This window comes from Pristiophorus japonicus, chromosome 7 (assembly GCF_044704955.1).
Source record: "Pristiophorus japonicus isolate sPriJap1 chromosome 7, sPriJap1.hap1, whole genome shotgun sequence".
NCBI lineage: Eukaryota > Metazoa > Chordata > Chondrichthyes > Pristiophoridae > Pristiophorus > Pristiophorus japonicus.
Window position 1 is genome coordinate 208224334 of NC_091983.1, and position 72089 is coordinate 208296422.

Consider the following 72089-nt stretch of genomic DNA (forward strand, 5'->3'; position numbering starts at 1 on the left):
TTGTCTGATCTTGGAGTCCCCGATAAAACTTGGCACCATTTGCAACTTTAACAACCATGTAGTGGATTGTGAATCCAGGTCCTTTATATATATATTCGAAACAGAAGGAGTCCTCGCATGACCCTGTCTTAAAAAGCGTACTTAAGAGCCTTCTGTGCTTTCATCTTGTCATCCCATTCCTCCGACCATCCCCTTCCCCACCCCTCCTTCTGCTCCATGTCCAGTCTTTGTCCACCACGTTGTAAAGCTCATTGATATGTGTCTCTGTACCTGGGGAGTGCTATAGAAATAAAAGTTGTTGTTGTATTGTCGGTTGCTCTGAATGATCTACGATGCATTCTAAATTAGAAATTAAAAGATAAAAAAATAAATGGAAAATGCTAGAAATCCACCCCTGTTGTACCTATTGCCCTGTCATACCTGTTGGTCTATCGTATCGTCCTATCATACCTAGAATCAGAGAATGGTTACAGTACAGAAGGAGGCCATTCGGCCCGTCGAGCCTGTGCCGACTCTCAGCTAGTCTCACTCCCCTGCCCTTTCCCCGTAGCCCTACAATTTTTTTTTCCTTCAGATACTTATCCAATTCCCTTTTTAAAGATAAAATTGAGTATGCCTCTACCACCATTCCAGAGCTTAACCACTCGCTGCATAAAAAAGTTTTGTCTTATGTCACCTTTGGTTCTTTTGCCAAAGACCTTAAATCTGTGTCCTCTGGTTCTCAACCCTTCTGCCAATGGGAATAAATCTGATATCACCGTGTTGGCATTGTGGGGGAAATCATCGACATCATCAGTGTCGGTTTAAAAAGTAAAGGCTGTTCGAGAGTGGGGCATCTCCAGCGCATGTGTCTGCAACTGAGCAAGCGTGCTGCGACACACCACGTGGAGGATGATGACCAGTCTAGCGCGGATCCGGATGTGTAATCCGAGATACCAGAAGAGGAAGTGTATGGACTGTCTTTGTTCCTAACAAAGAGCCAACCGATAATGATTAATGTAAAACTTAATGGTGTGCCGGTATCGATGGAATTGGACACGGGTACGAGTCAATCAATAATGAGCCAGAGGACATTCGACAGGCTGTGGGGTACTAAGGCTGTGAAGCCTAAGCTGAGTCCAGTCAATGCCAAGTTGCGTACGTACACTAAGGAACTCATAATGGTGATTGGCAGTGCAGCAATCAAGGTGTCGTATGATGGTGCGGTTCATTGCCTGCCATTCTGAAAAGGACCCGTTTATCCTGACTCTCTGCTTCCTGTCTGCCAACCAGTTCTCTATCCACGTCAATACATTACCCCCAATGCCATGTGCTTTAATTTTGCACATCAATTTCTGTGGGACCTTGTCAAAAGCCTTTTGAAAGTTCAAATACACTACATCCACTGGTTCTCCTCTGTCCACTCTACGAGTTACAACCTCAAAAAATTCTAGAAGATTTGTCAAGCATGATTTTCCTTTCATAAATCCATGCTGACTTGCACCGATCCTGTCACTGCCTTCCAAATGCGTTGCTATTTCATCTTTAATAAATTGATTCCAACATTTTCCCCACCACTTATGTCAGGTTAACCAGTCTATAATTCCATGTTTTCTCTCTCCCTCCTTTCTTAAAAAGTGGTGTTACATTAGCTACCCTCCAGTCTATAGGAACTGATCCAGAGTCGATAGACTGCTGCAAAATGATCATCAATGCATCTACTATTTCTAGGGCCACTTCCTTAAGTACTCTGGGATGCAGATTATCAGGCCCTCAGGATTTATCGGCCTTCAATCCCATCAATTTCCCCAACACAATTTCCTGACTAATAAGGATTTCCTTCAGTTCCTCCTTCTCACTAGATCCTCGGTCCCCTAGTATTTCCGGAAGTTTATTTCTGTCTTCTTTCGTGAAGATAGAACCAAAGTATTTGTTCAATTGGTCTGCCATTTCTTTGATCCCCATTATAAATTCACCTGATTCTGACTGCAAGGGACCTACATTTGTCTTCACTAATCTTTTTCTCTTCACATAACTGACAAGCTTTTGCAGTCAGTGTTTATGTTCCAGCAAGATTCCTCTTATACTCTATTTTCCCTCTCCTAATTAAACCTCCTCTGCTGAATTCTAAATTTCTCCCAGTCCTCAGGTTTGCTGCTTTTTCTGGCCAATTTATATGCCTCTTCCTTGGATTTAACACTATCCTTAATTTCCCTTGTTAGCCACGGTTGAGCCACCTTCCCTGTTTTATTATTACTGCATACCGGGATGTACAATTGTTGAAGTTCATCCATGTGATCTTTAAATGTTTGCCATTGCCTATCCACCGTCAACCCTTTAAATATCATTTGCCAGACTATTCTAGCCAATTCACGTTTCACACCATCGAAGTTACCTTTCCCTAAGTTCAGGACCCTAGTCTCTGAATTAACTGTGTCACTCTCCATCTTAATAAAGAATTCTACCATATTATGGTCACTCTTTCCCAAGGGGCCTCGCACAACAAGATTGCTAATTAGTCTAAGATTCTCCAGAATTGCAAACTTCCCCAAGGTGCAGGGAGCAATAGACTGTACGCACATCGTGATGCGGGCACCTTTTCAGGATGCAGAGGTTTTCAAGAACCACAAGTGTTTCCACTCCCTGAATGTCCAACTCATTGTCGATCACCAGCAAATCATAATGGCAGTGAATGCTAAATTTCTGGGCAGCATCCATGATGCTCACATCCTGCGTGAGAGCACTGTATCTGACTTGTTTAACAATCAGCCACAAGGTCAATGCTGGATGCTTAGTGACAAAGGATATGACCTCGCCACCTGGCTGATGACTCCCCTGTGTGACACCCACACCAAAGCTGAGAAGCGATTCGAGAGCCACAGAGCCACTCGCAATATCATGGAGAAAACCATTGGAGTACTTAAGCAGCGCTTTAGATGCCTGGACTACTCAGGAGGCGACATCCAATACCACACTGAGCAGGAAGCTCAATTCGTGGTGGTGTGCTCCATGCTGCACAACTTGGCTATCAGGAGGGGATAAGAATTGCCTGAAGAGTCTGACAATCTACCTCACCATAGAGAGGACGAGGAGGACGAGGAGGCGGATGCTGACATCGGCCCAAACAATGAGGCTGATGCTGAAGCCATGCCCCGCCCCCTGTAAACTGCATGAAAGGGCCCGTGGTGGCCTGATAGCTGCAAGAGCCTTACGTCAGGAGCTCATCAATGAGCGCTTTGCCTGAAAGAACGTTGGTGTTATTTACAAGGCTGACACACTGCTGGGTGTGCAGGTCAGACATCAACGGTGGGCATCATCTTGGTGACAGTTAAAGTTTAAGTTGATTGAAGTTAACTGTAATTATTCCCTTTGATGTTAAGGAATCACCAGCGTGTAACGGTGCAGCTATCTGAGCCAATGCGCAACAAGGTTTTGTTAAATAAAAAACATTGAATCTGACCATTTGTCTGAAATCATCAGTATTACTGTAAAAACCAACTCTTCCCTCTTCCCCCCCCCCCCCACTTCTCCTCCCCACCTCTACCCCTTCCTTTTCCCCTTCTGACTCCAAGCCACCTGGCCGAGGAGCTCCTCAGGCGATGCTTCATTTAGCAGGGTGTGGGGGATGATGGCCGAACTGCTGCTTGGATGGCTACGTGAGAGGATGGTCCCAAGGTGGGAAAGTGCTCCAAGCCAGAAGCAAGATGTTGCTCCTGGCTCTTGTGTCGTTGACAATGGGTGTGCGGCACCTTGGGGTGCCGTGCCATGCTCCGGGATCACTGGGAGCCCTCTGCCACCAGTGTTTCTGGCTAACAGCTCCAGGGCCTCTACTATCCCTTCCATGTTATATCTTATTTGTTGGACAAAAACTCGGTGCCAAATATGTTCTTGGTGCTTAGTAGGCTTTTTGCTGCTGGTGAATCTCCCTCATGCCTCCCACAACAGCCAACCAAGCACACAGCCACACGCTTTCAGTCCCTCTCAGCTCCCTCTCTCTCTGTCTCCTCTTCTGCGCATGTCATGATGACCCTTGACCTCCTGAATCGCGAGAATTGAGCGTTGCCATGCCATTGCTAAGGACGGCGACACTTTATGGCAGAAGGTCAGCGAGATTTGACTCAACCGCCCATTTCATATCGTTCGTGGTAACGCTCAATTTCAAAAATGGAGACTAGGTGCTTTGAGAAAGGGTGAGAAGCCGGCGATCTGAAAACTCATTTTTACCGCCCACACTGGAAATAACGCCCATTTTTAGGCGATGTGCACAAAAGTGTAAAATCTAGCCCACTGTCTCAGAATAAGGGGCCGCCCATTTAAAACTGAGATAAGGAGGAATTTCTTCCCTGAGGGTTGTAACTATGGGGAATTCTCTGCTCCAGAGAGCTGTGGAAGCTGGGTCATTGAATATATTTAAGGCGGAGATAGACAGATTTTTGAGCGATAAGGGAATAAAGGGTTATGGGGAGCAGGCAGGGAAGTGGAACTGAGTCCATGATCAGATCAGCCATGATATTAAATGGCGGAGCAGGCTCGAGGGGTCAAATGACCTCCTACTCTTGCTCCTATTTCTTATGTTCTTATGCTCTAGGAAATTGATTTGCACTCGAAACCTGATTCTTCCATTGCAAGAAGATTTAGTTGATGCTGAAGATTAATTCTAACCTCATTAAATCCAACAGCATTTCACCTGGAAGCATTCCCATCCTTTAAAAGCAGGGTTGGCATCACATTCGCAGTATTGGAGACGTTCCCAGAAGGTGGCCCTTTGAGGCACGTGCTACAGACATGTCAAATGAAAACTTAGTGGAAAATATAGTTTTGATAATTGTGGTGCTACCGTACTAATTTATAATGAGATCATCTAACCACATCCTGCCTTGTTGGGTAACTGAGGAAAAGCTTCCTTTATTCAAGGAACAATGGCAGTTGTAATTTTATCTCTTATCTTTGGTTTAGTGAGATGTTTGAGCAATGAAGTTCACCTGATTTACTATCCGAAAGAAGAAAGATAGGCATAAGAACATAAGAACTTAAAAACATAAGGAGTAGGCCATACGGCCCCTCGAACCTTCTCCACCATTCAGTAAGATCATGGCTGATCTGATCATGGACTCAGTTCCACTTCCTGGCTCGCTCACCATAACCCCTTATCCCCTTATCATTTAAGAAACTGTCTATTTCTGTCTTAAATTTATTCCATGTCCCAGCTTCCACAGCTCTCTGGGGCAGCAAATTCCACAGATCTACAACCCTCTGAGAGAAGAAATTTCTCCTGATCTCAGTTTCAAATGGGTGGCCCTTTATTCTAAGACCATGCCCTCTAGGTCTAGTCTCCCCCATCAGTAGAAACATCCTCTCTGCATCCACCTTGTCAAGCCCCCTCATAATCTTATACGTTTCGATAAGATCACCTCTCATTCTTCTGAATTCCAATGAGTAGAGGCCCAACCTACTCAACCTTTCCTCATAAGTCAACTCTCTCATCCCTGGAATCAACCTAGTGAACCTTCTCTGAACTGCCTCCAAAGCAAGTATTTCCTTTTGTAAATGGAAACCAAAACTGCACACAGTATTCCAGGTGCGGCCTCACCAAACCTTATATAGCTGAAGTAAGACTTCCCTGCTTTTATACTCCATCCCCTTTGCAACAAAGGCCAAGATTCCATTGGCCTTCCTGATCACTTGCTGTACCTGCATACTATCCTTTTGTGTTTCATGCACAAGTACCCCCAGGTCCCGCTGTACTGCGGCACTTTGCAATCTTTCTCCATTTAAGTAATAACTTGCTCTTGGATTTTTTTCTGCCAAAGTGCATGACCTCACACTTTCCAACATTATACTCCATCAGCCAAATTTTTGCCCACTCACTTAGCCTGTCTATGTCCTTTTGCAGATTTTTTGTGTCCTCCTCACACATTGCTTTTCCTCCCATCTTTGTATCGTCAGCAAATTTGGCTACGTTAGGGTCCATTAATTAGGTCCCAGTCATGGCACTCTTGCCTCTGAGCCAGAAGGTCGTGGATTCAAGTCCCACTCCAGAAATTTGAACACAAAATCTAGGCTCACACTCCAATGCAGTACTGAGGGAGAGCTGCACTATCAGAGGTGCCGGCTTTCAGATGAAACCGAGATCTGATGTGCCCTCTCAAGTGGATGGAAAAGATCCCACAGCACTATTTTGAAAAAGAGTCAGGGCATTCTCCTGGCCAATATTGATCACTCAAACAACATCACTAAAACAGATGATTTACTCATTATCACCTTGCTATTTGTGGGACCTTTGTTGTGTGCAAATTGGCTCCTGCGTTTCCCTACATTGCAACAGTGACTACACTCCACCAGTCGTTCATTGGCTGTAAAGCACACAGGGACATCCTGAGGCCATGAACGGCGTTATATAAATGCAAGTCTTTGTTCTTTTTTAATCTGTGTGGGACCATTCAAAAGCTTAATCCTAACTTTACAATTATGTCATACTATGACACAATAAAACAAGAACTTGCTTTAATATATTTCATTGATCACCTCATTCCAAAATAGGTAATATTTGACAAAAATCAGGCATGTTCAGGTAAATAATAGATATATAATTCATGCTATATCCTAACATTTTTCAAAAAGGCCACGTGAAAGGATATAATGATTGCATTTTTTTTCATACATATGCTTAAATATATCTAATTTATAGATGGAGGCATACCATATCTGGTACATGTATGTATATGTTTACAGTATATGCATGTACAGTAACTGTGCAATATATGCAGCTGGATATACAGTATATAGACTATTTGTATGTTCAGCAACTCAGAGTGTGCAAAGGAAATTTAATTTGGGACTATTTACTGAAAAGTTTGGAACTCTAAAGTGCTTATGGAAGAAATTACGAACTTTAATAGAATTTTGGATTTTAAAAGACAAACTCAAGGCTCTGGGCAGACCTACGGAACTAGCAAGAGACAGTCTAATTAAGTGAAGCTACCTGGGCGTGAGGACTAAGTTAACCTGTCTGGAGGGATGAGTATTCGAAAATCCTTCCCCACAAGAGACATTAACATCACAAAATCACCCAGAGGTAGCTACCCATCAACATGGGTCTGGACAACCATTTCAGCATATACACCACAAAGAGGCCCAATCCAGCCTGTATGTGGAAGACTAAGCACAAAAGGACATTGCAATTACCAAACTAATATTTCCATCAGGAAAGAGTTTTCGAACATCAACTCACCCAAAACATATCAACTTTTAACGAGCCCACAAAAATATTATAAAGAGCCAAGCCCGCCAAAATTATACAAAGGATTTTGAACAGATTTGGTGGCAAGATTAGAAAACTGAAATCGTATAACTGGCCCCTGTTTTCAACAGAGGTTAGGTGGTTGCTAGGTAGCTACAAGGCTGCTACTACCTCAAATGCCATACTACACCAGGTGCTATACTGCGAGTATGTCAACACGGCAAGGAGAGAAACCAACGCGACAGTTGTAAACTAACTTCTCCAGCCTCGAAGTCCTGAAGTCCTGAAGGAAGGAAGAACAGCGCCATCGCAGCAGCAACCGACCACAGTCAACGTGGTATCAACGGAAAACAACAGCGATCTACCATTAACTGTCAAAAGGATCGGTAAGCATAGTCCCTGCCTGCCCTGGAGTCTAACCTAGCTAGAATTAGGTATTGGGAGGTGGGAGGTATAATCTTACTGCAACCCCCTTTGAATGTGTAGTGTATGGTACTTTATTAGCATGATTATAAGTTTGACCTTGTACCTTTCCTTGTATTGTCTTTTATTAGCGTGATTGTAAGTTTGGCCTTGTATTTTCTTACTAGAGTAATAAACTTGTGTTACCTTGATTGTAGTAACACCAGAGTTCTTTTGCATCAAACCAGTGTCCTTTGCACTTTTGTAAATTCAGAGTCTAGAACCTAAGGGAGCGGGAGCGATTCAAACCGCTGAAGTTGGTCAGAAGGGAACCTGATCCCCTCATAGAGACCACACCCCCTTACAAGAAACCTGCAGGTTTAGCATTCAGGTGTTAATTAGATGCAATTTTCGTGGAGCAGCATACGTGGGCTCCTCGCACCCACTTCTACTGAAGATGTGGACTGTGCTGGCTGACACCCAGCAGAATGTTTCGAGATGGCTCAGGGACAGCGTTCCCTGCTACAGGGAACCCATGCAGCCGGCTTGCTGGCATTTCAATGTAAAAACCATGCACACGCGGTATTTTGAATGGCCCGAGCAGCCCCTTAAAGGGGCCGCGCAGGACCGAAAGAAATTACAGGGAACATAGTTCAGGGACCGAGTGAGAGGGCATAAAGGTTCTCAGCAGCAGCACTGAAGGTCCTAGTGGAGGAGATCCAGAGGTGGAGGGATGTCCTGTACCCGCAGGGGGAAGGAGTCCACCTCGCCCTCTTTCCCGTAGCAGCTGGTGCTGCTCTGCCTGACCTCATGTGCTCCTCCTTTTCCTCCTGCTGACCAAGGGAGACCCATAGCAAGATGCCAATGACCAAGAGTTCCCTTTTTCCTGGTGACTCCTATAAGTTAGAGTAGCACAGCCCTTATTCTTTTTAGGTGAAGTCCTCAGAGAATTTGCAGAATAAATATTGATAGAGTAAAATCATACCAAAGTGTCCCAGATAGTATCCTGATGTGTTTCAAAAGTCCTCTTCAAACTTACAGCAGCAAGTGAACAGAAAAAGGTGATATATCTTTAAGTAGAGTTCATAATACTCTGCAATGGCTTGTTTACTCCCAATCAGCTGGTCGCTGTTAGAAGAGGGCATTAGTTCAAGTGCTAGCCACCAAAATGGCGTGCATCCTCCTTAATGAGTGCTAGAATGCAATTTAAGTGGCAATCCGCCCCTTAACGACCCTCCAAACAGCCGACCCTAGCGCAAGCTTTAACTCCTTTACCAAGATGACGTGTTGCGCTAAATATTGGCTTAAAACACCATCTTCGCCATCTTTAGTGCTTAAAGTAGCTGGGGAAAATTGCCCCCTAGTTCTTTATTCCTGAGTTGAGGGTAGAATTTGTTCACTGTGTCCTCATCATTGCAGCCATGACCATGGACAAGACGGAATGGATAAACTCCCACATAAAAGTCTAAATGAGTCTTACCTATGAGCGTAAGTAAGGGTTAAATATAACTCATTGACTAAGTCCTTGCGCTACTTCTCTGAAATTGATTAGTTTTGTTACGAATAGTCTTAGATTGATTGGAAATTTGAAATGAATAGAATTACATCGAATGTACAGCACAACAGGACATTCAGCTCAACTGATCCACATGAGCCTCCTCCCACCCTTCTAGCCCTATCAGCATAACCTTCTATTCCTTTCTCCCTCATATACTTATCCGCTTTCCCTTAAATGAATCTATACTAATCGCCTCAAACACTCCTTGTGCTCGAAAGCTCCACATTCTAACCACTCTCTGGCTAAATAAGTTGCCCCTAAATTCCTTATTGCATTTATTAGTGACTATCTATTATTTATGACCCCTTTTTCAAACAGTTTGCCAAAGGATGCCCATCTACTCCATTCACTTTTAATTTCTCCTGTTCCAATCTGCATTCGCTTGCACCCATTCATATTGAAACCTATGTGTCATTCCTTAGCCTATCTGTTTAAAGGAACATTGACACCATGAAAATAACTTTTGTCAAACCATTTTCATTGTTTATGCCTGGAATGGAGCCAGCACAATATTGCACCATTCCCAAGATGTGCAAGTTACACAATAACAATGTTTCTTACATTACAACAATGACTACACTTCAAAAGTACTTCATTGACTGTAAAGCACTTTGGGACATCTTGAGGTTGTGAAAGACATAAGAAATAGGATCAGGAATAGGTCATATGGCTCCTCGAGCCTTCTCTGCCATTCAATAAGATCATGGCTGATCTATAGTGTGGCTATAGGATCTAAAGGCACTATATAAATGCATGTTCTTTCTTTATGTTTCAGTGTGACGCAGTTCAGCTTATCACATGTTTTTAAACAAATTTAACAGCTTTGACAAACACTAAAGCATGAAAATTGTTATGTCTTGGATAAAGAGTCAGACTAGATACTGCAAGCTCAAAGTAAGAGTGACCATAGTCCTTTATTACAGATCTCAGAGTGCCTCTCCAGCATGTGAGGCCTCATTATATATAGGTGCTCCCAAGAGATTGTGGGATCCCTTGGGACTCCAGGGGGTAAGCCCTCTGTTGGTTAGACATGGTACTTACAAGTTTACATACATAACAACACTCCCCCGCGCCCCCAAAGTCAATAGTGTAACTATTTACAATGTGAGTCGATCTGGGGCCTTCCTTTCCCTGGTTGATCGTCTCGGTGCAAATGCTCTTGTTGGTGAGTTGTTTGTTGGGCCTTCGCTGGGCTGCTGCACTGCTGGCCTTGCTGGACTGCTGGGGGTGATGGGTTCTGCTTTGTGGTCAACCTGCTGGGTCGGTTGCCACTTGTTTGTGTGTTGGAGGGTCGAAAAAGGTTGAGTCTATTGTGGGTTGTTCTGGATAGTCCGTAAATCTGAGTTTGATTTGGTCCAAGTGTTTTCTGCAGGTGAGTCCAGTTGCGAGTTTGGCCACAAACACCCTACTCCCCTCTTTGGCCAAAACAGTGCCAGCAATTTGTAAAGTCCTGTCCCCGTAGTACAGATTCACATACTGAAGTCAAGGTCACTCAGGACCTGCACCTTTATTACACAGCTCTCGAATGCCACATTTGCCTGAGACCTGTCCTTATATACCTGTCTGGGACAGGTATCCAGTGCCTCCTGCAAGTGCACCCCTGGTGGTAAAGTATGCTTGTGGTTACAGGTCATATCTAGTTACAGTCATATATAGCATGGTAAGATACAGTTATATACAGTAGTGTGAGATACATGACATCACCCTCCCCCAAGGTCTTATTGTCTTTATAGATTCAGTCTCTCAGGTGGTCTACGCTCTCGCGTGGAGCGTCTTAGTTGTGGTTCAGTTGTTTGCCTTGGTGCCTGTTGTTCTTTCAGAGTGATTGCTGGTGTCTCGCCTGGGATGTCTGTTTCGTTCAGTATGATTGTTGGTGTCTCGCCTGGGCTGTCTGTTGGGATTGCCCTTTCCTCAGGTTGTTCCCTCTGTCTGTCCACCAGGTGTGGTGTGAGTTCCACATTGTAGTCTGCCTCTGGTTCAGCAGTGTTGTTGGTAAATCTACTTTTGACTTGGTCTACATGCCTCCGGCAGGTTTGGCCATTGTCCATTTGTACCCCCAGTAGCCTGTTTCCTTCCTTGCCTGTTACTGTCCCTGCAAGCCATTTGGGACCCCTGCCATAGTTTAGAACAAACACTTTGTCCCCTATCTCATTCCACCTCCTCCTCGAATTTCGGTCATGGTACTCGTTTGGCTTGCGGCGCTTTGCCTCAACGATTTCATGCATGTCTGGGAGGATTAATGAGAGCCTTGTCTTTAAGATCCATTTCATTAATAGTTGCGCGGGGGGAACTCCAGTCAATGAATGCGGAAGAGATCTGTATGCCAGCACCAGTTGCGACAGGCAGCCCTGCAGCGTGGGACCTTGGATTTTGAGCATGCCTTGTTTAATGATTTACACTGCTCGCTCCGCCTGGCCGTTGGAAGCTGGCTTGAACGGTGCCGTTTTAATGTGATTTATGCCGTGGTCACTTATGAAATCTTGGAATTCTGCGCTGGTGAAGCACGGACCATTATCACTGACCAATATGTCAGGAATGCCATGCATTGCGAACATGGTTCCAAGGCTCTCCACAATGGTGGAGGTTGTGCTCGAGTTTAAAATGGTTCATTCGATCCACTTAGAAAATGCATCTACAACTACGAGGAACATTTTGCCCATGAATGGGCCCGCATAATCTACGTGCACCCGCGACCATGGTTTGGTGGGCCAGGGCCAGGGGCTCAGGGGGGCCTCCCTGGGGGCATTACTGAGTTGGGCACAAATGGTGCACCGTTGGACGCAGAGCTCCAAGTCCGCGTCAATGCCAGGCCATCAGATGTGGGATCTGGCTATGGCCTTCATGAGAACGATCCCCGGGTGCTCGCGGTGGAGCTCCCGGACAAATACCTCTCTGCCTCACAGAGCCATAACTACTCGGCTGCCCCACATCAGGCAGTTTGCTTGTAGTGATAGCTCATGCATGCGCCTATGGAAAGGTTTGATCTCCTCGGGGCAGGCATGGCGAGCCTCTGCCCAGTCACCGGTTAGCACACATCTTTTTACTCGGGATAACGTGGGGTCGCTGGTCGTCCAGGCTCTGATTTGGTGAGCCGTCATGGGCGAACCTGTGGACTCATTACTATCTCACAGTCCTGTTCGTCAGACCCTTCCGTGCTCGCCAGGGGTAGCCTGCTAAGCGCGCCGGCACAATTGTCTGTGCCTGGTCTGTGCCTTATGGTGTAATTGTAAGACGCCAGCATGAGTGCCCACCGTTGAATGCGCGCCGAGGCGTTGGCGTTTATTGCCTTGCTTTCGGATAGTAGGGACATGGGGGGCTTGTGGTCGGTTTCTAACGCGAACTTGGCCCCGAAAAGGTATTGGTGCATCTTTTTGACACTGTACACGCACGCGAGCGCCTCCTTCTCCATATTCCATACCTGCGCTCCGCCCGCGAAAGTGATCTGGAAGCATAAGCTATGGGTTGTAATTTACCCGCACTGTTGACATGTTGCAAAACGCACCCGACCCCATACACTGACGCATCACATGTAAGAACTAGCTTTTTACCTGGATCAAAGAAAGCCAAAACACTGTTGGAACACAGAAGGTTGCGTGCCTTACTGAAGGCGTGTTCTTGGGCGTTCCCCCAAAACCAATCACACCCCTTCCTGAGTAGCACATGGAGAGGCTCCAGCAGCGTGCTTGAGTTCTGCATAAAGTTCCCAAAGTAATTGAGTAGCCCGAGAAAGGCGCGCAGTTCTGAGACATTCCGGGGCCTGGGTGCCAGGCAAATTGCTTCGGTTTTGGACTCTGTTGGGCGGATTCCATCAGCGGCAATCCTTCTGCCCAAAAATTCAACCTCGTGTGCGAGAAACAGCAACTTGGATTTCTTAACTCTTAGGCCTACCTGATCCAACCGCTTTAGTACTTCCTCCAAATTGCGGAGATGGCAGTCGGTGTCCCTGCCCGTGATAAGTATGTCGTCTTGAAATACAACCGTCCCCGGGATGGACTTGAGCAGACTCTCCATGTTGCGCTGGAATATGGCAGCTGCCGACCTGATGTCAAATGGGCATCGATTGTACATGAAAAGGCCTCGATGTGTGTTGATGGTGGTGAGCAGCTTGGACTCCTCGGTCAATTCTTGCGTCATCTACGCAGATGTGAGATCTAGTTTTGAGAAATGTTTTCCTCCAGCCGATGTGGCAAATAAGCCCTTCGCTCTGTACATGAAAAGGCCTCGATGTGTGTTGATGGTGGTGAGCAGCTTGGACTCCTCGGTCAATTCTTGCGTCATCTACGCAGATGTGAGATCTAGTTTTGAGAAATGTTTTCCTCCAGCCGATGTGGCAAATAAGCCCTTCGCTCTGGGCAGCAGGTACTGGTCCTGTAGGGAGACTCTGTTTATGGTAGATTTGTAGTCCCCACATCGTACGGATCCATCAGGCTTCATGACTGGGACGATGGGACCTGCCCAGTCGCTAAATTCCACGGGTGATATAATGCCTTCCCGCAGAAGCCGGTCCAGTTCATGTTCAATCTTTTCCCTCATCACATAGGGCACAGCTCTAGCCTTGTGATGGACCGGTCTAGCATCCTGTGTGATGTAGATTTTGACTTTAGCCCCTTTGAAGGTGTCCACACCTGGCTGAAAGAGATGTTCAAATTGACTTCGAACTGTTGAGCAGGAGATCCGTTCCTCTGACGAAATGGCGTGAACATCATCCCATTTCCAGTTTAGTTTTGCCAGCCAGCTTCTCCCCAGCAGTGCTGGGAGATCTCTGGGGATAATCCACAGGGGAAGTCGGTTCACTGTCCCTTTGTGTGTGACTGAGAGCATGGCGCTGCCAAGGACTGGGACGATTTCTTTAGTATAGGTCCTTAGTTTGGTGTCGACCCTTGTGAGCTTTGGTCTGTCTCTTTTGTGCGGCCACAGCTGTTCAAATTGTTGAGCGCTCATGAGAGACTGACTCGCTCCCGTATCCAGCTCCATGTTGACGGGTATCCCGTTGAGTAGGACCCTCATCATTATTGGAGGCGGCTTGTTGTAGGAGCAGTGGCCATTGATCGTGTTGACCCGCTGTACATCAGTGTCCCGGGTACTGTCCCCACCGTCTTCTGGTCCGCTTTCCGACCCTTCCGATTCATATACCAGCCGAGCTGCTGTTTTTCTGCACATGTGGGCCAGATGCCCTGTATAGTCGCAGTTTCTGCAAACAGCATGCTGAAATCGACACCCCCTTGATGAGTGCCTCCCCCCACATCTCCAGCACAGACCGCTTCCATTGTTTCCAAAGAATGAGCTGCGTCTGGCTGATCTCTCTTGAGCTTCTCTCAGTTTGTAGTTGATTGCTCGCATTGTGGGTTGATGAGGTGTGAACGGCCGTTCATGTGGCTTCTGGCGCCACTGCCTGCTGTTGAGGGCCTGCTCTCCTGCCTTTGTCTGTGTGTGGGGATAGCGGCTTGTTTCACTCTGTGAACCTCTTGTTCCGATGTTTCGTTAATTGTTGTACCCGCAGTGTAGATCAACCTCGTTTCTTCTTCTCCTGCCAAGAATGTCTGTGCAACCAGTGCTGCTGCCTCTAGGGTCAAGTTCTTGGTTTCTATGAGCTTTCGGAATATGCCTGCGTGGCCTATTCTTTCAATAAAAAAGTCTCTCAGTACTTCTCTCCTTAGTTCATCAGAGAACTCACATAAGCTAGCCAACCTCCGATGTTCCGCCACGAAGTCGGGTATGCTCTGGCCCACACAGCGTCTGTAGTTGTAGAACCTGTGTCTGGCCATGTGTAAGCTGCTCGCTGGCTTCAGGTGGTCTCTTACCAGTGTGCTCAACTCTTCAAACGACTTGCTTGCTGGTTTCTCGGGTGCCAGCAGGTCCTTCATTAAAGAGTATGTTTTCGAGCCACAGCTGGTCAAGAGATGGGCTCTTCTCTTGTCTGCCTTGTCGTCGCCTAACCAGTCTTTGGTTACGAAGCTTTGCTGGAGCCTTTCTATAAAATTCTCCCAATTATCTCCAGCATTGTATTTTTCATCTGAGCCGTTGTTCGCCATTCTGTGGATACTGTGATCCTGTAACTCGTCGCCACTGTAAAGTCCTGTCCCAATAGTACAGATTCACACGAGGCACATACTGAAGTCAAGGTAACTCAGGACCTGAACCTTCATTACACAGCTCTCGAATGCCACACTTGCCTGAGACCTGTCCTTATATACCTATCTGGGACAGGTATCCAGTGTCTCCTACAAGTGCACCCCTGGTGGTAAGGTAATCTAGTGGTTACAGGTCATCTCTGGTTACAGTCATGTATAGCATGGTAAGATACAGTTATGTACAGTAGTGTGAGACACATGACACAATCCACTTGGGACCTTGTCCATAGTTCAACACAAATACACCAGTTTTGCATGACACATTTGCACAAGCATGATATGTATTCTATTGAAGCCGCCTGCTCTCTACCTGTTCGTGTAGACCAGGGTGGACTAACCTTATCTTAAGTGCCCTTTTCATGAGCAGTTCAGCAAGAGGGACCCCGGTGAGCGAGTGGGATCTTGTGTGGTAACTAAGCCGGACTCGGGTTAAGCGAGTCTGCAGTGAGCCTTCAATTACCCTTTTCAAGCTCTGCTTGATTGTTTGAACTGCTCGTTCTGCCTGACCGTTGGACGCTGGCTTAAACAGGGCAGAAGTGACATGCTTGACCCCATTGTGGGTCATGAATTCCTTAAATTCGGCACTGGTAAAGCACAGCCCATTGTCACTTACAAGGACATCAGTCAGGCCGTGCGTGGCAAACATGGGCCGTAGGCTTTCAATGATGGCAGCGGACGTGCTTGCCGACATTATCACACATTCAATCCACTTGGAGTACGCATCTATAACCACTAAAAACATTTTTCCCAAGAATGGGCCTGCATAGTCGAGATGAACCCTCGACCACGGTTTGGAGGGCCAAGACCATAAACTTAGTGGCGCCTCCCTGGGTGCATTGCTTAACTGGGAACATGTATTACATTTGTGCACACAGGACTCTAAGTCTGCATCGATACCGGGCCACCACACGTGGGCTCTGGCTATCGCTTTTATCAATGCAATGCCTGGGTGGGTACTGTGGAGATCACGAATGAAAGTGTCCCTGCCCTTTTTTGGCACAACTACCCGATTAGCCCAGAGGAGGCAGTCTGCCTTTATAGACATTTCATCTTTGCGCCACTGGTACGGCTTTATTTCGCCCTGCATCTCTAACGGAACACTAGACCAACCCCTGTGGAGCACACAGTAAGGGATCCTGGCTCGATCAGGTTCTAATCTGTCGGGCAGTAATCGGTGATTTCTCACTCTCGAATGCTTTCATTACCATAACTAGATCTGCAGACTGTGCCATCTCCACCCCGGTGGTGGGCAATGGTAGCCTACTGAGAGCATCGGCACAGTTTTCTGTGCCTGGCCTGTGGCGGATGGCGTAGTTATTTGCGGACAATATGAGTTCCCATCTCTGGATGCGGGCCGATGCATTCGTATTTATCCACTTATTTTCAGAAAAGAGGAATATAAGCGGCTTATGGTCGGTTTCCAATTCAAATTTGAGCCCGAACAGATATTGATGCATTTTCTTTACTCCGTAAACACACGCTAATGCTTCTTTTTCGATCGTACTGTAGGCCCTCTCGGCCTTAGGTAGACTTCTGGATGCATAAGCAACCGGTTGCAATTTCCCAAATTCATTAGCTTGTTGCAATACACACCCGACCCAGTATGACGATGCATCACATGCCAGTACCAAACATTTACATGGATCGTACAACACAATCAATTTGTTTGAACATAACAGCTTCCTAGCTTTCTCAAAGGCATTGTCTTGGCTTTTACCCCATAACCAGTCATCTCCTTTACGCAGTAAAGAGTGCAGGGGTTCTAACAATGTGCTAAGACCCGGTAAGAAGTTACCAAAATAGTTTAGGAGTCCTAGAAACGACCGCAGCTCCATCACGTTCTGTGGTCTTGGTGCATTTTTGATTGCCTCCGTCTTCGAATCGGTGGGCCTGATGCCGTCCGCTGCGATTCTTCTCCCCAGGAACTCCACTTCAGGCACCAGGCAAACGCACTTTGAGCGTTTTAGCCTGAGCTCTACACGACTAAGCTGACTAAGAACCTTCTTCAGGTTCTGCAGGTGCCCAACAGTGTCCCGACCTGTAACCAAGATGTCGTCCTGGAAGACCACGGTGCGCTGGACCGACTTCAACAAGCTTTCCATGTTCCTCTGGAATATCGCCGTGGCCGATCGAATCACAAATGGGTGTCTGTTGTAAACGAAAAGACCTTTGTGCGTTTTGATGCAGGTGAGGCCTTTCGAAGATTCCTCCAGCTCCTGCATCATGTAGGCCGAGGTCAAGTTCAGCTTTGTGAACGTTTTCCCTCCCGCCAGCATCGCAAATAAGTCGTCTGTCTTTGGTAGCGGGTATTGATCCTGCAGCGAGAAACGATTGATAGTTACTTTGTAATCGCCATAGATTCTGACGGTGCCGTCTCCCTTGAAGACTGGAACAATCGGATTGGCCCAGTCATTGAATTCGATTGGCGAAATGATGCCCTCTCGTTGCAGCCTGTCCAGCTCGATCTCCACCCTCTCTCTCATCATGTAAGGTACCGCTCTCGCCTTGTGATGGATGGGTTGCACCCCTGGAATCAAATGGATCTGCACCATTGCTCCTTGGAACTTCCCAATGCCTGGTTTGAACAGCGAGGGGAACTTGCTTAGGACCTAGGCACATGAGGTGTTGTCGGCAAATGAAAGTGCTCGGATGTCATCCCAGTTCCAGCGTATCTTTCCCAGCCAGCTCCTGCTGAACTGCATGGCCCACCCAGAGTGGTAAATCATGCACTGCTCCATCGTAGGAGACCTTTACGGTAGCACTGCCAGTTATGGGAATCAGTTTCTTTGTGTACGTTCTGAGTTTGGTACGAATGGGAGTCAGGACTGGCCTTGAAGCCTTGTTGCACCACAACTTATCGAAAGTCTTTTTACTCATTATGGACTGGCTTGCGCTCTTGTCCAGCTCCATGGACACCAGGAGTCCATTTATTTCAATCTTCAGCATTATCGGGGGACACTTTGTGGTAAATGTGTGCACCCCATATACCTCTGCCTCCTCGGTCTGAGGCTGTGGTTCATCATGATCCACCGTGGATCTGTCCTCCTCTGCAACATGGTGGTTTGCAGGATTAGTAGAGTTTGCAGCTCGCCTGCACATATGTTGGAGGTGTCCCATTGTTCCTCAGCCCTTGCAAACATATCCTTTGAAGCGGCATGAATGGAATCGATGATCACTCCCGCAGCGCCAACAAGGTGTTAATTGCCTTGTATTCACCACCCTTGATGGAGGATTCTGAGTTATCTGTGAATGTGCAGCTACAGACGTCTAAGTCCTGCCATGTAACATTTCGATTCGAAAACAACGTTACTTTGTTCACAGTACTTGCAGTGGCACTAGTGTGCTGGGAAATTTGTTTGGTATTGTCACTGGTGGAGATAAACGCCTGGGCTATCGCTATGGCTTTACTCAAGGTTGGGGTCTCTACAGTCAAAAGTTTGTGAAGTATTACTTCATGGCTAATGCAAGTGCAAAGAAGTCCCTGAGCATATGCTCCAAGTGTCCTTCAAATTCGCAATGTCCTGCAAGGCGCCTTAGCTTGGCGACGTAGCTCGCCATTTCCTGGCCTTCAGACCTCTTGTACGTTCGAACCGATACCTTGCCATCAGACCGCTTTCCTTCAGGTTTAGATGCTCCTGAACCAGTGTGAACAACTCATTGTACAGCTTGTCTGTGGGTTTTTCTGGCGCGAGCAGGTTTTTCATGAGTCTATACGTTGGTGCCCCGCAAACGGTGAGGAGGATCGCCCTTTGTTTGGCAGCGTTCCCTTCTCCTTCCAGCTCGTTGGCCACGAAGTATTGGTCAAGTCACTCCATGAAGGTTTCCCAATCATCTCCCTCTGAAAATTTCTCCAGGATGCCCACAGTTGCATTGTTGCATTGGGGTTCGTCATCTGTATCTCGTCGCCAGTTGTTATGTCTTGGATAAAGAGTCAGACTAGATACTGCAAGCTCAAAGTAAGTGTGACCATAGTCCTTTATTACAGATCTCAGAGTGCCTCTCCAGCCTGTAAGGCCTCCTTATATACAGGTGCTCCCAAGAGATTGTGGGTGATTTTGAAAGAAACAAGCTTGTCGTCTCCTGATCAACACTTCCTGATTTACCCATCACAGGAGTAACTCGATATAAAAGAAAGAAATAACTTGCATATATGGAGAGTCTTTCATGGTCTCAGGACATCCCAAAGCGCTTTGCAACCAATTAAGTACTTTGGAAGTGTGGTCACTGTTTCAATGCGGGAAACATGGCTCCCACAAACAGCAAGAAGATAATGACCAGATCAGGAAAACTGCTAATTGATACAAGGAAATGGGGCTGTCCCTATTGGACTATAGCAGTCCCCATTATTTGCGAACCTTTGTTTTAAATTATAATTGTATCCTCTAGTGTGACCTAGTAGTCAACAAGATGACTATCTGAAGGACAAATTAATAGTGCAAAACAGATGTGATTTGCAGCCGTTTCTTATTTGGAGTAATTTTCTTTTTTAAAAGAAAAGTAATGTGAAATTGGTTGTTTTCAAATTTCTGGACAAGATTGTAAATAAAGATAATAGTCCTGATTTTTGCAATCTTCTCATTATTACAATCAACCAATTTCCTTGTCATCATCTCCCCCCACCTCCCAGCTACATTACTAACATGTCATTAAAGGTAATTTATTTATCAGAAATATTCGCTAAGGCAGCTCTCCCATTAAAAGTCCCATTGCTTGTTGATCAGCAACATGTCCAGTCTGTTTTCAATTGCATTCAAATTTCAAAATGATCAGATCCAAAATAGTGAATGGTCAGGGGTGAATCTTGCAATGATTGCAATTCCCAATTGATTTCAAGCCAAAGTCTGTGGTTATAAATTATTATGTCTAATATATACAAATTTTTACCCTCTCCAGTCTTTGCTTACTGGATCATGTCAACTTGCATTGTTTCAAGGGCGAGCTGATTGCACAGATGAAGAGGCAGTGAAGACGTCTTAAAAAAAGAACAAGTTGTATATTGGAAGAAAAGTTATGAGGAAATAAGCTTATAAGGCTACATGTTTAAGACAATGGCCAATAACAAAGGAACTTGTATTTGATTTTCAGTGGTAGATGGGTGAGATGGAGTTATCACAGACAAATTGAGACCGAAATTGGTGAAGGCCCCCGTCCGCCTAAAGGGCCGCTGAGGTAGCTGACGGTACTTTGGGCGGGGTTTTCGTCAAAAACATCCTTGAAAGGGCGGCTGGCGGCAAAAGAGGGACTTACGCTGCCAATCTGGGTGGCACTGGCGGAAGCTCCCAATCTCAGCGGCAAAGGCGCTTGCCGCACAAGTGCCGCCAAGGATGGAGTCGGGCCCATGGAGGGTCAAAGACCTGAAAAGGAAAATCATCAAAAAAAAACATCGGGGATCCCATCCAGGTAAGTCGCTGCAAAGAAAAAATATTTACTAACCTTTTTTTTCAGCTCTTCATACTCACCATTAGGGATAGAACAGCCTCCAGCCAGCAGTCCTTCCCCATTCTGGCGCCGACCCCCGCCCACATCAATATGGCATCTCGGCAGGTGGGAGATCAGTTGCGCCACTTGGCCATCCGCTGACGTCAGCGGGCGGTTCCCGGTGGTTCTCCCCTCCCGCCCGCTGCTCACCAAATGGAAATGGCACTGGGCGCAACTTCAAGAGGAATGTCAGCGGCAGTGGGAGGCAGTCGGCGGCAGTGGGCGGTAAGGCCATCAATTTTGGGCCCAAAGAGAACTTGCATTTAAACGGCACCTTTCACGCCCTCAGGATGTCCCAAAGAACCGTGCAATCAATAAGGCAGTCACATAATCAAGCGGTTCAAAAGTAGGGCGAAATTGATAGATTAAGTGAGTGGTCAAAATTGTTACAGATAGATTTCAACACAGGTAAGTGTGAGGTCATCCATTTTAGACCAAAAAAGGATAGATCCGAGTATTATTTAAATGTTGAAAAGCGAGGAGCAGTGGAGGTCCAAAGAGATTTAGGGGTCCATGTACACAGATCACTAAGATGGAGAAGTCAGGTACAAAAAATAATCAAAAAGGCTAATGGAAGGCATTTATAACTGGAGGGCTAGAATATAGACGGGAGGAAGTTTTGCTACAGCTATACAAAGTCCTGGTTACACCACATCTGGAGTACTGTGTACAGTTCTGGCTACCATATCTTAGAAAGGATATATTGCCTTAGAAGGAGTGTAGTGCAGATTCACCAGATAGTTACCAAGGCTCCAAGGGTCTGAAATATAGAAAGTTAAAAGGTGATTTTGATTGAGGATTTTAAGTTTTTGGAAGGAATTGATAGGATAGGTAGAGAGAAACTTCTTCCACTGGTGGGGAAGTCTAGGACAAGGAAACATAACCTTAAAATCAGAGCCAGGACTTCAAGAGAAAAAATTAGGAAACAATTCTTCATGCAAAAGGTGGTCAAGATATGAAAGACGAAAATCAGTAGATGCTAGCTCAATTAATAATTTTAAATCTGAGATCGATAGATTTTTATGAGATGAGGGAAATAAAGGATATGGAGCCAAGTTGGGTAGAGGGAATTAGAATACAGATCAGCCATGATCTCATTTAATGGTGGAGAAGACTCGAGGGGCTGAATGGCCTATGCCTGTTCCTATGTTCCGAATAAATCATATTACAACAAAGCACAAAATGTCCCCAAAGATTCCATGGGATAATATTCTGGCATTAGTGCCAGCTTGGAATCCCCGGTGCTGACCCTACCAAAGCACATGGGGTCGGGAGACATTCCCATATTAAAAAGTCACAGGATGCTGCCTGCACCACTGGGGGTACATCTGAGGGAAACCTTAAAAAGCGGCAGAGACCACCCAATCGCGGGGGGGGGGGGGGGGGGGGGGGAGGGCGGGTGCATGTTTCCCTTCCTCTGGAAAATATCCTATGCCCCATTGGCTCCATTTATGAGGGGGATGAAAAATGCTTAAAATATTGTTTAAATCTATATTATTGCAGGTCTGGACTTGCAGCTGGGCTCCAGGTATGCTGTCTGGCGGGTTGGTATGCTCCTTCCACTGTGGCTACTAGGCCTGTCAGTCAATTCCCAGGTTTCAGACAGAAAAAACCCCACTTTTTAAGGATGGCCATATAAATAACATCCATAGACATCCCCTATCCACTACTTTAGTCACCGCCTCAAAAAATTCACTCAGGTTTGTTAGGCATGACCTATCTTTCACAAATCCATGCTGGCTCTCTCTGATCAACTGAACATTTTTGAGGTGTTCAGTCACCCTATTCCTAATTATAGACACTAGTAATTTCAACAACAACAGATAGGCTAACTGCCTATAATTCCTTCTCTCGTCATTCTGAAATAGCAGAGTGACTGTGCAATTTTTCAATCTAAAGGAACGGTTCCTGAATCGAGAGAACTTTGGAAGATTATAGTTAGGACATCTGCAATGTGCTCCAAGTTCCTTTAAACCCTGGGATGGAAACCATCTTGTCCTAGGGATTTGTCACTCTTTAGTGTTATTTTACTTATGTTAATTTGATTGAGACTCTGTTCATGATTTAATACTAGTCTCCTTGGGAATTCCGGCATGCTATCCTATTCCTCGACTGTAAATACTAACTGTAGAAAAGGTTTAACAATCAAACTGAATCCTACCGGTTCATTCACTAGGCTCACAACTGCATGTCTCATCATGGAGAACCTAGTCTCAATTAACTAGGGTTTTATTGAGTCTTGTGAACATCACATGACTGGCTAAGTCACTCATAGTGCAACAGCTCCACAAACCTGGGAGCTTGCTCACAGGTGCATACATTACACTGCTTCTCCTTTCTTTTTTAGAAACAAGGTATTTCTTGTTGTGATTATTTATACAATATTTCAAAAGATTACTTATCTACTTCATGATTACTGCAAAGTCCTTACTCAATGGCACAAAACCCACACGAGGCACATTCTATGGACAAGGTCACTCTGTGACCTGAACCTTTATTCACAGGACCAAGAAGTGATGACCCTGCGTGGGACCTCCCTTTATATACCTGGATGACCAGGTAAGGAGTGTCTCCCACAAGTTCACCCCCTGTGGTCAAGGTGTGCATTGCTTAAGTATATACAGTATTGCAGTGGTGTTACATAGAGGTTACATGCATGACATCACCTCCCCCCAAAGTCTTATTGGTATCATAGGTTAAGCCTTTCAAGTGGTCTACGCTCCCTCGTGGAGCACCGCAGTTGGGGCTCTGGTTGTTGAGCTTTGGTGTGAGTGTCTGTCACCTGTGGTGATTCTGGCCTGTCCGGGCTGACCGCCGGGACTGTGCATGCTGCTGAATGTCCAGATGCTTACGGCATATCTGCCCATTGCTAAGTATAATCACGATGACCCTGTTCCCCTCTTTGTCTATTACAGTATCCTCAAGCCATTTGGGCCCCACGGCGTGATTGAGGACAAATACGGGGTCATTTATTTCTATACATCTCCCCCTTGAATTTCGGTCATGGTACTCGTTTTGGGACTGGCGCTTGCCCTCAACTATGTCGGTCAGGACTGGGTGAATGAGGGACAACCGAGTTTTGAGTGTTCGTTCCATAAGTAGCTCAGCGGGCGGGACCCCCGTGAGCGAGTGCGGTCGGGACCTATAGGCCAGCAGGAGGCGCGATAGGCGGCATTGAAGGGAGGGTCCTTGGATCCTGAGCATGCCTTGTTTAATGATTTGGATCACACGTTCCACCTGGCCATTGGAGGCCGGCTTGAATGGTGCTGTCCTGACATGGTTGATGCCATTGCCCGACATGAACTCCCGGAATTCGTAGTTCGTGAAATATGGGCCATTATCGGTAACAAGGATGTCCGGCAAGCCATGGGTTGCGAAGACCGCACGTAGACTCTCCACAGTGGTGGATGTCATGCACGAATTCAAAATGATGCACTCCATCCATTTTGAGTATGCATCTACCACAATGAGAAACATTTTTCCCATGAACTGGCCCGCGTAGTCTACATGAATACGTGACCATGGCCTGGTGGGCCAGGGCCACGGGCTGAGCGGGACCTCCCTGGGGGCATTACCCAGCTGGGCACACAGTGTTCCAGGTCTGAATCAATTCCCGGCCACCAAACATGTGGCCGGGCAATGGCCTTCATCAGATCGATGCCTGGATGCAAACTGTGGAGTTCCCTGATGAATGCCTCCCTACCCCTCTGGGGGCATGACTACCTAGCTGCCCCATAGTAGGCAGTCAGCTTGGATGGAGAGCTCATCCATCTGCCTGTGAAACGGCCTGACCTCCTCAGGGCATGCTCCGTGTGCAGGCGCCCAATCCCCAGTCAGGACACATTTCTTAATCAGAGATAGGAGGGGATCTCTGTTTGTCCAGATTTTGATCTGGCGGGCTGTGATGGGGAGGCCTGCGCTTTCAAAGGCATCGACAGCCATGACCATCTCAGCGCTTTGTTCCGCTGCCCCCTCAGTGGTGGCCAGTGGAAGCCTGCTGAGCGCGTCAGCGCGATTTTTGGTGCCAGGCCGATGCCGGATGGAGTAGTCATAAGCAGCCAACGTGAGAGCCCATCGCTGTATGCAGGCTGACGTGTTGGCATTGACAGCCTTGCTGTCTGACAACAGGGATGTTAACGGCTTGTGGTCCGTTTCTAGCTCGAACATCCTGCCAAAAAGGTACTGATGCATTTTTTTTACACCACAGACACACGCGAGTGCCTCCTTCTCAACCATCCCATATCCCCGTTCTGCTTAGAGAGCGACCTGGAAGCATAAGCCACAGGTTGTAGTTGGCCCTCAGCATTACTCTGCTGCAACACGCACCCAACCCCATAGGACGATGCATCACATGTCAGAACCAATTTCCTTCCGGGGGTCGTACAGGGTCAATAACTTATTTGAACAAAGTAGGTTCCGCGCCCGATTGAAAGCCCGTTCTTGACAATCCCCCCAAAACCAATCACAACCCTTACGTAGGAGCACGTGTAGCGGCTCCAACAACGTGCTGAAGATCGGCAGAAAATTCCTGAAATAGTTCAAGAGTCCCAGAAATGAATGCAACTCTGCCAGGCCTGGGCGCTCGTCGAATCGCCTCTGTTTTGGATTCGGTGGGCCGAATCCCATCTGCAGCAACCCTCCTGCCCAGGAACTCAACCTCAGGAGCCAAAAACTTCTTGAGTTGCAGGCCTACCCAGTCCAGCTGGCGTAGCACCTCCTCCAGGTTGTGGAGATGTTCCTCAGTATCACGACCCGTGATGAGGATGTTGTCCTGGAATACAATCATTCCAGGAATGGATTTGAGCAGGCTTTCCATGTTTCTTTGAAAAATCGCGGCTGCTGATCGAATGCCAAACTTGCACCTGTTGTAAACGAACAGTCCCTTGTGCGTAGTGATGGTGGTCAGTAGTTTAGATTCGGACAGTTCTTGGGTCATGTAGGCTGAGGTGAGATCCAACTTGGTAAACAGCTTGCCGCCTGCTAGCATGGCGAAAAAATCCTCCGCTCTCGGGAGCGGGTATTGGTCATGTAGGGACACCCGATTGATAGTGGCCTTGTAGTCGCCACAGATCCTGACAGAACCATCCGCTCTTAGGATGGGAACGATGGGGCTCACCCAGTCACTGAATTCAATGGGCAAGATGATGCCCTCTCTCAGTAAATAGTCCAATTCGCTCTCAATTTTCTCCCTGCATCACATACGGCACCGCTCTGGCTTTGTGGTGCACTGGCCTGGCGTCCGGGGTGATGCGTATCACTACTTTGGTACCTTTGAACGTCCCGACGCCAGGTTGGAATAGTGACTCAAATTGTTGTAGGACTTGTGAGCACAAACTTCGCTCCACAGATGACATTGCGTGCACATCCCCCCATTTCCAGTTCATCTCAGCTAACCAGCTCCTTCCCAACAGTGCGGGACCATTGCCCGGGACAATCCAGAGCGGCAGCCGATTCACTGATCCATTGTGTGTGACCGCCAACATTGCACTGCCTAGTACTGGAATGATCTCTTTGGTATACGTCCATAGTTGTGTCTCAATGCGTTCTAGATTGTGTCTACTGGCTTTGAGTGGCCATAGCTTTTCGAATTGTTGAACGCTCATGAGTGACTGGCTGGCCCCCGTGTTCAGCTCCATGCGTACAGGGATGCCGTTTAATAAAACCTTCATCATCATTGATGGCGTTTTGGTATATGAGCTGTGAATGTTTGCCACATGAAACCGCTGAACTTCAGCGTCCATTGATTTGCCCCAAGAGTCATCCTGCCTCACAGACCCCTCTTCTGGTCCATCCACCTCATAAATTAGCCTGGTTACAGGCTTCCTGCACATTTAAGCTAAATGGCCACTGAGGTTGCAATTTCTGCAGACAAATTGTTGAAACCTGCAAGTCCTGGCAGAGTATTTGCCCCCACACCTCCAGCATCAGCTGAGATTCCCATTGTTGTGAACAAAGGAGCTATGACCCGGCATTCCTCGCTGATTGTCCCTTTGACTGCCCTTGAGTATCCTGTTAGTGGGTGTCAATGGCCCCATCCCGGACTGCATTGTCCACTGTGATGGCGTAAATGTTCATTCAGCCTGCTATTGTCTCTGTTGAAAACCTACTCTGCTGCTTGGGGTGTGTCGAACTGCCCTTGCCTGCCTGCGGGGCTCTGAGTCGCATTTATGATATTGACTCCCTGATTGCCGCCGCGTTGGAGGCAGAATTGCGCGCATATATTATTTTGGTTTCCTCCTTCCCCGCCATGATAGTCTGAGCCATCAATGCTGCCACTTCCAAAGTCAAGTCCTTGGTCTCAATTAACTTTCGGAAAATCCCCGTATGACCAATGCCCTCAATAAAGAAGTCCCTTAACATCTTCCCCCTGCAAGCATCTGTGAACTTACAGAAGCTGGCCAAACGCCAGAGGTCTGCAACGAAGTCCGGTATGCTCTGTCCTTCACGGTGGGTATAGAATCTGTGTCGGGCCATGTGTATGCTGCTCGCTGGTTTGAGGTGCTCACTGATTAGTATTGAGCTCTTCAAAGGTTTTGTCCGCCGGCTTTTCGGGTGCTAGTAGGTCTTTCATGAGCGCGTAAGTCTTAGGTCTGCAGCTGGTCATCAGATGGGCCCTTCGCTTGTTGGCCGTTGCATCTCCCAGCCATTCTTTCATGACAAAGCTTTGCCGGAGCCTCTCAATGAAATCGTCCCAGTCCTCGCCAACACAGTACCGTTCCTCTGTGCTACCGGTGGCCATTCTCGTGGGTCGTTGATTCCCGTTTCTTGTCGCCAATGTAAAGTCCTTACTCAATGGCACAAAACCCACACGAGGCACATTCTATGGACAAGGTCACTCTATGACCTGAACCTTTATTCACAGGACCAAGAAGTGATGACCCTGCGTGGGACCTCCCTTTATATACCTGGATGACCAGGTAAGGAGTGTCTCCCACAGGTTCACCCCCTGTGGTCAAGGTGTGCATTGCTTAAGTATATACAGTATTGCAGTGGTGTTACATAGAGGTTACATACATGACAATTACAATTTTACAAATTTGACTGCTGGGCTTGAGTATCTTGTAAGCTTTTAGCTTCCTCCTCCTCAGACCTCCATTTCTTTGCAATTGGCTGGCTCTGCCCATTTTCTATATTCTCCTTTGGCTCAGGAGACCGTCTTGGGGAATTTCTGTTTTTAGGATGTGTAGCCAGGATCCCTGACCTCTATCTTCCAGTGTCCTCGTGAGTTTCCTTGAAAACCTTACATCAGTCCTAGTGTTAGCTTCCTTCCTGAGATCGTGGTATTCCCAGTTATCAATATCCTGTTGAGTTGGTTCGCGGTTTCTTATTGAGCTTCTCAACTGGACCCCAACTCCACCACCCCGCCTCGGAAGATACAGAGGGGCCGAAATTCACCGCCGTTCGAAACGGGTCACACCTACCGTTTTCACCGCTGCGGTGGATGAGGTGACCACTTGCGCAAAATTCAGCTCTTTGACATTTTTTATCGAGCGCACCGGAAGTCGGTCATAATGGGGGCGGAAGTGAGGCGGAGAGCAGATGATCGATCATAAGAGGGGCAGAAGTGGAGGTGGGACAGAGTCTCCGCTGCTATCAGTCATCAGCATAGCGCTGATGACGTCATGACACGTGTGCGTCACCACGTCTCTCCCCTTCATTTAAAGTGGCGAGCCACTGCGAGCTCTGCAATTATTTTAGCTAGGTCCACTGGGCCACCAGGGAGGGGTTTGGCTGGGCCAACAGCCTGGCACTCAAGAGTGGGTGCCAAGCTGCCTGTTGGCGGCCCGGCTGGACATTATTGTCCAGCCGACCTGGCAGTCGTCTGACAAAAAAAATAAGATGGCGGCCATGCCAGTGCGCCCTCCCCTTGAATGGCCGCCGCCAACCATGTCGCACACACTGCAACCACAGTGCACCGACAGAAAAAACTATCGGCGGCACTGCTCAGTGGCCCTAAGTGTTTTTCACCTGAATTCTGCTTGTGGTGCGGGTGATCGGTGGTGCATGCTTTGATGATGTACTTAGGAGGGGTTGGCAGCAGCCGGGACGAAGTGGGAACCGCCAGAAAAAGCACTGGGGAGAATTTCGCAAGTGGCGGCCATTCGACGGAAAATTGGCGGCTGTTAGATTCTGCTGCGTGGCCACCATTTTCCAGCGATATAAGGCCTTATCGGGAGGCTGAATTTCGGCCCCAGAGTCTCTGCAAGATTATCCCATACCCGCAGAATCTTCTTCGGTCGGCTGCATCTGACTCGGTGGGGATATGGACATTGTGTTCATTGCAATACTTGGACCTGCCAACTCACTCTGATCACCGTCCAAATCAGACTCACAATCATATACTTGTGGTACCGAAGGTGCATCGCTTGTCAGAAACATTGGATCCACATGAACCTTCCTGATTTAGTCACCAATTTTGACTAAGCACTGCTTGGTGCCACGTATCCGAATAATTGTACCAACATCCCATTTTTGTGGACTTGCCATTTTTGACGGACTGAGAACTCTGATCTGATCACCCTTCTGAAAGCATCGCTCTTTGATACCGGAATGCTAATTTTGCTTTTGCACTGATTGTGCATTCTCTACCTCATCATACAATTTCGGTTGCAATAAACTGAGACGCACTCTCAGCCTACGCTTCATCAGGTGTGTACCCTGTGTAAAATGGGGCGTAGTTCTTTATTTGAAAAGAAAATTCGCTAACCTATGCTTCATGTTCACCGATGATCCAGTCCGTATAATTGGTTTCCGTAAAGCCTCCTTGACAATCCTGACCGACCTTTCCTCTGCACCATTCGAAGCAGGATGATATGGTGCTACTAATTTGAGTTTGATACCGTTTTGTTTGGCAAAATTCGCAAATTGCGTGGACCGAAATTGTGGACCATTATCTGACACCATTTCTTCAGGCAGGCTAGGGCATGAAAAAATATCCTGCAATTGATCTAATGTACGCTCTGTAGTCATAGATGACCCCATATGCTTTACTTCCAGCCATTTCGAATGGCTATCAATTAGAACCAGAAAATTATCATTACCCCTCTCGCAAAAATCAATATATATCCTTTGGAATAGTCTCATTGGCTAAATCCAGGTTGGCAGCAGCGTTTTAGCTGGCATGGCCCTGCAGTCTTGACAGATAATATACTTACTTACTAATAATTGTCTTTATCCAACCTAGGCCAATAAAAAAACTTTGGGCCATCGTTTTCGTGCCCATGATGCCAGTATGCTCACAGTGAAATTCCGTCAAGACTTTGGCCCATAGTGCACTATCTCTCAGGCCCCATTTTAAACAACCCTGCTCACATAATAATTTGTGCCGACGATGATAAAAGGGCTTTATTTCCTCGTCTAAATGTTTCTGATCTTCAGACCACCCTTGCAGTGTGTGCTCATAGGCCCGCTGTAACGTGGCATCTTTCTGTGTGTGCTCTGCAATAACAGAGGCAGTGACCGGAAAGTCCTCATCAACGACATCTAGAGTAAAGATTGACTGTTCGCGGCTAATTTCAGAATCTTCATGGGACAACCTTGAAAAGGGCATCCACCACTGCATTCTGCTTCAACATACGATCCTCGATTCTGTAATCGTGCTGAGACAATAAAATAACCCATCTTTGCATCCTGGAAGCCACCGTAGATGAAATTACCGCCTTTGGGCCTAAGATAGCTAGCAATGGTTTGTGATAGGCTACTAGCATACATTGGCATTCTAAAAGAAACTGGTGAAACTTTTTAACACTTATATACTTGCCAACGCCTCTTTCTCAATCTGGGCATAATTTTGTTCGCTTTTGTTGAGCATACACGATGCAAAGGCAACCGTTTTTTCCTGCCCATTATTCATAACATAGCTGATCACTGCTCCCACCCCATACCCAGAGGCATCACATGCTAGTCTTAGTTCACGAGTCGGATTATAATGGACAAAAAGAGCACTACTGCTCAAGCATCGCTTGCATGTGTCGTATGCATTCTGTTGCTCTTTGTCCCATATCCAATGCATCCCTTTCTTTAATAAATAATGGAGTGGTGCAAACACCATCGCTAGTCCAGGAAGGAAACGAGCATAATATTGGACCATGCCTAAAAAGGATCATAATTAAGTAGCTTTTTTTGGTTCTGAAGCCATCATGACGGCTTGCACTTTCTCCTTAACCGGTTGGAGACCATTTCCATCTACCTGCAATCCCAGATAAACACCTCATGCTGTATAAATGCACATTTACTCCTCTTCAACTTCAGATTATGGTCATTGAACCATCTGAATACTTCTAAGATTTCCAGCTTTTCATTCTCTGTGCCGGTAGCTATCAACACATCATCTTGATTGCAGAAACAGTGATTTATTCCATGTAAGATCTGATCCGTTGTAGCCTGAAATATATTTGGTGATGACTTGATACCATAGGGCAACTTGGTATATGAATATAAACCTTTGTGTGTGTTGACTGTCAGATACTGCTGACTATCCGTGTCTACATTGAGTTGAGCATAGGTGTGGGAGAGATCCAGTTTGGTTCCTGCCAGTTCTGCATACAGGTCCTGTGATGTCGGTAAAGGGTACTGTTCATCATCAACTGCTCAATTCAGGGTAAGTTTATAGTCCTCACAGAGCCATACCGTTTTCTCTGCCTTCGGAACTACAACTAACGGGGTGGCCCAGTCACTCCTATCAGTCGTCACTAAAACTCCGTTTTTCTCCAACTTATCAAGCTCTTGCTCAACCTACAATTTTAATGCATATGGTACCGGCCTTGGTCTACAAAAAATAAGTTTGACATCTGACTTAATCCGGATATGCACATTATATCCTTTGATGCCCTCGTATGAGTCCTGAAACATTTTAACATATTTCTCCAGTGGAATATCTAGCCGAGACTTAACTATTTCTGTACTATAGATGCTGTACCAATCCAAACAAAGCATTCTTAGACAATCTTTGTCACTGAGTGTCAGCCGATTGACATATTTCGCTATAATAATAGGTTATCTTGCTTATTGCCCCTGGTATTATACTACACACGCCATTTGTCCAAGCATCTGCAGTTTTTCCCCGAATATATTTTCAGCTTCAATCATAACTGACAAAATAGCTTTCATATTCTCCTGAACTGCTTGATTCCTTAATTTCAAATCTGCCACACCTGCTGGGACTTCATTGGCATCATTATCTTTAAAAAACATTGCAATCTTTCACTGTAGGATCGAAGCTATTCCTTAGTCTTGTCAAAAACTCCCAAATTACTGCCATAACTCATTGTCACATCCATATTGCCTTCTTAGCTTAATAGCCGTTAATTACTCTCAGTAATTTTGATTGCTTTCCAACAATTCTAAATGGCTTTCCACCAGCACTTTTTATCAGTTCAACACTATCAATATTCACAAAAAAAAAATGGTACTGCCAGACTCTCATTCGGGAAGCACACTACCATATATCTCCACTTGCAGTTGCCTTCTCGTAAAAGTAAATTCCAGCAACATTTCTTCATGAAGAGAATCCCATCCTCATCGCCATTTGTGTAGTGTATTTGCTTCATGGATTCTTTGCTTAAGAATTCACAGCTACACATTTGCTGTAAAGATCTAGCTGGCTTATTCGCAAAGGATTAACAAACAAACTGAACCCGACCAGTTCATCCACCAGGCTCACAACTACATGCCTCATAAGCACATAAGAAATAGGAGCAGGAGTAGGCCATATGGCCCCTCGAGCCTGCTCCGTCATTTAATACAATCATGGCTGATCCGATCATGGACTCAGGTCCACTTCCCTGCCTGCTCCCCATAACCCCTTATTTCCTTATCAGTTAAGAAACTGTCTATCTCTGTTTTAAATTTATTCAATGTCCCAGCTTCCACAACTCTCTGAGGCAGCAAATTCCACAGATTTACAACCCTCTGAGAGAAGAAATTCCTCCTCATCTCAGTTTTAAATGGGCAGCCCCTTATTCTAAGATCATGCCCTCTAGTTCTAGTCTCCCCCATCAGTGGAAACATCCTCTCTGCATCCACCTTGTCAAGTCCCCTCATAATCTTATACGTTTCGATAAGATCACCTCTCATTCTTCTGAATTCCAATGAGTAGAGGCCCAACCTACTCAACCTTTCCTCATAAGTCAACCCCCTTATCTCTGGAATCAACCTAGTGAACCTTCTCTGATTTGCCTCCAAAGCAAGTATATCCTTTCGTACATAATGGAAACTAAAACTGTATTCCAGCTGTGGCCTCATCAATACCCTGTATAACTGTAGCAAGACTTCCCTGCTTTTATACTCCATCCCCTTTGTAATAAAGGCCAAGATTCCACTGGCCTTCCTGATCACTTGCTGTACCTGCATACTATCCTTTTGTGTTTCATGTACAAGTACACCCAGGTCCCACTGTACTGCAACACTTTGCAATTTTTCTCCATTTAAATAATAACTTGATCTTTGATTTTTTCTGCCAAAGTGCATGACCTCACACTTTCCAACATTATAGTCCATCTACCAAATTTTTGCCCATTCACTTAGCCTATGTATGTCCTTTTGCAGATTTTTTGTGTCCTGCTCACACATTGCTTTTCCTCCCACCTTTGTATCGTCAGCAAACTTGGCTACGTTACACTCGGTCCCTTCTTCCAAGTTATTAATACAGATTATAAATAGTTGGGGTCCCAGCACTGATCCCTGCGGCACCCCACTAGTTACTGATTGCCAACCCGAGAATAATCATTTATCCCGACTCTCTGTTTTCTATTAGTTAGCTAATCCTCTATCCATGCTCATATATTACCCCAACCTCATGAACTTTTATCTTGTGTAGTAACCTTTCATGTGGCACCTTGTCAAATGCCTTCTGGAAGTCCAAATACACCACATCCACTGGTTCTCCTTTATTCACCCTGTTCATTACATCCTCAAAGAATTCCAGCAAATTTGTCAAACATGACTTCCCCTTCATAAATCCATACTGACTGCCTGACCGAATTATGCTTCATCATGGAGAACCTAGACTCAATTAACTGGGGTTTTATTGAGGCTTGTGAACATCACATGACTGGCTAAGCCACTCACAATATAACAGCTGCACAAATCTGTAGCATGCAATCTTCATAATTCTATACACCTCAATCAGGTCTCCACATAGCCTCCTCTGTTCCAAAGAAAACAGACCCAGCATCTCCAATCTTTCCTTATAGCCAAAATTCTCCAGTCCAGGCAACATTCTTATAAATCTCCTCTGCACCCTTTCCAGTGCAATCACATCTTTCCTGCAATATGGTGACCAGAACAGCACGCAATACTTCAGCTGTGTGCTAATCAGTGTCTTATACAGTTCAAGCATAACATCCTTGCTCTTGTATTCCATGCCTCGACTAATAAAGGCAAGTATTCCATATGCCTTCTTAACCACCTTATCTACCTGGCCTGCTACCTTCAGGGATCTGTGGACCTGCACTCCAAGGTCCCTTTGTTCCTCTATACTTTTCAGTGTCGTACTATTTAATGCGTATTCCCTTGCCTTGTTAGACCTCCCCAAATGCATTACCTCACAGTTCTCTGGATTGAATTCCATTTGCCACTCTTCTGCCCACCTGACCAGTTCATTGATATCTTCCTGCAGTTTGCAGCTTTCTTCTTCATTATCAACCACACAGCCTATTTTAGTGTCATCTGCAAACTTCTTAATCATACCCCCAACACTAATACACTTCCTTTTTGCAGCTCCTGCTATCTGTTTTGTGACCCATTGCTATTCTTTGTATCTTTCCCATTCGCCAGGATCTCTGCTATTTTTTGCGTTTGTGTCTGCTTTTTCTTTTGATTTAATGGTGTCCCTTACCTCTTTAGTTGTCCATAGCTTTTTGTTTTGGAAAGTAGAGCTCAGGGGTATAAACTGGTTCTATCACATTAAATTCCTTTTTGAACATCTCCCGCTGATCTGTGGTTTTACCCATTAACAGATTTGTCCAGTTTACGTGGGCAGTCGCTGCCTCATCCCGTTGAAGTCGGCCTTACCCAAATCTAGAATCTTGGTAGCTGTTTTGCATTTATCCCTTTCAAACGTTACGTTAAACTCGATCATGTTATGATCGTTGTTGGATAAATGTTCATGCACCGTTCGGCTGTTAACTAAATCTGGCTCGTTACTCATTACTAAATCTAAAATGGCCTTCCCCCTTGTTGCCTCTCGGACATATTATTGTAGAAAGCTATAGGAACATAAGAACATAAGAAATAGGAACAGGAGTAGGCCATACAGCCCCTCGAGCCTGCTCCGCCATTCAATAAGATCATGGCTGATCTGATCATGGACTCAGCTCCACTTCCCCGCCTGCTCCCCATAACCCCTTTTCTGCTTATCGTTTATTTCTGTCTTAAGTTTATTCAATGTCCCAGCTTCCACAGCTCTCTGAGGCAGCGAATTCCACAGATTTACAACCCTCAGAAGAAATTTCTCCTCATCTCAGTTTTAAATGGGCAGCCCCTTATTCTAAGATTATGCCCTCTAATTCTAGTCTCCCCCACCAGTGGAAACATCCTCTCTGCATCCACCTTGTCAAGCCCCCTCATAATTATTATGTCTTTAATACTCTTATGAATGACTCCACGAGGTTGAGTATTGTACTTGGGCTGTTGTGACCTTAGTCCCATTTATTGTAACTCCAGAGTGAGGCACAAGCACGGTGGGCAGCCTTTTATACTGGGCCTTGCACACCTATACAGGTGGCACACCTTATGTGACTATACAGTTAGTATACATGGTCTACATACATGACAATAATCTTATACGTTTCGATAAGATCACCTCTCATTCTTCTGAATTCCAATGGGCAGAGGCCAAAACGACTCAACCTTTCCTCATAAGTTAACCCTCTCATCCCCAGAATCAACCGAGGGAACATTCTCTGAACTGCCTCTAAAGCAAGTATATCCTTTCGTAAATATGGAACCAAAACTGCATGCGGTATTCCAGGTGTGGCCTCACAATACCCTGTATAGTTGTAGCAAGACTTCCCTGCTTTTATACTCCATCCCCTTTGCAACAAAGGCCAAGATTCCATTGGCCTTCCTGATCACTTGCTGTACCTGCATACTATCCTTTTGTGTTTCATGCACAAGTATCCCCAGGTCCCGCTGTACTGCAGCACTTTGCAATCTTTCTCCATTTAAATAATAACTTGCTCTTTGATTTTTTTCTGCCAAAGTGCATGACCTCACACTTTCCAACATTATACTCCATCTGCCAAATTTTTGCCCACTCACTTAGCCTGTCTATGTCCTTTTGCAGATTTTTTGTGTACTCCTTACACATTGCTTTTCCTCCCATCTTTGTAACAACAGCAAACTTGGCTATGTTACACTCAGTCCCTTCTTCCAAGTCGTTAATAGAGATTGTAAATAGTTGGGGTCCCAGCACTGATCCCTGCGGCACCCCACTAGTTACTGATTGCTATCACAGACACTCTCAAGAAATTGATTACCTTTCTGACAGATGCTACTCTGCTTATCCCAAACTATATCAAAGTTAAAATCCACCATTAAAACCACTCTGCTTTTACTATACACTTGTCTAATCTCTACTTTTATACAATGTAGCACTTCACAGATGCTACCAGGGGCCTATACACATCTCCAACTAGTCTTAAATCCTTTCATATTTCTTAATTCTACCCATAAAATCTCCACTGCAGCTTACCTCTCATTATATCCTCTCTTATCATTGAAGTGATTTCATCCTTAATCACTAAGGCTATTTCTCCCCCTCTGCCATTTTCCTTATCTTTCTAGTAGACCTTATAACCTGGTATATTTAGTTCCCAGTTCTGATCAGTTGCAGCCGTGTCTCAGTAATAGCTACCATGTCATACCTCCAATTTAAATTCACGGCTGCAGTTCATTCAATTTGCTCCTTATACTCAGTACGTTTGTATAAAGAGCACTTATTTGGGCCACACAACTATTAATATTTGGTTGAACCAGGTTTGCACCTGAGTCATTATATACACTCCATTTGGCCACGACGAGGTAACTTAAGAACCTTCGCATGCACAATGGGCACCATTGGAATTCTGGAGAGATTCGTGGATGGCGAGGATTGGGCGGATTTTATCGACGGCCTGGATCAGTTTATTGTGGCCAACAAAATGGAAGAAGTTGGTGACGCAGTTAGACACAGGGCGGTTTCCCTCACCGTTTGTGGTCCAAAAATTTATGGCCTCATAAATAATCTCTCGCCTGTACGTCCACCGGACATAGAGTATGGGGATTTGTGCGCTCTGATGCGTGAACATCTCAAGCCAAAAGAGGAGATCATCATCTCACGCTATCGCTTCTACACGCATGTTCGTGCTGAGGGCCAAGATGTGTCGGGATTCGTCGCTGACCTAAGACGTCTGGCTGAGCCGTGCAAGTTCGGAAACGTGTTGGAAGACATGCTGCGAGATTTCTTCGTGATAAGCATCAACCATGATGTGATCCTTCGGAAATTATTGGCTGTAGAAACGCTGGATTTAAGCAAGGCCATCATGACTGCCCAGGCATGCATGGCAATTGATGATAATTTAAGGCAGATATCATCAAAGAGTCGGAGCTCCACAGCAAGTAATGTAAACAAGATTGTGTCATCGTCTGGCAGAGCTGCTTATGGCAGGGCCTACTCGACTGCTTATGTGAAACCTGCAGCTGCTCAAAGTCCGCCAACTGGCACGAATCCGATCTCACCCTGTTGGTGTTGTGGGGGCAATCATCGGCCTCATCAGTGTCAGTTTAAACAGTACATCTGTAAAGGCTGCTCAAAAGTGGGGCATCTTCAGAGAATGTGCCACAACTGAGCAGGCGTGCTGCCGTTCATCACATTGCTGATGATGACCAGTCCAGTGCTGGCCTGGATAGACAACTGTTCTTGGGAAAGAGCCAGCCGATAATCGTTAATGTGAAGCTGAATGGCGTGCCCGTAGCAATGGAGCTGGACATGGGTGCGAGTCAGTCAATAATGAGCCAAAGGACATTCGACAAGCTGTGGGACACTGAGGCTGTGAAGCCTAAGCTGATTCCAGTCAATGCCAAGTTGCATACTTACACTAAGGAACTCATACCGGTGATTGGCAGTGCAGTAGTCAAGGTGTCGTATGATGGTGTGGTTCACGACTTACCATTATGATCATCCCAGGCAATAGTCCAACGCTGTTCGGCAGGAATTGGCTCAAGAAAATCAAGTGGAACTGGAATAATATCAAAGTGTTGTCCTCAGTGGGTGACACTTCGTATGCTCAAGTGCTGAAGAAGTTTCCTTCTTTGTTTGAACTGGGCATTGGCAATTTTACTGGAGCCAAGATGCAGATTCACCTGGATTCTGATGCAAGACCTGTCTATCATACAGCTCAGTCTGTTCCGTACATGATGAGGGAGAAGGTCGAAATTGAGCTTGACAGACTCCAACGTGAAGGGATCATATCACTGTCAAATCTAACGAATGGGCCAGTCCTATCGTTCCTGTGTTAAAGAGTGATGGCACTGTAAGGATCTGTGGAGACTACAAGGTTACGATGAACCAATTTTCGAAACAGGATTAGTATCCGCTACCGAAGACTGATGACCTGGTGGAAAGTTGTTCACTAAACTGGATCTGACGTCGGCCTATATGACACAGGAACTTGTCGACACTTCGAAGAAACTCACCTGCATCAACACCCATAAAGGACTGTTTGTCTACAACAGGTGTCTTTTTGGAATCCGTTCGGCTGCAGCCATATTTCAGAGGAACATGGAGAGTCTACTGAAGTCCGTTCCTAGAACCGCCGTGTTTCAAGATGACATTCTGGTCACAGATCGTGACACTGCTGAACATTTGAATAATCTTGAAGAAGTCCTACATCGTCTGGACAAAGTGGAACTCAAGTCTTCATGGCACCTGAAGTTGAATTCCTGGGGAGGAAGATTGCTGCTGATTCGAAAACCAAGGCCATCAAAAATGCACCCAGACCTCAGAATGTGACAAAGCTGCGTTCATTCATTGGACTATCAACTACTTAGGTAATTTCTTACCCAGATCGAGCACTTTATTAGAGCCGCTGTACATGCTGCTCAGAAAAGGCAACAACTGGGTCTGGGGTCAAGATAGAGCTTTTGAGAAAGCCAAGAATCTGCTCTGTTCGAACAAGCTGCTTGTTCACTATGATTCGTGTAAGCGTCTTGTATTGACCTGTGATGCTTCATCATATGGGGTTGGCTGTGTACTCCAACAAGCAAATGAGTCGGGTAAGCTACAACCTGTTGCGTATGCCTCGAAAAGTTTGGCAAAGGCGAAAAGAGCTTACAGCATGGTAGAAAAAGAAGCTTTGGCCTGTGTGTAGTGTATGGGGTCAAAAAGATGCATCAGTACCTGTTTGGTCTTCGTTTTGAACTCGAAACAGATCACAAGCCACTCATTTCATTGTTTTCAGAAAAAAAAAAGGTATTAATACCATCGTCCCGTATCGCGAGGTGGGCGTTAACATTGTCTGCCTATGATTATGTTATTCATCATAGACCTGGCACTGAGAATTGTGCCGATGCACTGAGTCGTCTGCCGTTGCCCACACCTGAAGTGGAGACGCCTCAACCTGTAGATCTACTGTTGGTAATGGATGCTTTTGAGAGTGAAGGAACTCCTGTCACTGCTCAAGAAATGAGGATCTGGACCAGCCATGATCCTATTTGATCGGTTGTGAAACATTGTGTCCTCAGTGGTGATTGGTCTGCAATACCTATGGAAATGTGTGATGAGACCAAACCTTACAACCGTTGCAAAGATGAACTATCCATTCAGTTAGATTGTCTTCTATGGGGCAATCGTGTTGTTATGCTTAAGAAAGGCAGAGAAAAATTTGTACGTGAACTATATAGCACTCATCCTGGTATCATCATGATGAAAGCTATTGCCAGGGCTCATGCTTGGTGGCCTGGACTTGACTCTGATCTGGAATGATGTATGCATCAGTGCAACACTTGCATGCAGCTAAGTAAAGTACCAGCGGATCTCTGCTGAGTCTTTGGTCATGGCCATCTAAACCATGGTCGAGGATACACATCGATTTTGCGGGCCCTTTCCTGGGAAAGATGTTTTTGTTGTGGTGGATGCAAATTCGAAGTGGATAGAATGTATTATTATGTCATCCATTACGTCCACAGCTACTATTGAGAGCCTTCGTGTCAAGTTTTCTACTCATTGTTTGCCTGGCATTGTTGTGAGCGATAACAGATCTTGCTTTACAAGTCTTGAGTTTCAGGAGTTCATGAAACTCAATGGTATCAGACATGTAAGGTCTGCTCCATTCAAACCTGCGTCTAATGGTCAAGCAGAGCGTACGGTTCAAACGATCAAGCAAAGCATGAAACGTGTGACTCAGGGTTCACTGCAGACTCATTTGTCACGTATATTGCTTAGTTACAGGACAAGACCTCACACGCTTACCGGGGTCTCCCCTGCTGAGCTACTGATGAACAGAAGTCTCAAGACCAAGCTTTCTCTTGTCCATCCTGATTTGAATGATCATGTTGAAAACAGACATCAAAATCAGCAATGGTATCATGATCGTGCTGCTGTGTCACATGACATCTCTGTCAACGATCCAGTTTATGTGCTGAATTATGGTCAAGGTCCAGAGTGGATCGCCGGTGCTGTTATGGCCAAGGAGGGTAACAGAGTGTTTATTGTCATGCTCAAAAATGGGCAAACATGCAGGAAACATGTTGATCAGATAAAACTGCGGCACACGGATGAACCGAAACCGGTTGAGGAAGATGCAGTCAGTGACCAACCAACCAATGTTCATTCATCAGAAGACTCTGCTGTCATTACTGAATATGGAATTTCAGTCTCTGATAGGGTCATTACCATTCCCATCAGATCGGTTACTCAGCCTCCAGTCGTAACTTAGTCAGAACGCTCGCCCAGAACTGGAGTTGAACTGAAACGATCAGCTCGTGAGCGAAAAGCCCCAGACAATCTTAATTTGTAAAGAGACGGACACTAAGATCTTGAAGGGGGATGTTGTTATGTATTGATGCTTGGGGTCACTAGACACCAGGGGGCGACACTGTCGGAGGTCATCGGGCTGTATGCACGTGTGCGCAGGCCCTAGGTATTTAAGAGCGAGTACCATATCATGTGCGTACTTTGGGCGCAAATAAAGTTCAACCAGGTTTGCACCTGAGGTAGTTTACAGTAACAAGTCTTTCGAGTCATTATATACACTACAACAACCTAACCTGTCCTTCACCTCTAATGTTTGACTGACATGTTTCTTATTTCTCTCTCTTGGTTTAATCACTTTACATCTTTTAGTTTTCCCTTTACCTGTAGTGCCTAAAGCGACATTTTTGACTGTTAATCTATTCTCTTCCCTTTTGCTTGTTTTTGAACTATAATCTGTACTACAATTTCCACCTGAGGCCGCCCCCACACCCCGCGCACCCCCCCCCCCCCCCCGGCCCCCATTTATTAGTTTAAAGTCCTTGTTGATCCTTTCCGCTCGGACCCTGGTTCAGGTGGAGTCTGTCCCCACACTAACAATTCCTTCCTGTCCCAATACTGGTGCCAGTGCCCCATAAAATGAAATCCCTCTTTTCAACACCACTCCTTTAGCACCGTGTTCGCTTCCCTAATCAGTTTATCCCTACGCTAATTTACACTTGGCTCAGAAAATAATCCAGAGATTATAACCCTTGAGGCCCTGTTCTTTAATTTAGCTCCAAGTTCCTGGTACTCCCCAAAAAGGACCTCTTGCCTACTCTGCCCTAGATTTTAGGCCCAACATGTACCACAACGACTGGATCCTCCCCCTCCCTCTCAAATATACTTTCAAGTTAGTTCCAGATGTTTTTCAACCTGGCACCAGGTAGGCAACATACAACTTTGGACACTTGATCTTGCTTACAAAGGATGCTATCTGTCCCCTTAATTATAGAATCCCCTACAACTACAGTGGGAGTGTATTCAGATCCCGGGTATTCTACAGTGGGAGTGTATTCAGATCCCGGGTACTCTACAGTGGAAGTGTATTCAGATCCCGGGTATTCTACAGTGGGAGTGTATTCAGATCCCGGGTACTCTACAGTGGGAGTGTATTCAGATCCCGGGTACTCTACAGTGGGAGTGTATTCAGATCCCGGGTACTCTACAGTGGGAGTGTATTCAGATCCCGAGTACTCTACAGTGGGAGTGTATTCAGATCCTGGGTGCTCTACAGTGGGAGTGTATTCAGATCCTGGGTGCTCTACAGTGGGAGTGTATTCAGATCCCGGGTACTCTACAGTGGGAGTGTATTCAGATCCCGGGTACTCTACAGTGGGAGTGTATTCAGATCCCGGGTACTTTACAGTGGGAGTGTATTCAGATCCCGGGTACTCTACAGTAGGATTATATTCAGATCCCGGGTACTCTACAGTGGGTGTGTATTCAGATCCCGGGTACTCTACATTGGGAGTGTATTCAGATCTCGGGTACTCTACAGTGGGAGCGTATTCAGATCCCGAGTACTCTACAGTGGGAGTGTATTCAGATCCCGAGTACTCTACAGTGGGAGCGTATTCAGATCCCGGGTACTCTACAGTGGGAGTGTATTCAGATCCCGAGTACTCTACAGTGGGAGCGTATTCAGATCCCGAGTACTCTACAGTGGGAGTGTATTCAGATCCCGGGTACTCTACAGTGGGAGTGTATTCAGATCCAGGGTACTCTACAATGGGAGTGTATTCAGATCCCGGGTACTCTACAATGGGAGTGTATTCAGATCCCGGGTACTCTACAGTGGGAGTGTATTCAGATCCAGGGTACTCTACAGTGGGAGTGTATTCAGATCCAGGGTACTCTACAATGGGAGTGTATTCAGATCCCGGGTACTCTACAGTGGGACTGTATTCAGATCCCGGGTACTCTACAGTGGGAGTGTATTCAGATCCCGGGTACTCTACATTGGGACTGTATTCAGATCCCGGGTACTCTACAGTGGGAGTGTATTCAGATCCTGGGTATTCTACAGTGGGAGTGTATTCAGATCCAGGGTACTCTACAGTGGGAGTGTATTCAGATCCCAGGTACTCTACAGTGGGAGCGTATTCAGATCCCGAGTACTCTACAGTGGGAGTGTATTCAGATCCAGGGTACTCTACAGTGGGAATGTATTCAGATCCAGGGTACTCTACAGTGGGAGTGTATTCAGATCCTGGGTACTCTACAGTGGGAGTGTATTCAGATCCCGAGTACTCTACAGTGGGAGTGTATTCAGATCCAGGGTACTCTACAGTGGGAGTGTATTCAGATCCAGGGTACTCTACAGTGGGAGTGTATTCAGATCCCGGGTACTCTACAGTGGGAGTGTATTCAGATCCAGGGTACTCTACAATGGGAGTGTATTCAGATCCAGGGTACTCTACAGTGGGAGTGTATTCAAATCCCGGGTACTCTACAGTGGGAGTGTATTCAGATCTCGGGTACTCTACAGTGGGAGTGTATTCAGATCCAGGGTACTCTACAGTGGGAGCGTATTTAGATCCAGGGTACTCTACAGTGGGAGTGTATTCAGATCCCGGGTACTCTACAGTGGGAGTGTATTCAGATCTCGGGTACTCTACAGTGGGAGTGTATTCAGATCCCAGGTACTCTACAGTGGGAGCGTATTCAGATCCCGAGTACTCTACAGTGGGAGTGTATTCAGATCCCGGGTACTCTACAGTGGGAGTGTATTCAGATCCAGGGTACTCTACAGTGGGAGTGTATTCAGATCCTGGGTACTCTACAGTGGGAGTGTATTCAGATCCTGGGTACTCTACAGTGGGAGTGTATTCAGATCCAGGGTACTCTACAGTGGGAGTGTATTCAGATCCCGGGTACTCTACAGTGGGAGTGTATTCAGATCCCGAGTACTCTACAGTGGGAGTGTATTCAGATCCCGGGTACTCTAGAGTGGGAGTGTATTCAGATCCCGGGTACTCTACAGTGGGAGTGTATTCAGATCCCGGGTACTCTACAGTGGGAGTGTATTCAGATCCAGGGTACTCTACAGTGGGAGTGTATTCAGATCTCGGGTACTCTACAGTGGGAGCGTATTCAGATCCCGAGTACTCTACAGTGGGAGTGTATTCAGATCCTGGGTACTCTACAGTGGGACTGTATTCAGATCCCGGGTACTCTACAGTGGGAGTGTATTCAGATCCCGGGTACTGTACAGTGGGAGTGTATTCAGATCCCGGGTACTCTACAGTACTCTACATTCTCCACCTAACAGTCGACAAGCTGCCCGCTGGAGTGGAACTAAGCTACAGAACCAGTGGGAAGCTGTTCAACCTTCACCGTCTCCAGGCCAGGTCCAAGACCACCCCAACGTCTGTCATCGAGCTACAGTACGCGGATGTCGCCTGCGTCTGTGTACATACAGAAGCTGAACTCCAGGACATATTTGACTTATTTACTAAGGCATACGAAAGCGTGGGCCTTGCGCTAAACATCAGCAAGACAAAAGTCCTCCACCAGCCTGTCCTGGCCGCACAGCACTGCCTCCCCAGTCATCAAGATCCACGGCGCGGCCCTGTAACAATGTGGACCACTTCCCATATCTCAGGAGCCTCCTATCAATAAGATAAGGCATTGACGACTAGATCCAACACCGCCTCCACCGCGCCAGTGCAGCCTTCGGCCGCCTGAGGAAAAGAGCGTTTGAAGATCAGGCCCTCAAAACTGCCACCAAGTTCGTGGTCTACAAGGCTGTAGTAATACCCGGCCTCCTGTATGGCTCAGAAACATGGACCATGTACAGTAGACACCTCAAGTCGCTGGAGAAATACCACCAACGATGTCTCCGCAAGATCCTACAAATCCCCTGGGAGGACAGACGCACCAACATTAGCGTCCTCGACCAGGCCAACATCCCCAGCATCGACGCACTGACCACACTTGATCAGCTCCGCTGGGCAGTCCATATAGTCCGCATGCCAGACATGAGACTCCCAAAGCAAGTGTTCTACTCGGAACTACTTCACGGCAAACGAGTCAAAGGCGGGCAGCGGAAACGTTACAAGGACACCCTCAAAGCCTCCCTGATAAAGTGCAACATCCCCACTGACACCTGGGAGACCCTGACCAAAGACCGCTCTAAGTGGAGGAAGCGCATCTGGGAGGGCGCTGAGCACCTCGAGTCTCGTCGCCAAGAGCATGTAGAAATCAAGCACTGGCAGCGGAAAGAGTGTGCGCCAAACCAGTCCCACCCACCCCTTCCCTCAACGACTATCTGCCCCATCTGTGACAGAGACTGTGGCTCTCGTATTGAACTGTACAGCCACCTAAGAACTCATGTTAAGAGCGGAAGCAAGTCTTCCTCGATTCCAAAGAACTTCCTATGATGATGATGATGACTCTGCAGTGAGTGTATTCAGATCCCGGGTACTCTAAAATGGGAGTGTATTCAGATCCTGGGTATTCTACAGTGGGAGTGTATTCAGATCCAGGGTACTCTACAGTGGGAGTGTATTCAGATCCAGGGTACTCTACAGTGGGAGTGTATTCAGATCCCGGGTACTCTAACGTGGGAATGTATTCAGATCCCGGGTACTCTAAAGTGTATTCAGATCCCGAGTAAACGAGCAGTGAGAATGTATTTAGCTCCCTAACCATTCATAGTAATGCTGGGCAGGTTTAATCTGGAGGTAAAAATAGGCCAATTTAACATTAAAGTACTCATATAATATGCCTGTTTAATTAGAATGAAGCTTTCAATTATAATCAAAGAATAATTCACTTTTTTATCAGACGTCCATTTAATTAGAGCGGACTGTTCAAATAGATTGATAATGCTATTAAATTCTGTCATGTATCCTACATGGTTACTGCTTGTATTATTACAAGGTGTGCCACCAGAGGGCACTGCAGTGGGAGACTTGTAAGTTACCTGTACAGGTGTGCCAAGCCAAGTATAAAAGGCAGGCCACCATGTGTGATCCTCACTCTGGAGTTACATTAAATGGACTAAGGTCACTAAAGTTCTAGCACAACACATTGTCTCATGGAGTCATTATTAGAGCATCTGAAGACATAACAATTGGCGACGAGATTATGGACCTTCACACGAAAATGGCTAATTTTGGTACGTTGCAACAGTTCGCCGATGGTGATGATTGGGAAGCCTTTGTGGAGAGGCATGACCATTTCTTCACAGCAAACGACCTGGCAGGTGACAATCCGGCCACACTGGCTGATAAGTGCAGAGCTATCCTGCTAACCAGTTGTGGGCCTATGGCCTCGTCAGGGGCTTGCTGGCACCAGAGAAGACAACGACCAAGACGTACGAGGAGCTTGTAACGCTGATCTAAGAACAACTCAAGCGCAAAGAGAGCATCCTCACAGCCAGAGACTGGTTTTATACACACTGACGGCCCGAAGGCCAGGAGATCGCGAAATATGCTGCACACCACAGGAGGCTGGTGGCACCTTGTGATTTCAGCGACCACCTCACCATATCACTGCGGGATATCTTTGTCATTGGAATCGGCCACGAGGGCCTTTTTAATAAGCTACTATCTGCGGATACCACAGTCACATTGCAAAAGGCCATCTCCATGAACCAAGCATTCATGACCTCGACCTGCGGCTCTAGGCGGACAACTCATCCTCAGGACTCAAACCCGACAAGTACTGTGCACAGAATGGCGCCTTTTAGAGGCTGGACTGTAGAACGTGAATCTTCTCAGGGAAGAGAGAACAGGCCCCCAAGTCCCTTAACTCAGAGTCTGCCGAGGGGGGCTAATCGAGTAGCTCATGTTGGCGTTGCGGAGGGAATCACAGGGCTCACCAGTGCTGTTTTAAAGACTATGTTTGCAAAGGCTGCAGCGACTGTGTAATAGAAATATGACTCACTGCGTTGATGAAGAGTCTGCAGATGGGCATGAATCCAGCGTGGATTATGAAGTGATAGTCAGAGAGACAGCTCAGCCCCACAATGAGGTATGTAGCATGTTTACCTGCACCACTGAATGTTCTCCGTTGAGGATGGAAGTCAAGATAAATGGCGTTCCAGTCTTCATGGAAGTGGACACGCGGGCTAGCCAGTCAGTAATGAATCAAGAAGCCTTTGAGAGGCTATGGGACAATGAAGCTGAACGACCCAAGTTGGTCCCGGTTCAGGAAAAGCTGCGTACCTACACCAATGATCTTATCCCAGTCGTTGGTAGTGCGGATGTAAAGGTACTCCATGATGGCACGGTGCACAAGTTACCCCTGTGGATTGTTGCAAGTGATGGGCAAAAGAAGGTGGATGGAGAAGATGCATTGGAAGTGGGAAGACCTCACCCCTCCAGCGATCGACGTCCACCGTGCTCAGAGGCAAAACAAGCCCTCACCCGCGGTTGGACCAGAGAGCAATTCTGATCATCAATTACGCATTTTACATCTAACTCACAGTTGCTGGTTCATTGATTGAAAGTGTGGAACTGTCCCTTTAAATGTGGTGAGTTGTGGGCCTCCTTTAAGAGAGCCTTGCTTTCTTTACCCCAATCTTCTTCTTCGCTTGGTGTCACATCTTGCTCCATCAGCGCTGCACCTCGTGGTCCCGTCGCCGCCATCTTTTTCTTCACGGCACCATAGAGCAGACCAGCACAGCACCCGAAGCACAGATCGCTCAGCACGACTGCGTGGAGATGATCCAGCTGAGACGACCCGAATGCGCCTTCCAGGCTCCAGTGGCAGGACTCCAGAGGAAGAAAATCAGATCCAAAGGCGACTTCCCAGCTTCGGTGGCAGAACCCGGGGAGAAGAGGATCATCGCAGTCGAGATCGTGGATGGAAGAAAGATGGCGCCCGAACCATGAGGTGAAGCGCTGAAGAAAAAGATGGCGGCGACGGGACCACGAGGTGCAGCGCTGATGGAGCAAGATGTGACACCAAGCGAAGAAGAAGATTGGGGTAAAGAAAGCAAGGCTCTCTTAAAGGAGGCCCACAACTCACCACATTTAAAGGGACAGTTCCACACTCTCAATCAATGAACCAGCAACTATGAGTTAGATGTAAAATGCGTAATTGATGATCAGAATTGTGTACATGCAATAAGCAAGGAAAAGACACGCAATTGCGATCATGTAAAATGTGCACTTGATGATCAGAGTTGTTTACATGCAATAAGCAAGGAAAAGTCACGCGCCTGCGATCGGAATTACAGATTATTTACCATAAGTAATGAAACGTTGTGCGATGTAGGATTTCAATTGCATACAGTCAATGCAGCAGGCAATCACCCATCGGGAGCACACAGGTCCAGCGAGCTACCCAATGCTGTAGCCTGCGTCCCGGGGACCAGAGTGAGGCACCACGGAGTGTGGCCACAAGCAGCTAATATATATAAGCTGCAGAGTAAGCGATCTCAGGAGGGCAACGGCACCGGTATCGATACCCTGCCCCCGATCTGCTCCACCTCTCAGGCACCCGATGGCACCAACCGCTACGAGCCTGAAAGAGCAAACTGCGCTAAGGCGCAGCCCCCAGATCCTATCGCCACCGAGGCTATACCCGGGAACGGAGGGTCATCTGCAACGGTTCTCCCAAATGGGATTGGGACCAGCCAGGATCCCAAACCAAATAACACCCAGACAAGTGAGTCAGCAGTTCCCTGTGCACTGCCAGACGACTGCTCCTCAGGGAGCAGCAGCGACCCGGGGCGCAAGGAAAGGACAGGGAGGCCACAGGCATCTGTGAACCTGCCCGACGCTAGGAGCAACGGCAAAAGCCCCGAGAGCAGGCAACTTGAGCCAACCGGGTTCCCACTGCCAGCACTGGGCACCGCGTCACCACCACACTACCTGGACACCATCCATCAGTTCTGGCACTAGTTTGTCCTTACGCACTGGTGCTGACCCCAGCACTGACTCCAAGTATATTCCAAGAATTCCCACCATTCAAATGTACTTACCTCACCACGGTACCACGAATGCAATACTGTAAATGCAATTTTTTTTTGGACTTGAATGTATATGAATGTAATGAGCCAGCGGCACAATTTGTATGTGGGGGGGGGGGGGGGGGGGGGTGAGAGAATGGAGTGGTCATGGACGCACAAACAGAAACCACCAGCACCTCCACTGCCAACGAAACACTACCTACTCACCCAAGATGGAACCGACCCTCCAAGGGTCAACCAGATAGAGCTAAGCCCAGAGCACAGTCAATGCAAAGGCCATCTGCACTAAGGACTTGAGGGAGAGTGATGTCATTTATCCTACATGGTTATTGCTTGTACTATTACAAGGTGTGCCAGCAGAGGGCACTGCAGTGGGAGACTTGTAGGTTACCTGTACAGGTGGGCCAGGCCGAGTACAAAAGGCAGGCCACCATGTGTGATCCTCACTTTGGAGTTACATTAAATGAACTAAGGTCACTACAGTTCTAGCACAACACATTGTCCCGTTGAGTCATTATTAGAGCATCTGAAGACACTACAAATTCTGTTTAGGAACTAAATTGACTGCAGTAATTAATTGTGCTTCTCACATGAGTTTACAGCAGTTTTAACACACTTACCAATCAAGAAAATAGGAATTATCTCTCTTAGTTTTGATGTAACCTTTTGCCACCATAATAAATATATATGCATCCTATTTCAAAGCTACTTTTATACACAAAGGTGAAGGAACATCTTGCAGAAAGTCTTGCAGATGCACTAGGAGTGAAAAGCACTTGTGGAACTTACTTCCCCTTTAAGGGAGGAGAAGGCGGGCTTTGAAGAACTTTTCTGTGAATGGGGATTTGCATGCGTATCAGTTTAATCTATAGCATCTTTAATTACTATTCATATCTAGAAGGAAACGTGGAAATAGGCTGGAGAGGAATGGTGTCACATTAACAATGTAGCGTGCAAAGGCTCCACCTAAGGCCCTGACACACCTGCTTCGTCTCACGAAAACGTAGGGAACAGATTCTGTCAAGGCAGCACTCTGTGTAACACTCTGCAAGGCAGGCTCGACTTTGTTCTTTTGTGTTCTTAGCGTGCTTTGAACTTGTTGTTCTTCAGTGTCATGACACGCAACTGTCATTTAATTATTAATTGGACTGGAAGAGGGGGGGAAGGACAGTTGGATGATTAACTGACTTGTATTATCTATGCAGGAAATAGTACAGTTATTACAGCTTTAACAGTATCAGTTTCGGTGGGAGTTTGTGCTGTATCGGTGTTGATGTATCTTGGAAATTCTCACAGTTTGAAGTTGAGACATTGGGCCCAACTTTGGCCTTGATGTGCATCATTTTTTTTTGGAGTAAGTTGTTTTTTCTGGCGTAAGTTAAAAAAAATGCCATTTTTTCCCAAAGATTTGCTCCAGAGTAAGTCAGTTCGGTACGATTTTTTTTTAGGTCAGTTTTTTTTTTCAAAAGGGGCCGTTCCCAGACACAGTTTTGGCCATTTATGCCACTTTGGCCAGCAAAAACTTACTCCAAATCGACTTAGGTCAGCGTATGTGGCCAGCTCTGAAAAACCTTGCGGGCAGTGAAGAAAAAGCAGCGCACATTCAGCAGACATTAAGGCAGGGATAGGGGAGGGACGGGAACTGGAGAGGACCTCAACAAATAATCACCAAACATTGCAAGGAAAAGCTCAAACAATTAAAATACTAATAAAAATGAAGTAAATTCTACCACGATGTCACCGGGGGGGGGGGGGGGGGGGGGGAGGGGCCGCTACGCAGAGCGACTGGAGAAATGCGAACTGCTGGCCACGATGACTTGGGGAGCTTGGGGGCGGGTGGGGGTAGCCAGAGAGAGAGAGATGCTGGTATACAAAACACTCTTTCTCCACCCCGCCTCAATACACTCTTTCTTTCCCCCCCGCAAAACTCTCCTCCTCCCCCCCCACCCAATACACTTTTTCTCTCTCCCCCCCACCCCACCCCAAAACTCTCCTCCTCCCACCTCCCCCCCCAATCAAAACTCTCAAGCACAACTAATAAATAAAAAATAAAACCGAAGTCCTACCTCGGCCCAAGAAGTCAGCGGGCCGGCCGGCCGGTGCGTGAGGCCACTCTCCCGGGGATAGGATGCGGCGAGATCGGGGCATCCCTTCGGCCGGGGATAGGGGCTGCGAGCATCGGGTCCTGCTCACAGCCCACAGGACACGTTGGGAGGGCAGGAGCATGCGCGCAGACTTCACTGCGCATGCGTGCAGGTAACGGCACTGTTTTCGGCACTGGCCTGTTGCTCCACCCCCCACTTCAGAATGCACGCCAAGCCGGGACTCTGGGGACTCAGAAGAGCGGCCAGGATGGGGCCTCTTTTTTCCGGTGCTGTTTCCAGCACGCAAAGTTGGCTTAAATGCGCCGACAAAAGGGGTTGGGCAAAGTTGGGCCCATTATCCTGGGTGGTTTACTTTCTGTATTTGTTTATAATTGCAGCATTACTCACAGCGGCCTTGAAATGTACCTCAGTTACTATTTTTAAAATCTGAATATTTTGAATTGCAACAATGCCCATATATATTTTTGTCATCTATGTAACAAAAAGCAAAACAAGGCAATGTCCTAATGTGACCTAGGAAGTCACTTGAAGCCTCTCCTGTGATTTTCCAGGGACATATTGCTTTGTGTGTCTGCCATGTTGCAGTGGGGTTGCCAACTCTGGTTGGACATGTTGATGGAGTTGCCATCACATGACCTCCTGCCTCCAACCACACCGCCACCCGCCCCCCCCGCTGCCCCCCCGCCCCCCCCCCACTCCTGGCATTGGTCGTCCAACACGCCATTTGTCGCGGTGCACCACCTTCCCAGGCCAACTGAAATAAACAGATTCTTTTTTTTCAATCTTCACTCCCAAAAACGGGTGAGTTGGGGCCGTGTCAGAGGTTAAAATGTAAAAAATATGGAACAGGAGCCCGCACACTTCCGGTTTTAACGAGGGGTGGCCAACCAATCCACTCGCGAAAAGCGGGTTGGTCATTTAAATATTACAGTGAGGCCACCTGCCTTCATTTTAACAGTCATTCTATTTTTAACCACAGGTAGCCGGCTTTCCCAGGCCTCGGGAATCCCAGCAGCTGAAAGCAGGTGAGAAGGGTTGACACAATGAGACACTTTTTAAGAAAGGAGGGAGAGAGAAAACAGAGAATTATAGACTGGTCAGCCTGACCTCGGTAGTGGGTAAAATGATGGAATCAATTATTAAGAATGTCATAGCAGCGCATTTGGAAAGAGGTGACATGATAGGTCCAAGTCAGCATGGATTTGTGAAAGGGAAATCATGCTTGACAAATCTTCTGGAATTTTTTGAGGATGTTTCCAGTAGAGTGGACAAGGGAGAACCAGTTGATGTGGTGCATTTGGACTTTCAGAAGGCTTTCGACAAGGTCCCACACAAGAGATTAATGTGCAAAGTTAAAGCACATGGGATTGGGGGTAGTGTGCTGACATGGATTGAGATCTGGTTGTCAGACAGGAAGCAAAGAGTAGGAGTAAATTTTTCAGAATGGCAGGCAGTGACTAGTGGGGTACCGCAAGGTTCTGTGCTGGGGCCCCATCTGTTTACATTGTACATTAATGATTTAGACGAGTGGATTAAATGTAGTATCTCCAAATTTGCGGATGACACTAAGTTGGGTGGCAGTGTGAGCTGCGAGGAGGATGCTATGAGGCTGCAGAGTGACTTGGATAGGTTAGGTGAGTGGGCAAATGCATGGCAGATGAAGTATAATATGGATAAATGTGAGGTTATCCACTTTGATGGTAAAAACAGAGAGACTGACTATTATCTGAATGGTGACAGATTAGGAAAAGGGGAGGTGCAACGAGACCTGGGTGTGATGGTACATCAGTCATTGAAGGTTGGCATGCAGGTACAGCAGGCGGTTAAGAAAGCAAATGGCATGTTGGCCTTCATAGCGAGGGGATTTGAGTACAGGGGCAGGGAGGTGTTACTACAGTTGTACAGGGCCTTGGTGAGGCCACACCTGGAGTATTGTGTACAGTTTTGGTCTCCTAACTTGAGGAAGGACATTCTTGCTATTGAGCGAGTGCAGCGAAGGTTCACCAGACTGATTCCCGGGATGGCAGGACTGACATATCGTGAAGAAAGACTGGATCAACTGGGCTTGTATTCAGAAGAATGAGAGGGGATCTCATAGAAACATTTAAAATTCTGATGGGTTTAGACAGGTTAGATGCAGGAAGAATGTTCCCAATGTTGGGGAAGTCCAGAACCAGGGGCCACAGTCTAAGGATAAGGGGTAAGCCATTTAGGACCGAGATGAGGAGCAACTTCTTCACCCAGAGAGTGGTGAACCTGTGTGGAATTCTCTACCACAGAAAGTTGTTGAGGCCAATTCACTAAATATATTCAAAAAGGAGTTAGATGTAGTCCTTACTACTAGGGGGATCAAGGGGTAACGCGAGAAAGCAGGAATGGGGTACTGAAGCTGCATGTTCAGACATGAACTTATTGAATGGCGGTGCAGGCTCGAAGGGCCGAATGGCCTACTCCTGCACCTATTTTCTATATTTCTATGTTTCTATGCCTTTACAGCACTAACTGTGGCTCAGGAGGAGCAGGAGTGTTTCCTCCAGACTTAACAAGTCCCCCAGACCATCGGACCATGCCCCCCCTCCCAAACCACCATCGGACCGCCCCCACCCCCCCCAATCATCATCATAGGCAGTTCCTCGGAATCGAGGAAGACTTGCTTCCACTCTTAGAATGAGTCCTTAGGTAGCTGAACAGTCCAATACGAGAGCCACAGTCCCTGCCACAGGTGGGACAGTTGTTGAGGGTAAGGGAGGGTGGGACAGGTTTGCCGCACGCTCTTTCCGCTGCCTGCACTTGTTTTCTGCAAGCACTCGGCGATAAGACTCGAGGCGCTCAGCGCCCTCCCGGATGCACTTCCTCCACTAAGGGCGGTCTTTGGCTAGGGACTCCCAGGTGGTGGTGGGGATGTTGCACTTTATCAGGGAGTTTTTGAGGATGTCCTTGTAACGTTTCCTCTGCCCACCTTTGGCTTGTTTGCCGTGATGCAGTTCCGAGTAGAGCACTTGCTTTGGGAGTCTCGTGTCTGGCATGCGGATAATGTGGTCTGCCCAGCGGAGCTGATCAAGTGTGGTCAGTGTTTCAATACTGGGGATGTTGGCCTGGTCGAGGACGCTAACGTTGGTGCATCTGTCCTCCCGGGGGCTTTGTAGGATCTTGCGGAGGCATCGTTGGTGGTATTTCTCCAGCGACTTGAGGTATCTACTTGTGCATGGTCCTTGTCTCTGAGCTATACAGGAGGGCAGGTATTACTACAGTCCTGCAGACCAACATTGGACCGCCAACCCATCCCCGACCATAATTGGACCGTGCCTCCCTCCCCCAGAGCACCATCGGACCCCACCACCCCCCTCCCAGACCACCATTCGACCGCGTCTCCCTCCCCCAGACCACCATCGGACTGCCACCCGACCCCCTCCGACCACCATTGTACCACCAGCCCCCTCCCCCCACAACCACCATCGGACCGGCTCCTCCCTCCCCCGACCACCATCGGACTGACCCTCCCGGAATTGGGCCCACCCCCTCCAGTCCGGATACTCGCTACCCTCCGCCCCCCTCGATCTGGACCCCCTTGCAATCGGGACCACATCCTGAAATCAGGATCCCCCATGATCGGGACACCCCCTTGTGATCAGTAGCCCCGCAACCACGATCTCTGTCATTCCCCCAATACACCCTACCTGCCCGTGTACACAGCCTTGTGAAGCAGGCTTCCCGCCCGCAAGTCCTCCAGCCTGTCAATCAGACTGCCTGTGGATGGGAACCTTACTTAAAAGAGCTCAGTAGTTAAACTCTGGGACATATGAGAAACCCATTCTTCCGGGTTTCCAGACATTACAACAGCTCCCCACACCCCCGCACGGTAGTCACATCCAGGCTAAAATTCAGGTCTTTTTACCCATGTGGACTATTTTTATAACTAATGAACAAAGGTATTCAAATAAATGCTTTTTTAAAACCTAATTTTGCATTGCCCCGGTGATTCTTCTCTTGAGTTGCTTTCAGTCCTGTCCGACAGATTAGTCTTTAATTCCTGGAGCGTCCTGAGCAATCCTGGAGGATTGGCAACCCTACGTTGGAGGCAGGATAAAGGAGAGTGATAACTGGCCAATACCCCACAAAAAAACAAATACAGGCATTGGATAAGGTGTAAGGAAGAGCGACAAGACTAATCCTACACATAAAGTGGGTGAGAAATAAGTTGAAATTAGAGAAACTCTGCGGCCGATAAAGAAGGAGATTAAGGAGACCTCACTGAGGTATACAATCTATCAAGTGTTCCAGGCAGGTGTTCTGTGGCATTTCTCACAGGAAGTCCGGGATCTGGAGTGTGGTTTCTGATGTTTATGCAGTCCCATCGCAACAACAGTTTACTCATCATTTAAATACCGCAAATGTGTTGCATTAATTTATCATATGGCTGGCATGAAATAAAATATTATTGACACTGAAACACAGGCCTTTCAAAGATAGTATTTATCCACCACAAAAAAATGTGTTTAAGAACCCTCCTCAGAATCTCTTTTCCTCAGTCATTTATATTTTAATTGTTTTGCTCTACCTACTGGCTGCCTTCGCTGCTTATATTATAGTTAGGTTCAATGTAGGTATAGTAATGGACAATGAAAGGTCAACGGTAAGGGTGCTGGACTGGTAAAAGGCAAAGTTCAATAAGTTAAAAGGGGATCAGGCCCAAATTATCTGGTCAGAAAATTTGCAAAGAGATTGAGAGACCAGCAGTGAGAAATCTTCAAATTGAGCTGCAGAGAAATTCGGTCCCGCCGTTTTTGAAATGGTGTCACCGTCTAAGTGGAGATTTTACCGCCAGGTGGCAGTTGCCGCCACCAACCCCGAAATTCAGTTTTCCCCCCTGAGGAGGGTATTGCAGCATTGAATCAGACGTTGTGCACTACCCTGGAGGCGGTAAATGGCGGTAAGTGGGGCGGCAAGTGAGGCTGCAACATCCAGGCGGCAATCATCATCTGTAACTGTGCCACAGACATACTGCCGCCACCTAGTAAATGCCGCCATTTAGTTGAGGCGTTTTGATTGGGCGCGGCACCACCTCCTTTCCTACGCACTCACTCACAGGGCAAAGATGGCAGATGCCAGCGGGCTCACCGCTTCTCGTACGCCGCCGTCGATGCACTGCTTGATGCCCTGGAGTGGCATTGGGAATTACTCAGCACGGAGGCTGGAAGGAGGCTACAGCCCCAGACATTTCGAAGGCTCTGGCGGGAAGTTGCTAAAATAGTGTCAGCGAGTGACACCGTGCCCAGAACAGCGACCCAATGTCGCCAGAAGTGGAAAGACATGACGCGGGTGGTGAGGGTGAATATCTTTAACACTAACCTGAGAATACCACGCTCTGAGCTCAGTGTGCAGTCTCTCCTCAATGTGAATGTGTCTGACCCCATGCTCTATGTGGCTGAGGCCAGATACAAGGTTGGCATTTGCAGCCTGACCCACTCCAAGGGCCTGCATGCACTGTTACCCTTCCTACTCCATTGTGGAGACCCACCCCTCATCTTGTTACCTCCTCAGTCTTCCTATGTGTCTGGAAGATGCTATCCTCACAGTAACTGTTAGGTCCTCGCCCTCCTCATTCAAGCATTGCAACACCAAGTACTTGCAGCTAATGGAAGTTACATCGACTTTAAAGACTTTCATACACCTACATGTTCAGAACTATGTGAGGCACTTCGGACAGACGGATAGAAGGGCACTAACTCTGACACTCTCCTTAATCTTGCAGGCCAAGCTCGCACAGATCAGAACAGACCAGATACGGTCCGAAGGAGGGGACTCTGACGTGTAGCCCCTAACTCCTGTTGAGGAATGTGTCTCGGCTCTGATAGGCGCACAAGTGGGCGGTGGTGGTGAGTCAGGCCGAGCCCCCTCGGGACAGTGACGTATGTTGAGTTCCTTTGCAGCCTCTAGCAGGCCACTTAGCCCAGACACCACAATCCTTCACCACTTTCCATGAGACTGGCATTTCCGACCGCCTTTCCCAGTCCTGCAGCATCCCGCTCTCCCCCCATCGACCTGCAGGTAACCACTCTTCTCTGGCTTTGTGCTTTCAGATGATGACTCAGACGGCCAGGGGCCTTCACGTCAACCTTCCACTGTGGGTGACGGTGGAGAGCGGGAGGAGACAGAGGACACCTCTCTGGATGTGACAGAGGATCCAGTGGTCTCACAGAGTGGGGCCAGCAGTATTTTGGTGGTAGGCGGGTCGGGGAGATGGAGGTGGGTGATGCTCTGGGACCCAGTGGCCTGCAGCAATACCGTGGGGAGGGGAAAGCAGGGAGCCAGCTCTCCGGAGGGTGAGTGCGTGCCTGAGTGATGCTCAACAGCACTCTGATAATGAGCCCGAATTAGAGGATATCACAAGACAGTCATTGCGGATGCACAGTGATCTGCTGGGTGAATTGGCAAGGGTGCCCCAGAGTATCAATACACTAGCTGTGAGGATGGAGGAGTCCGCTTCAACTGTTGTACAAGCATTTCAGCAGCCCAAAGAGCCCATCCTTGGTGGATACTTCAAGTGACCATAGGGTCCCATACATGGTGGCATGGGCTATGGCTGACGTGGCAGTAGCTATTGAGCACCAGGCCAACACTATGGTAGGCCTGCAGACTGTCATGTCGTCAGCGCGTGGTGGCATCAATCAGATCAGGAGGTCGAAGAACTAATAGATCGCAAGCGCAAAGCATTTCTGAGCCTCAAGCAACAGCCCAACTCGGGAGCTGCAAAACAACATTACAGACGGCTCAAGGCTGAGGTGCAACAAAAAACTCGGGACCTAAAGAACAGGTGGTGGATGGAGAAAGCACAGGAGATACAACAACTGGCCAACAGCCACGATATGCGAGGATTCTTCACTGCAGTCAAGGCCACCTACGGTCCAAACTCCCAAGGCCACACCCCACTACTGGCCAAGAATGGGGAAACACTCATCAAGGACACCGAGGTTGTCAGGGCCCAATGAAAGGAGCAGTTTGAAGATCTCCTCAATCAAGACTCTGCCTTTGACTCGAGTGTTCTCGATTCTATCTCGCAGCATGCCACCCGCCACCAACTCAGTGAAACTCCAATGTTGCACGAGGTTGGCAAAGCCATAAAACAGCTTAAGAATAACAAGGCTACGGGTGCAGATGGAATCCCTGCTGAGGCGCTAAAATATGGCGGAGAGGCACTGTTGGCGCGGATACATGACCTCACCTCTCTCATTTGAAGGGAGGAGAGCATGCCGCGAGATCTGAGAGATGCAGTGATTGTGACCATTTTTTTAAAAGGGGACAAGTCCAACTGCGGCATCTACAGGGGAATCTCCCTGCTTTCAGCCACTGGGAAAGTTGTCGCTAGAGTTCTCCTCAATCATCTTCTCCCTATGGCCGAGGAGCTCCTCTCGGAATCACAATGTGGATTTCATCCCCTACGGGGCACAACAGACATGATCTTTGCAGCGCGCCAGTTACAGGGAGAAGGGCAAGCCCTTATACATGGCCTTTTTCAATCTTAGAAAGGCCTTTGACACTGTCAACCTTGAGGGTCTATGGAGTGTCCTTCTCCGTTTCGGATGCCCCGAAAAATTTGTCAACATCCTTCACCTGCTCCACGATGACATGCAGCCCGTGATCCTTACCAACGGATCCATTACAGACCAAATCCACATCCAGACCGGGGTCAAACAGGGCTGTGTCATCACTCCAACCCTCTTCTCAATCTTCCTCGCCACCATGCTCCACCTCACAATCAACAAGCTCCCCACTGGAGTGAAACTAAACTACAGAACCAGTGGGAAGCTGTTTAACCTTCGCCACCTCCAGGCCAGGTCCAAGATCACCCCAACCTCTGTCATTGAGCTGCAGTATGTGGACGACGCCTGCGTCTGTGCACATTCAGAGGCTGAACTCCAGGATATAGTCAATGTATTCACTGAGGCATATGAAAGCATGGGCCTTACGCTTAACATCCGTAAGACAAAGGTCCTTCACCAGCCTGTCACCGCCGCACAGCACTGCCCTCCAATCATCAAGATCCACGGCGCGGCCCTGGACAACGTGGACCATTTCCCATATCTCGGGAGCCTCTTATCAACAAAGGCAGACATTGATGCGGAGATTCAGCATCACCTCCAGTGCACCAGCGCAGCCTTCGGCCATCTGAGGAAAAGAGTGTTTGAAGACCAGGCCCTCAAATCTACCACCAAACTCATGGTCTACAGGGCTGTAGTAATACCCGCCCTCCTATATGGATCTGAAGCATGGACAATGTATAGAAGGCACCTCAAGTCGCTGGAGATATATCACCAACGATGTCCCCGCAAGATCCTGCAATCTCCTGGGAGGACAGGCGCACCAACATCAGTGTCCTCGACCAGGCTAACATCCCCAGTATTGAAGCACTGACCACACTTGATCAGCTTCGCTGGGCAGGCCACATAGTATGCATGCCAGATACGAGACTCCCTAAGCAAATGCTTTATGCGGATCTCCTTCATGGTAATCGAGCCAAAGGAGGACAGCAGAAATGTTATAAGGACATCCTCAAAGCCTCCCATCACCACTGACACCTGGGAGTCCCTGGCCGCAGACCGCCCGAGGTGGAGAAAGTCCATCCGGTGAGCTCTTCGAGTCTCAGCGCAAGGAGCATGAAGAGGCCAGGCGCAGGCAGCGGAAGGAACACACGGCAAACAAGCCCTACTGACCCCTTCCCCCGACGAATGTCTGTCCCACCTGTAACAGGGTCTGTGGCTCCCGTATCGGACTGTTCAGCCATCTCAGGACAACATCATTCCACCCAATCCCCTGCCGCTCTCTGCAGCCCATCCACCACAGCGTGCTGCCACCCATGCTGAGGTCATGCATTCCATAGCCGGGCCTTCCAGGGCCTAAGCTGGTGCAGAGCATCCTGCTAGGCCTTCGGCTGTGGCAGCGGCGTCAACAGAGCGATCTTCTACCAGCCTTGCTGCAGGCACAGAGAACCCATTGAGGAGGAGCAGTAGATGTGGGAGGGGGTTGGGGGGGGGGGGGGTGCGAAGGGAAGGGGTGAGAAAGCACTCAGAAAGACCCACTAAAGAATTATGTGCTAGTGGCCAGAGATGCTGTCCTTGTTCGAATATTTCAGATCAGCCATGATCTTATTCAATGGCGGAGCAGGCTCGAGGAGCCAAATGGCTTATTCCTGCTCCTATTTCTTATGTTCTTATGAACTAATGTAAATAGTTTCACGTGGATGTGGCTGAGAATGTTCCAAGGGGCCTGGTTTCCATTATTCTTTGCTGTGGATGAAGGTGTCCTTTTGTGCTTCTTTACAGCACACTATGGTTTTTGTTGTCAATAAAAATTCTTTTCATTTTTCACATTCTTGTCTTGCGATTTATATACACCAAGGCTTGGAGAGTGAGGCGCGATGTCTTCAGCAGATCGCTAGGTGAATAGGCTGGCCATTCAACACATCTTGCGTTATTCACTGGAATCGATGCGCGATGAGTGTCTGACGAGCAACCCTTGCAGCCCCAACAGTGTCAGGCTGCCTCCTCCTCGTCTTCCTCCTCATTGTCATCGTCCTCCTGAGGTGGATCATCCATCCCTGCTGGTAATTGCTGGCTCCTCATGATGGCCATGTTGTGCAGCATGCAGCACACGACAGTGAAGATGGACAATCTAGCAGGTGACTGAAAAGCCCCTCCAGAGCGGTCAAGGCAGCAGAAACACTACTCCAGAGGCCCGATAGTTTGCTCTATAACGGTCCTGGTTGTATATGGCTGCTCTTGTAGCGCTGCTCGGCAGGTGTGGTGGGATTGCGGAGGGGTGTCCTTTGTCACCGATAAGCCAGCCACGCCCTTCATGCGATGGCTGGAACAGTCTTGACACACTGCTCTCCCGCAGGATGAAGGCATCATGGCAGCTGCCAGGATATTGGGCATTGACAGCGAGGATCATCTGCCTGTGACCACAGACCAGCTGACCGTTGAGGGAGTGGTAGCCCTTTCGATTGTGAAACACCTCTCCATTGCGAGGCGGGGCTGCAATGCCACATGCGTACAATCAGTGGCCCCCTGAACTATGGGGAAGCCCGCCATCCTGGCGAAGCCACGGGAGCGCTCATCCTGGCTCTCCCTGGACATGCTGAACTTTATGCAGCCCATTCATTGGTTGCAGAGAGCGTCGGTCACCTGGCGAATGCAGCAATGTACTGCAAACTGCGAGAGGTTGCAGATATCGCCTACAGGAGACTGGTAGGAGCTGGTAGCATAGAAGTTGAGGGCAAATGTCACTTTCACTGCAACAGCGAGGTCCTGATGCTGAACCCAGCAATGTTTGCGAGATGCTCGGTGTGAAGCTGAGTAGTCGCAGCAGGCCAACACCTCCGCACTCTGCGAGGAGAGAACGCAGCACTGACCACGACCTCTGTGGCCCGGCTGCAACTCCCTTTAAATACTGCCCCAGAATCTTTACCTCGACTTGTCAATGGCAACTGTTTGTGGCGTGTTCCCTGCCAGCCGGTAAGTGAGGCGGCAAAAGTGACCGGTGCCAAGGAGGCATTGCATGTGCACCGATGTCAGGATTTCCACGGTGGCGGGGCAGCAAATCTTTGCGCCTTTGAAAAAGTAGAACTGCATTTCCCATCGGGCAGCACCACCGCCTAACACCGCCGCCCCAGCCGTTTACGTCCCGTTGCCGCCTCTCCCAGGCGGTATCAGCTGGCGGTAGAATCCGAAATCCGCCCCGTCGTTTTTGAGGCGATGTCACCATCTGAATGGAGATTTTACCACCAGGCAGCAGTTGCACCACCAACTGCAAAATTCAGTTTTCCCGTCTGAAAAGGGGATTGCAGCATTAAATCAGGCGTTGCACGCTATTCTGGAGGCGGCAAATGGCGGTAAGTGGGGCGGCAACATCCAGGCGGCAATCATCATTTGTAACTGCGACACAGACATATACTGCCGCCACCTGCATTCAGTTGAGGCGGTGATTTGGGCACGGCCCTGCCTCGTGCGTATCTTCCGTTCCTAGGCACGCACTCACAGGGTGAAGACGGCAGATGCAGCAGCAGCTCACCAGCGGGCTCACCGCTTCTCATACGCCGCCGTCGATGCACTGCTTGATGCCCTGGAGAGGCGGCGCGAATTACTAAACATGGAGGCTGGAAGGAGGCCACAGCCCCAGAAGGCTCTGGCAATTTGATCATTGTCCCACAAGAGGCTTGTTACAATAATTCAGCTGCTTGGTATAAAAGGAAATGTAGCAGCTTGGTTTACAGATAAGTTAGCCAAATGATATGTACCGTGTCTCTAAATATAATTTGGGTTCAGGCCTGTCGAATCAGACATGACTGCACGTGTATTTTTTTTTAATCAATTTAATCTTTATTTATGACTGACTTCAAGTATCAGCAAAGCAGCAACATGACCACAGCAGTAAGAGGGCATTGCACTACATTCCTGCTGTGGGGGAAACCTTACCAACAGGACATAGTGATCACCTCTGTCTCGGGAACTATGCCAACTGAGAGGTTGTTTCTTCTGTGGAAGATTCACCCTGTCTAGATGTAGACTTACCCTTTAGACCTTTTCTTATCAATGCTGTGTGACATCTGCTGCAACTCACATGTATTTCACAGCTTTCACATAAGAAAGAAGGACTTATTTATATAGCAGCTTTCACAACCTCAGGATGTCACACAAGCACTTTACAGCCAATGAAGTACTTTTGAAGTGTAGTCACTGTTACACTTGTCTGGGCAGATGGTGCCAGTTTGCGGCTGCTGTCCGTGTAATTGGCACGAGTAAACATCAACCTCATTTCACCCAGCAGATTCTTTCCCTTCAGATGACCATTCGACTTTTTCTTTTATTAGGAGAGTACCCTTCTGCCTCCCAAAATGGCCACTTTTCTGAGTGCCACCCTTTCCAACATGACCTCCTGGCTCTCCTCAATGCTGTTGGCAATTCTTGTTGCTCCTCCAACCTTCTTTACATAAAAGTCAGCCTCTAACAATAGAAACAATGCAGCACCCCTATAAGATTTGAAATCCTCGTTCCCACCCTAAGTTGGCAGCACCCCGTACACATATAACACATGCAGGGAGATTTGGCAAATTACATAAATCTGGAATCCAGTAAGGTCCAGTGCAACCAGTGGTGAGAGTACAGGCTGTTCTTTGAGCTGATCATGATATCAGCTGTGGCTCAGTGGGTCGCACTCTCGCCTTTGAGTCAGACGGTTGTGGGTTCAAGTCCCACTACAGGGACTTGAGCAAAAAAAAAAAATCTAGACTGACCTTCCAATGTAGTGCTGAGGAAGCACTGCATTGTCAGAGGCGCTGTCTTTTGGATGAGACGTTAAACCAAGGTCCTGTCTGCTCTCTCAAGTGGATGTAAAAGATTCCATGGCACTATTTCGAAGAAAAGCAGGGGAGTTATCACCGGTGTCCTGGCCAATATTTATCCCTCAATCAACATAACAAAAAAAACAGATTGTCTGATCATTATCACATTGCTGTTTGTGGGAGCTTGCTTGTGCATAAATTGGCTGTCGCATTTCCTACATTACAACAGTGACTACACTTCAAAAGTACTTCATTGGCTGTAAAGCATTATGCGATGTCTGGTGGTCGTGAAAGGCGCTATATAAATCCAAGTCTTTCAATCTTTCTTCTATTTGACCCCTGAGTCTCATACTATGACTTTATAATCTTGATGAGGTCTACCTCCTGTTTAAATGAACTTACTGTCTTACTTCAATAGTTGCCCAAAGACCATGCCCTGTGAAATTTCTGAGCCTCCCAATTCAGACTGCGTTTACCTGTGGCATACGCACACCTTCACTGGCAGTGGGGAATGTTGGCCTCACCAAATGTTGCCAGACAAACCCCTTCTCTTCATTTGAAGAGACATCCGATCGACTGTTTTTATGTAGAAAGCCGGCGATCTAGCTGAGGTGCCCAGAGCTGGGAACATGGCAGGAAAATGAAACAATGAGGCAGTTTTCTCTCCAGATATCCATTCTTCCTCCCATTTGATGGTAGAATCATAATATTGTAAGTGTTGAGATTTAAGTGTTACACAAGTGTTGAGTGATTTGCTGAGAAACAGTGATCGAAGACATAGAGCACTAGCGAAGGGTGGGGTAGGTAAGGATCGAGGAAGTGCCTGGGAGTGAGCAGGTGCTGACAGCCACTACATTGTCATAGGTGGGCAAAGAAATAAAATTGTCTAGATCGCACACTGTGGAAGTGTCAACTTGGCTCAGTAAATCACTTTCTATTGCTGAATAGGAAGTTGTGGGTTAACTAGATGGTGATTGTAAGTCAAAAATAATCTTTACACCTACATTTTTTTTACTTTTCCTTACTTGCATCTCATAGCATTGTACATCATCCCTGACTGACAGCACAAACATGCAGTTTTCCACCAACACCATTTTGATACTGGCCAGAAAGGGAATGTGCACGACTGGCCCAAGGTGACTCTCTCAAATTTGCACCGTCCCCCCAACCCCATCCATGGCTAATGCTTTATGTCTTTGGTCACTATTTCTCAGCAAGTCACTCACTATTGATGTAACACTTAAAACACAACACATAATATTATGGATCTAAATCCAGATCCTACCATTGTACGTGTAAAGTCCTGTCCCCTCAGTACAGATTCACACGAGGCATGTAGTGAAGTCAAGGTCACTCTGGACCTGCACCTTTATTTCACAGCTCTGGAATGCTGCACTTGCCTGAGACCTGTCCTTATATACCTGTCTCTTGCAAGTGCACCCCTGGTGGTAAGGTATGCTGGTGGTTACAGGTCATATCTTATTACAGTCATGTATAACATGTTAGGATACAGTTTATATATAATAATATAATGACATCACCCTCCCCCAAGGTCTTATTGTCTTTATAGGTTCAGTCTCTCAGGTGGTCTATGCTCTCGCGTGGAGAGTCTGAGTTGTGGTTCAGTTGTTTGCCTTGGTGTCTGTTTTTCTTTGGGTGTGGTTGCTGGTATCTCGCCTGGGCTGTCTGTTTCGATTGGTGTGATTGTTGTTGACTCGCCTGGGCTGTCTGTTGTGATTGCCCTTTCCTCAGGTTGTTCCCTCTGTCTGTCCACCAGGTGTGGTGCGAGTTCCACATTGTAGTCTGCCTCTGGTTCCGCAGTGTTGTTGGTAAATCTGCTTTTGACTTGGTCTACATGCCTCCGGCCGGTTTTTCCATTGTCCATTTGTACTACCAGTAGCCTGTTTCCTTCCTTGCCCGTTAACCTCCCTGCAAGCCATTTGGGACCCCTGCCATAGTTAGTACAAACACTTTGTCCCCTATCTCATTCCATCTCCCCCTCGAATTTCTGTCATGGTACTCAGTCAGCTTACGGCGCTTTGCCTCAACGATTTTGTGCATGTCTGGGAGGATTAATGAGAGCCTTGTTTTTAAAGTCCTTTTCAACAGTTGCGCAGGGGGAATCCCAGTCAGTGAGTGCGGACGAGATCTGTATGCTAGCAGCAGTCGCGACAGGCGACCCTGCAACGTGGGATCTTGGATTTTAAGCATGCCTTGTTTAATGATTTGCACTGCTCTCTCCGCCTGGCCATTGGAGGCCGGCTTGAACGGTGCCGTCTTGACGTGATTTATACCGTGGTCAATTATAAAGTCTTGGAATATGTCAGAGATTCCGTGCATTCCGTGGTTGCGAGGCTCTCCACAGTGGTGGAGGTTGTGCTCGAGTTTAAAATGGTGCATTCGTTCCACTTTGAAAATGCATCTACAACTACGAGGAACATTTTGCCCATGAATGGGCCCGCATAGTCTACGTGCACCCGCGACCATGGTTTGGTAGGCCAGGGCCAGGGGCTCAGTGGAGTCTCCCTGGAGGCATTGCTGAGTTGGGCACAAATGATGCACCTTCGGACGCAGAGCTCCAAGTCCGCGTCAATACCAGGCCACCAGACGTGGGATCTGGCTATGGCCTTCATGAGAACGATCCCCGGGTGCTCGCGGTGGAGCTCCCGGACAAATGCCTCTCTGCCTCGCAGAGGCATGACTACTCGGCTGCCCCACATCAGGCAGTCTGCTTGTAGTGATAGCTCATGCATGCACCTGTGAAAGGGTTTTAATTCCTCGGTGCAGGCATCGCGAGCCTCTGCCCAGTCACCAGTTAGGACACATCTTTTTACTAAGGATAACGTGGGGTCTCTGGCCGTCCAGGCTCTGATTTGGCGAGCCGTCATGGGCGAACCTGTGGACTCTCTCACAGTCCTGTTCGTCAGACCCTTCCGTGGTCGCCAGGGGTAGCCTGCTGAGCGCGTCGGCACAGTTGTCTGTGCCTGGTCTATGCCCACCGTTGAATTCGCGGCGAGGCGTTGGCGTTTATTGCCTTGCTCTCGGATAGGAGGGACTTGTGGTCGGTTTCTAATGTGAACTTGGCCCCGAAAAGGTATTGATGCATCTTTTTGACACCGTACACGCACGCGAGCGCCTCCTTCTCTACCATTCCGTACCCGCGCTCCGCCCGCGAAAGTGACCTGGAGGCATAAGCTATGGGTTGTAATTTGCCTGCACTATTGACATGTTGCAAAACGCACCTGACCCCATACGCTGACGCATCGCATGTGAGAACTAGCTTTTTACCTGGGTCAAAGTAAATCAAAACACTGTTGGAACACAGAAGGTTGCGTGCCTTATTGAAGGCGCGTTCCTGGGCGTCCCCCCAAAATCAATCACACCCCTTCCTGAGTAGCACATGGAGAGGCTCCAGCAGCATACTTAAGTTCTACATAAAGTTCCCAAAGTAATTGAGTAGCCCGAGAAAGGCGCGCAGTTCTGAGACATTCCGGGGCCTGGGTGCCAGGCGAAATGCTTCTGTTTTGGACTCTGTTGGGCGGATTCCATCAGCGGCAATCCTTCTGCCCAAAAATTCAACCTCGGGTGCGAGAAATAGGCACTTGGATTTCTTGACTTGTAAGCCTACCCGATCCAACCGCTTTAGTATTTCCTCCAAATTACGGAGATGGGAGTCAGTGTCCCTACCCGTGATAAGTATGTCGTCTTGAAATACAACCGTCCCCGGGATGGACTTGAGCAGACTCTCCATGTTGCGCTGGAATATGGCAGCTGCCGACCTGATGCCGAATGGGCATCGATTGTATATGAAAAGGCCTCGATGTGTGTTGATGGTAGTGAGTAGCTTGGATTCCTCGGTCAATTCTTGCATCATATACGCAGAAGTGAGGTCTAGTTTTGAGAAAAGTTTACCTCCAGCCAATGTGGCAAATAAGTCCTCCGCTCTGGGCAGCGGGTACTGGTCCTGTAGGAAGACTCTATTTATGGTCGATTTGTAGTCCCCACAGATTCGTACGAGGCATATAGTGAAATCAAGGTCACTCTGGACCTGCACCTTTATTTCACAGCTCTGGAATGCTGCACTTGCCTGAGACCTGTCCTTATATACCTGTCTCTTGCAAGTGCACCCCTGATGGTAAGGTATGCTGGTGGTTACAGGTCATATCTTATTACAGTCATGTATAGCATGTTAGGATACAGTTATATATAATAATGTAAGATACATGACAGTATGAGAGGTCTGTCATGTCATCTTCTATCAACAATTCCTTTAATGTACAGGTAAAGAGGCATTGTGATTCCTTTTTTGTCTGACACATATAGAAATCCATCACCATGTTTAATAGTCTCCAAACCAAGCTGCTGAGAAATTTACACAGGTAGGGTTTCTGTTTGCATCATACGGAGTGAACACTCTCTTTTTCTACGGACATATCGTACTTACCCATGTTCAGAGTACTGGTGATAGAAATGTGTTTGCACTCCTAGAACGGCACGATTGGACCACACCACATGGACTGCAGGGTTCAAGAAGGCGGCTCACCACCACTTTCTCAAGGGCGATTAGGGTTGTGCAGTAAATGCCGGCCTTGCCAGCGATGCCCACATCCCGTGAATGAATTTTTAAAAATTGTTTGAACAACTTTGCCTGAAAACCAGCCCATCTACAAGTAGTTAGTACTGGCTATAGGACAAGCAGTGTGAAGCTTACCAGTGCCCTGCTTTAACTGGTCAAAGCCACAGTGAGTATCCGGCCGACATTAAATGTCTATGCTTACATATGAAGAATGGCAAAGTTAGTATTGTACTGAAGAGTAGGCAAAGTCCATGAGAAAGTACCACAGTGTGAGTCAGCACCTTCAGAAGAGAAGGGGAGAACACTGTCAGGAGCAAAATAATATATTTTTTAATGCATTTTAAGAGTAATATAGAAATGTGGAAAATATTCAAACCTTGTGAATGCTTATAGGTGTAGGGGTATTAATTTTGACTTGTTTTCATGTTAAAATGCTAATATATCACACATGACATTACAAAGATTACCAATAAGATATTGTGATGCATAAGAGCAGTATTAAAGATCTTAGCCAACTCTTTTATGATATTTTTAGGGTGACCTATGTTGTTATTTTAAGCTTCACAATTTCATCCACTATTTTATCCTTATTTCAGAATCTTAAGGTGAATTGGGAAGATGGTAGGTTTGGTATTCCTGAAGGATAAGATCAAATGGTAAGGCAGGGCCTTCTTCAACTGAGTCTACCTTATGACCCGGTCAGCTGCAGGCACATTAACTGAACAGCAGTATTGTACTATGTTTCACATGAACATTATTACTTCCAAAATATTGTGCTCAAATAGTTTTGCAAAATAGTAATTGAATTGCTCTGAGAACATTCCACCCCTCTAATTATTGGTTAAGTACACAGGCAGTAACCATATTGCATCCGGTAGTAAATCTACCCAAATGCTATTTTAGCAAAATTCATTCCTGGATGCCAAATTGCTTGAAACAAGGCAGGTGCTTGAAACAAGACAGTGAGTAAAAGAAGAGTGAACTGCTATTAAGTGAATCAGAGAGTGATGATGTGAAACAAAGCAAAGTTACTTGTTTTTAAGATATATTAGCAGGTAGATAGACACTGAAAGGGCTTTTTAACAACTACACGTTTGATTATCCAGCTCGAATGATTCAACTTCAAAACATTTGCACATGTCTGGCCAGACTGTAACAACAATACCTTATACTTCTATAGTGCCTTTAACGTAATAAAACATCCCAATGCACCACAGGAGCGATAATCAAATAGAATTTGACACCGAGCTATTGGGAGATATTAAGACAGGTGAGGTAGGTTTTAAGGAGTGTCTTAAAGGAGGAAAGAGAGGTAGAGAGGTGGAGAGGCTTAGGGAGGGAAGTCCAGAGCTTAGGGCTTAGGCAACAGAAGGCATGGCCGCCAATTAAAATTTCAGATGCACCAGGCTGTAAAATGTTTTTATATTTGCACTTACTCAACATTATTTTGTATATCATAGCTGCCGTTCAGAATTCTCAGCGTCACCATTTAAAAATCAAACACAACCATCCAAAATTTACTGCCACGGATTATTCATCCAGGAAGAATTGTCTTCATTATACAAGTACTTGTGACAAATAATTAATTGTTGATATACCAATGATGGATGATTTGAAGCACAACCAGAGACTCACCCGAAAGGCAAATGTTACAACACAGGGGAAGATCAGGATTTTGCAACCTTCCCCCCACTTGTGCAACTGATGTGCATTTGACACGTTCCGACGAAGAGTACAAACTATGAACCGTCAAACCTGTCTTTTCTATTTTGAAGTGCTGACAGATTCTGTCGTGTGCTTCCTGCATTTTAGTTTAGATTTCCATAATCACAGTTTTTTGTTATATATGTCCTGATGTATCTCATGATGTATGTCCTGGCCATTGTTGTAATAAGTACTAATCTCTTGAGGCAGATAGTCAGAACCAGAAAGATGAACGTGACTTACCTAATCTGTGGATAGTCTGTGACAGTGTTTAAGAATGGTATGCAATATGTCGCACCAGTTTTGCCAATTGAGTTCAGCATGACAGTTCCCCCTCCCCCCCAATTGAGTGACAGTGCGGATCAAATTCAATTTCACTTTGAAATCAATGGAATAAAAATCATAGGCTCATATAGCACAGGAGGCCATTAGGCCCACCATGCCTCTGCCGGCTGTTTGAAAGAGCTAGCCAATTTAGTCCCACACCCCCTGCTCTTTCCCCATAACCTTGCAATTTTTCCCCTTCATAAAGTTATCCAATCCCCTTTTGAAATTTACTATTGAATCTACTTCCACCGCCCTTTCAGCCAATGCATTCCAGATCACAACAACTCGCTGCGTAAAAAAAACATTTACTCATTCTCCTCTGGTTCTTTTGGCAATTACCTTAAATCTGTGTCCTCTGGTTACTGACCCTGTTGCCAGTGTAAGCAGTTTATCCCTATTTATCAAAAGCTCTGATAGAGATTCAGAGGCATAAATCGGGCGGGTTCTACAATAGGCAGGTGATCCGTCCAACAGGTTACCACCCAGGCAATGAAGTTGAAAATTGCCCCTAGTGTCCCACCAGGAGAGCCATATACAGCGCCTTGTCATGTCCGGAGGATGTGCCACTGCACTTTACAACCAGCTTTTTGAAATGTAGTCACTGTTGTTATGTAACAAATAACACAGCCAATTTGCGCACAACAAGGTGTCACAAGCAGCAAAGTTATGATTGACTTGGTAATATGCTTTTGATTGGATGTTTTGAAGACTCCCAGCTAATTATTAGCCATGGTTCAGTTTGTAGCACTCTTGCCTCTGAGTCGGAAGGTTGTGGATTCAAGTCTCACTCCAGCGACTTGAGCACAAAATCCAGGCTAACACTCCAGTGCAGTACTCAAGCCTTCTCCTATAACTTCCCCATCTAACTCCATCAGTTCAACCCTCCATCCCCTTCTCCCTCGTATGCTTACCTATCTTCCTTTTAAATGCATCTATACTACTTGCCTCAACTACTTCCTGTGGTAGTGAGTTCCACATCCTCACCACTCTCTGAGTAAAGAAATTTCTTTGGAAACACTCTCAGTATCTGCTCTATTAAAATCATAATTTTCATAATTTTAAAGACCTCTATTAGATCACCCCTTAGCCTTCTCTTTACAAGAAAAAAAGGGACCCAGCCTGTTCATTCTTTCCTGATAGGTATAACCTCACTGTTCTGGTATCATCCATTTTTGCACTTTCTCCAGTGCCTCTATATCCTTTCTATATATAGTGACCAGAATTCTACACAGTACTCTAAGTGTGGTCTAACCAAGGTTCAGTACAAGTTTACCATAACATCACTAGTTTTCAATACTATCCCTCTAGAAATAAACCCTACTGCTTGCTTTGCTTTTTTTATGGCCTTATCCTATGTCACTACTTTTAGTGATTTGTGTATTTGTTCTCCCAGATCCCTTTGCTTCTCTATCACATTTCAATTCCTTGGGCGAAAAATCAGTACAGATGGCACTAACTAGAGCATTATCACCGGGGCGAGGCGAATCCAGTGCCACATGTCAAATCCCGACCCCTGCAGCGCCAGCAGTAAAGTTATCGCTGGGAATCTCAACACCAGGTGGATCGTGACGTCAGTGAGTGTGCAACGCTCACCGACTACATGATCTGCTAAATTGATTGTCGCTACCTACCTTAGCGTCTGAAGTAAACAGCGACAGGGAGAGCTGGCTTAAAGCTGCAGGAAGTCGGCTCCAGAGATATTATTTAAAGGGATCATCAGTGATGACTCACAGCTGTCAAGTTAGTGCAATTTCAGTGGTTTCCTGTCAGTTTCACATAGTCCAGCATTTTAATTTAGTAATTTCAAGGTTATCTTATATAGAAACATAGAAACATAGAAAATAGGTGCAAGAGTAAGCCTTCGAGTCTGCACCACCATTCAATATGATCATGGCTGATCATTCACCTCAGTGCCCCTTTCCTGCTTTCTCTCCATACCCCTTGATCCCTTTAGCCGTAAGGGCCATATCTAACTCCCTCTTGAATATATCCAACGAACTGGCATCAACAACTCTCTGCGGTAGGGAATTCCACAGGTGAACAACTCTCTGAGTGAAGAAGTTTCTCCTCATCTCAGTCCTAAATGGCCTACCCCTTATCCTGAGACTGTGTCCTCTGGTTCTGGAATTCCCCAACATCGGGAACATTCTTCCTGCATCTAACCTGTCCAGTCCCGTCAGAATTTTATATGTTTCTATGAGATCCCCTCTCATCCTTCTAAACTCCAGTGAATACAGGCCCAGTTGATCCAGTCTCTCCTCATATGTCAGTCCTGCCATCCCGGGAATCAGTCTGGTGAACCTTCACTGCACTCCCTCAATAGCAAGAATGTCCT